This window comes from Arachis hypogaea, chromosome 18 (assembly GCF_003086295.3).
Source record: "Arachis hypogaea cultivar Tifrunner chromosome 18, arahy.Tifrunner.gnm2.J5K5, whole genome shotgun sequence".
NCBI lineage: Eukaryota > Viridiplantae > Streptophyta > Magnoliopsida > Fabales > Fabaceae > Arachis > Arachis hypogaea.
Genome location: NC_092053.1, coordinates 31,437,628 through 31,509,716, shown reverse-complemented (window position 1 = coordinate 31,509,716; position 72,089 = coordinate 31,437,628). Strand labels below are relative to the sequence as shown.

Genomic DNA, 72,089 nt, shown 5'->3' with positions numbered 1-72,089 from the left:
TTCTACTCGGTTGAAAAATAATAAGTTTCTTTTTAAGACCCTATTTTGGAAAAAAATTTCACTAATTCAAATTTAAATTTTGTGTTAAATTTATTCGAAGACTGTAAATTGGAACATGAATTATAGCAAAGAACACACAACCTGTGAGATTTTGAGTTTAATTACATGGTTACATTATTTAACCATAATATTTTTTCTTGTGTGTTTTCTTCTCTATAATTGTAATCTATTTTTTTTGTTCCATTCTATATGTCCATTGTTTAATATATTTAAATGCATATATATGATTGAGGCCATTAATTGTTATTAGCTCACTTATCCCAAATAGCCTACCCTTTTTCAATGTCCTTTGTTAGCCACCTTGAGCTTTTTAATCCCCACTTATTCTGTATTTTACCACAGCACTAGCCTTAAGCAAAAAAACAAATTAATTACCCCAATTGAATCTTTGGTTAGCTTAAGATAGAGATTGTGTATTAACTAAGTGTGGAAAAACTGTGGGAACATGGGTTGATAGGGAATATGTTATGTTTCTATTTTGATAAAATATTAGGAATTTGGGTACCTACTCATGTGAGATCAGAAAAATTAAAAATTCATGTGCATTGATATGTTATGTTTACTTTTATATTTTTAATCAAAAAAAATAAAAAAAATAAAAAATAAAAAAAAGAGAAAAGGAAAAAGAAAAAAGAGAAAAAAAATATATAATATAAATAAATAAATAAATAGGGGATAAAATTACCCCCAATGTTAAGTTTAATAAAAGATCAATGCATATGTGATAAAATTAAAGAAAATTTGGTACATGAGTATGTGAAATATACAAAAGTGGGAATTTTGGGTAGCTAGGCATAATTTTAGAGTTATATAGAGTATGTATGTGTTAGGTGAGAACTTAGACTAATCAAGGATTCAATTTATAGCTCACTTAGCCATACATATATATATCCTCACCTTTACGTTAGCCACATTACAACCTTGAAAAGACCTCATGATATTTGCATTAGTACATTAAATATTTGTTGATTGATTAGATGAAGAACAAAGTTTAGAAAGTATGATTAGAGAAGAGTAGAGTGAATTACCCTATACACTTGAGAGATTAGAGTGCACATACACTACCAGTGAGGGTTCAATGCTTGATTCTATGTTCCCTGCTTTCATGAGCTATCTTCTTACCAATTTATTTGTCTTTTATTGTGTAAATTGAATTAGTGGAATTTGATTCATATTTATCTTGAAGAAGTTGTTTACTTTTAACCAAGTAGATAGAAACATCTTAGCATATAGTTGCATTCATATACATAAGTTGCATTGCATTGCATTGCATGAGTCTTACTTCCCCCGTTCATTCTTTTTGTCTCCTTGAGCTTAGCATGAGGACATGCTACTGTTTAAGTGTGGGGAGATTTGATGCACCGCTATTCCGTGGTACATCTTGTGCTTAATTGAGAGGATTTTATCCACTATTCTCACACTTATTCATGTAAATTGCATGTTTTACATTTTCCCTCCTGATTTTGTGCTATGATTGAAAACATGTTTCTTTGGTCTTAATTTAGCTAATTTTAATCCCCTCTTATTACCATTCGATGCCGTGATATGTGTGTTAAGTGTTTTCAGAGATTACAGGGTAGGAATCACTTAGAGGATGGAAAGAAAGCATGCAAAAGTGGAAGGAATAAAAGAAATTGAAGGAACTGCAAAGTTGTCAGCCCTGACCTCTTCACACTCAAACGGTCATAACTTGAGTTATAGAGGTCCAAATGAGGCAGTTCCAGTTGCATTAGAAAGCTAACATCCGGGGCTTCGAAATGATATATAATTTGCCATAGTTTCCCTAAAGATAGGCAACACGCACACGTGCATCATGTGCACGCGTCGCATATGCGAAAATCAGCGTTTCTGAATTTGTCCCTAGCGATTTTTGGGCTGTTTTTGACCCAGTTATCGGCCCAGAAAACACAGATTAAAGGCTGCAAAGTAGAGGAATGAGGGAGAACTTTCATACACATAATTTTAGGTTTTGGATGTAGTTTCTAGAGAGAGGGGCTCTCTCCTCTCTCTTAGGTTTTAGGAATTAGGATTTCTCCTTTCAATTTCCCCTTTTTGTTCAGGTTCAATGTTCTTTTGATTTAGTTTATCTTCTACTTTTATTTATTCTAGAATTCTAGTTTGTTTATTTTCCCAATTTGGTTTATGAATTCCATGTTAGATTTGATTTCTTTATTTAATGCAAATTGAGGTATTCCATATTTATGATTTTAATTTAGCTTTTTTACATTCTTAGCATTGGTTGAGTAATTGGAGACGCTTGAGTTATCAAACTCCTTTGTTGATTGATAACTGTTATAATTGCTAGTTAATTTGAATTCCAATAATTCTAGTCTTTCCTTAGGAATTGACTAGGACCTGAGGAATCAAAGTGATTTATCCACTTAACTTACCTTCATAGTTAAAGGTTGACCTAGTGGGAGCAATAAATAATTCTCATCACAATTGATAAGGATAACTAGGATAGGACGTCCAGTTCTCATACCTTGCAAGGGTTTTCATGATTATTAGTTTACTTTCTTAACATTTACATTCCTTGTTCAAACCTTTAAAAAACCCAAAAAGATACTTTTTCTATAACCAATAATAAATCATACCTCCCTGCAATTCCTTGATAGATGACTCGAGGTTTAAATACTTCGGTTTATTTTTATTGGGTTTGCTTTAGTGACAAACAAGTTTTTGTACGAAAGGATTCTTTGTTGGTTTAGAAACTATACTTTCAACGAAAATATATTTGTGAAATTCTTTACTGGAAAAAATCCATTCGTCAATGTCCTATATTTGATGTTTTGAATTATATTTAGTATGATTGAGGCCATTCTTGATATTGAACTCACAAACCCATATGGCCAACCCTTACATCTACCATGGTAAACCACTTTTTGAGCCTTTAATTCCCTTTTGTTCTAATTTTAAGCACATCATTCATCCTTTGTGAAAAACCATTTATGACCATGAATTGTATCCTTGATTAGCTTGGGTTTGAGTGTGTCTGTGTGTGTGTTAATCAAGTATGGGGGGAATTTGTGGGAAGGCATTGGTAGTTAGTTTACTTTGAGTGTTCATTGAGAATATTTGGGAAAATGGGTAAATACTCATGCATCTATTACTTGAAACATATGCATCACTTCTTGTTGAAAAAATAATTGGTGTATATACTTTGTATAGAAAAAAAAGAGAGAAAAAGAAAAAGAAAAAGAACAAAAAAAGAAAAGAAAAGAAAAGACAATAAGTGTAAATAGGAGATGCATATGTGGTTGAATTGGAAAGAGGGTGCATGAGTGAATGTGAAAAAGAGGATAAATGGGTAGTTAGGTTGTTTTGTTATGTACATAGGTTGATATAGGATTAGGTGGGATACTTGAGCTAATCAAAGATCCAATCTATTAGCCCACTTAACCATATTAATCCTACCTTTACCTTAGCCCCATTACAACCCTCAAAAGTCCTCATGATATTTGCATTCATTCATCAAATATTAGTTGATTGTTAGACGACTTGCAAATATTTGAGAAAAATGATTAAAGGAAGATTGAGTGATTAAGCCCTAAACACTGAGCGACTAGAGTGTATACACATCCGGTGAGGGGTTCGATCACTCAGTTCTATGTTTCCCATCTCTTGTCATATATCTTCTTGCAACTTGTTGAACTTAATTTTTGAAAATTTCAAATCAAATCTTTGGATATTGATCATATTACTATATTTGCTTTATCTTAGCCCTAAGTTTTTATTTTGGATTGATTGAGATTCTTTTGTTTGTTATGTGCCAAACTCAATAGGAAACATAGTATAGATAGATAGCATTTAGTATAGTTGCATGCATGTAAGTAGTTGCATTGAATAAAATGTTTACCTTTTCATTCATCTCCTTTGGTTGTGATTAGCATGAGGACATGCTATTGTTTAAGTGTGGGGAAATTGATGAGTCCATATTTGACGATATATTTTAGTTTGATTTGAGTGGATTTCATCACATAAACCCACATTTATTCATCCGAATAGCATGCTTTTGAGATTTCTTCCTAAATTGAGCTTAGGGGTGAAAACATGCTCTTTTGTACTTAATTTTAATCAATTCTATTCACTTTAATCCCATTTGGTGCCTTGATGTATTTGTTAAGTGATTTTAGGTTTCCAAGGCAAGTATGGGTTGGATAAGTGAGGAGAAGAGCATGCAAAGAGAAGAAACCATGAAGAAATGGATTTAGGAAGCTGTCAAGCCTGACCTCTCGGTACTAATCTGATCATAACTTGAGCTACAGAGATCCAAATGAGGCGGTTCTAGTGGCATTGGAAAGCTAACGTCCGGAGCTTTAAAATGATATATAATTTGCTATAGTGGACTAAGTTGAAGTGTGCGTACGCACACAATTTGTGCGCACGCACAGGTAAGGATTCAGCAAGTGTGCGGACGCACACATCTGCGCGTCCGCACAGGTCTCTGCACGTGAGCTCATTAATTGGAAACCACTGGGGACAATTTCTGGGCCCCCAAAACCCAATCCAACTCATTTCTAAAGCTATTTAATGCCAAAGTGAAGAGGAATGAAGGGGGGCAATTAGGTTTAGTTTTTGTTATGTTTTCTCTTAGTTTCTAGTGAGAGAAGCTTCCCCCTCTCTCTAGAATTAGGGTTTTTAGCTTAGTTTCCTTTTAATTTCAGCACTTTAATTCTTGTTTTAGTGTAGTTTCATTTATGTTTCTATTCTTTCTTGTCTTTATCTTCTTCATCTCTTTTGTTATTTTCTCTTTTATGTTATTTTCATGTTATGAACACTTTTGTCATTTTAATTCTAGTTAATGAAATTTTATATTTTCATGTCAATTATTGCTTCTCTAGTTGTTATTGTTACTTTCTTGCTTTAGTAGTTTTAGAATTTATTTTATTACAATTTAATATTATTTTATTCTCATACACACCAAGTGTTTGATAAAATACTTGGCTTAGTTTTTACATAATTTTTCTCCACTCTTGGCTTGAAATTGTTGACTTTGGTGCTCCTTGAGTCTTTAATGTCCATTCTTATTTGATATATTAGAGTGAGTTAGTTGATTTGGTTTCCCTTGACTCTATGTGACCCCTTAATGTTGACATAGTACTTAGGGATTGGAATTAACTATGCTTATTTGACTTATCTTCGATGTAAGGTTGAATAAGTAGGATTAACTCTTCATAATCATCATATGTTTGTGGTCAATGACTAGGATAGGTAGCCTTAGCCTTCAATTACTTGCCAAGAAATTTCTTGCATTTTAAGTTTCCTTTACTTGCATTTAATTGCTTTGACTTTTATTTGCTTTGATGTTTAATTTCTTGCATGTTTAATTTTCACACTCTTGGTTGAGAAATTACATGGTTGGGTGGAATTGAGTTGTGGATGTCCATTCCGCATTGTGTGAGAATGGTTAATTGATTTGGTTTCTATTGACGCTAGTCTTTCACTAAGTAATTAGTGAGTTGACTAGGACTTATGGATTGAGATCAATTACACCTTTTGACTAATTCTCAAGGAGGATTGACTAGTTTGTATTGTTTCCACACAATTGCCATGTTTGTGGTCCACAACTAGGATAGGAAGCCTAGATTACCCAATTCTTGCCAAGAGTTGCCATTTACATTCCTTGCATACTCATTTACTTTCTTACTATTTACATTGCTTGCTCTCTGAAAGAACTGTAGATTGATGGTTTAGAAGTTATAGTAAACTCTTGTTGCAAGTATAGTTACTAAACTAAGCAATCAACCTTTCTTACAAACATTTTGGTTGTCACAAGTAACAAACCCCTTTAAAATTGATAACCTAGTATTTAAACCTCGGGTCGTCTTCTCAAGGAACTGCACGGAAGTATATTCTTATTACTGGTTATGAAGATTGTAAATTGGGATTTTGAAGATGGGGAACAAGTGATTTAAATGGCAATTAAAATAAGTAAAGACTATGAAATAAGTAATTAACTGTAAAACGCACTTTTGGCAAGGTATGAGAAATCGGAAGTTCTATCCTAGTTATCCTTATCAATAATGATGAAAATTGAATCGTAATTCCACTTAGTTAACCTTTACTTAAAGCAAAGGAAGGTCAAGCGACTAATTAGTTTGATCTTCAGATCCTAGTTATTTCCTAAGAAAAGATTGGGATTATTGAAGTTCAATTCAATTAGCAAAGGTAACAATTATCAATCATGTTGAGTTTGATAACTCCTGAGTTATTGATTCCTTAACCAAGACCAAAAGGGGAAAAAGTAAATCTGCTGGAATAAAAATGTCTTCAGATTGGGAATAACACTAATGTAAATAAAAGAAAGCAATCATAAACTGAAATACCTCAAATAACATTAATTCAAGCAATAATCTGTAACATAGAAGAATTCATAAACTAAATTGAGAAAATAAATAAAAAGGAATATTGAACCTAATTAAAAGAGATAATCCTGAAAGCAAAAGAAATCCTAATTCTAAATCCTAAAAGAGAGAGGAGATAACCTCTCCCTCAAAACTAAATACTAACTAATTGGAGACTTTCCTTTGTATGGATGCATTCTCCCACTTTATAGCCTCTAATCTGTGTTTTCCGGGCCAAAAACTGGGTCAAAAACAGCCCAGACATCGCCCCCAGCATATTCTGGTACGTACAGGTCGCGGGAAAGTGACGCGGAAGCGTCGTCCACACATTCGCGCGGATTGGGTTTTCGTCACTGCGATGCGTCCGCGTGAAGCACTTGTTCGTGTCGCCTAGCATCAGGGAAACTATAACATATTATATATCAAATCGAAGCCTCGGACGTTAGCTTTCCAACGCAACTGAAACCGCGTCGTTTAGACCTCTGTAGCTAAAGTTATAGCCGTTTGAGTGTGAAGAGGTCAGGCTGGACAGCTTAGCAATTTCTCCGACTTCTTGTATGCCTTCCACTTTTGCATGCTTCCTTTCCATCCTCTAAGCCATTCCTATCCTGTAATATTTGAAATCACTTAACGCACATATCAAGGCATCTAATGGTAATAAGAGAGGATTAAACATAGGGAACTTAAGGCCAAAGAAGCTTGTTTTCAATCAAAGCACATAATTAGGAAGGCAAATGTAAAACCATGCAAATAGTATGAATAAGTGGGTAAAGAGTTGATAAAAACCACTCAATTGAGCACAAGATAAATCATGAAATAGTGGTTTATCAACCTCCCCACACATAAACATTAGCATGTCCTCATGCTAAGCTCAAGAGAAGCTATAAAGGTGAAGAGGAATGGTAGAATGTATGAAATGCAACCTATGAATGCAACTACATACTAAGATGTTTCTATCTACTTGGTTAAAAGTCAATAAGCTCTTCAAGACAAACATAAATCAGATTTCACTAATTTAAATCATACAATAAAATACAAGTAAACTTGTAAGAAGATCGCTCATGAAAGCAGGGAACATAGAATCAAGCATTGAACCCTTATTGGTAGTGTATATCACTCTAACTCTCAAGTGTCTAGGGTCAATCACTCTACTCTTCCCTAATCATGCTTTCTAAACTTTGTTCTTCACCTAACCAATCAACATTATTTAATGTACCAATGCAAACATCATGAGGTCTTTTTCAAGGTTGTAATGGGGCTAAGGTAAGGGTAAAGGTATATATATGGCTAAGTGAGCTATAAATTGAATCTTTGACTAACCAAGCTCTCACCTAACATACATACACTCTATATAACTCTAGAATCATGCCTAGCTACCCAAAATTCCCACTTTTGCATCACATACTCATGTATCAATTTTTTTTTAATTTTATCACATATGCATTGATTTTTCATTAACTTAACGTTGTGGTAATTTTATCCCCTTATTTATTTACTTATTCATTGAATTTTTTTTCTTTTTTTTTCTTTTTTTTTATATATATATAGAAGAAATAAACATAACTTATCAATGCACATGGATTTTTGATTTTTCTAGTCTCACATGAGTAGGTACCCAAATTCCCAATATTTTATCAAGGTAAAAACATAACACATTCCCTTATTAACCCATGTTCCCACAGTTTCCCCACACTTAATTGTTACACAATCCCTATCTTAAGCTAACCAAAGATTCAATTGGGATATTTAATTGTTTTTCTGCTTAAGGCTAGTGATGTGGTAAAATACAGAACAAATAGGGATTAAAAGGCTCAAAGTGGTTGACAAGGGTGATTTAAAGGGTAGGCTTGTTTGGGATAAGTGAGCTAAAATCAAACAATGGCCTCAATCATATGCAACCATGTAACACATTAAACATTGGACATATAGGATGAAACAAAATAAAGATTACAATCATAGAGAAGTAAACACACAAGAATAAAATTTTTATGGTTAAATAATGTAACCATATAAATAAGCTCAAAATCTCACGGGTTGTGTGTTCTTAGCTTTTTAAACTATGTTCCAAATACAACTTCAAACAAATTTAACACAAAAATTTTGATTTAAATTAGTGAAATTTTTTCAAAAATAGGGTCTTAGAAGAAACTCATTACTTTAACCAAGCAGTGGCTAAATGCATAAAATTAAACAAACATGCAATTAAACATGCAAATGTAACAACTAATTTAACAAAACATTGGTGTTGAGATAGGAAGGTACTAACCCACGGAGATCGGTATCGACCTCCCCATACTTAAAGATTGCACTGTCCTCGGTGCATGCTAAGATGTGCAAGTGGATGGGGGTTGTTCCAACTGATGCTTTTCTTCAAGGATTGTGCAGATGGACTTGTTTGTCTCCCTTTTTAGAAGTTTCTCCCTTTTTCCGTCTTCGGTGGCCAGCCTAAAAGAAGAGAAAAAGAAGAACAGTAACCCAGAGATAAAGATAAGAAAATAAATGAAGTATGGGTGGGTTAATGCCAACTGATAAGGGTCTCATGTACATGGAAGCTTCAACATGTACGTGAGAAAACAATAGAAGTACATGGCATACCAGTGGTGCAAAATTTGCAACAAAGGGGAGGAGTGTGGGTAATGAAAATATCAATATAAGCTCATGTCAATGCAAATGAAGTGCAAGTATCATAAAAGATTGGCATTGGCAGATAATTAATATCATCCCATAGTAGAAAACAAGTCACTTAGCACCAAAATAATTCAAGATGCAACATTTGAATAAGAACATTTAACACCAATGGTAAAATAATAAATTTAGAAAAGAAAAATAAAAATTAAAATATGCACAAAATTAAAATGCAATGAATGAAATATGAAAATAAATTAAGTAAAAATAGAATGAAGATGAAAAAGGAATGAGAAGTGAAAGAAATAAAGTAAGAAAGAAAGAAGATAGAAGAAATTAGGATTAGAAAAGAAAAGATAAGATAATTAGCGCTAATCTGGATAAGTTGTGCGACGCAGGCGACGCGATCGCGTGAGTGATGCGGTCGCGTGGATAGCGCTTCTATGAAGTGACGCGAATGCGTGGATCACGCGTTTGCGTGGAGTGATTTGTGCTTTTAGCGCGAGTGCAGCCTCGTGGCCGCGCAACTCTCTGGTGAAAAGCTCATTTTGCCTAAACTTTGGGTCACGCGATCGCGTGGTGGACGCGATCGCGTGGATGGCCTTGTTTAAAGAATGACGCGAACGCGTAGGGCATGCATTCGCGTGGTAGGGCTTGTGCTGCTAGCACGAGTCTAGCCCAATTCCAGCTCAACTTTCGGCCATACACCCTTTTTACGTCGATTTACAGGGCCACGCGGTCACGTGGGGAGGCTATTTCGCTAATGACGCAAACGCGTCATCCACGCGGTCGCGTGGATCAATTTGTGCCAAAGGCACGCCTCCAGCCACGCTTTCGCGTGACTCTCTATTTACTTTTCTTTGCTTCCAAACGCACTGTGACGCGGACGTGTTAGTGACGCTGCCGCGTCGCGTGCGTTTTTTTTTTTTTTTTGCAGTATTGATGCGGGCAGAAATTGGTGAGTTAAAATTATTAGAATATATGCATTGCAAGTATAGTTCTTAACTCGCCAGAAATCCACCGCTCAATTTAGAAAGGTGTCACAGAAAATTGAAATTTTAAAATACTGGGAGTATGAATCCCAGGTCGTCTCCCAACGAGTTGCAGGAAAGAGCGCTATTTTATTAATCAGATGTTTTTGAAAAAGGTTTGAGTTGAGTAACAGGAAATTAAATTGATGAAATTGAATAATGTGAATAAAAGCCTTTGACTGGGAGTTGATTACATGGAAGCCCTATTCTTGATGAAACATTCTTAAGATTAGCTGACAATTGAGAGTTATTTTGTTTAGTTATCCTTTACTAAGTAAGGGAAGGTAAAACAAGTTGGAGTGCTGTTCCATTCACAAGTCCCAATCCACTCTGGGGAGGATTGGTGTTAGGAATTAGAGAGCAATCCAACAATAACCCAATTACAACCTTTCTCTTGAACCTTCCAACTCAAGGGTTCCTTTCAATTAACTCCCCATCAAGTTAGGGAACTACTCACTCATTGTAAAGATAAAATTCATAGCATAATAAAAGGAATTAAAGAAAGACATTGTAAATAAAAATTAAAAATAATCAATTAAAAATAAAAGTGATCCTTGTATTAAATAATCCTAAAAATATTCCAATGGTAAAATTCAACAAAGCAAGGAATATGGAAGAGTAAGCCAAGTAAAGAAAACGAACTAGAATGACGAAGTCTTTATGAGGTAATAACTCTTCTCAATATCCAAATGCAAAAGCTAGAGAAACTAAAAATCCTAAGAACTATGAATGTGTAGAGAGAAAACCTAGAGGAGGAATAAAAACTAGATCTCAAAAAAACTAAAACTGTATAGAATGAATGTTCTCTTTGGTTTCTGCATGTTCTCTGGCTCTAGTCTGCTGTTCCAGGCCGAAAACTGGGTCAAAATAGGGCCCGAAATCGCCCCCAGCGAATCTGCAAATTATGCAGATCGCGCACGTCACGCGATCGCGTCGTCCATGCGACCGCATCATTCACATTTCTGCTTTGCCACGCGGACGCGTCGTCTACGCCTCCGCGTCACTCGTGCTTTTCCATTCCGCGCGGTCGCGTTGTCCATGCGGCCGCGTCACTGCGATTTGATCTTATTCGCGCGGTCGCGTCGTCCATGCGGCCGTGTCGCTTCTCGCTGGTCATCTCCTCAATTTCTTGTGTTCCTTCCATTTTTGCTAGCTTCCTTTCTAATCTCCAACTCATTCTTGCCCTATAAAGCCTGAAACGCTTAACACACAGATGACGGCATTGAATGGAATAAGGGAGAAATAAAATACATAATTAAAAGTCTCTGGGAAGCAAGTTTTCAACCATAAAGCATCTTTAGGAAGGAAATTTAAATGCATGCTTATTTTATGAATAAGTGGGCAAAGATCATGATAAAACCACACAATTAAACACAATATAAACCATGAAATAGTGGTTTATCAACCTCCCCACACTTAAACATTAGCATGTCCTCATGCTTAATTGAAGGAGATGAAGTAAATAAGTATGAACATGCAGAAACTCATGCAGTGCAATGCAATCCTATATATATATGAATGCAACTATATGATTCTTGTCCACTTGATCAAAAGTAAATAAGTTCTTCAAAACAATTATAATTCAAATTCCACTAATTTAATTCTTTATAAAGTAAGAGCAGATAAAAATGCAAGAGGATAGCTCATGAAAGCAGGGAACATAGAAATTCTAGCATGGAACCCTTACTCATGGTGTATGTACACTCTAATCTCTCTAGTGTATAGGGTAATCACTCTATCCTTCTCTAATCATGCTCTCTAACTTTTGTTCTTCTCCTAATCAATCAAAAACAGTTAATATTCCAATGCAAACATCATGAGGTCTTTTCAAGGTTGTAATGGGACCAAGGTAAAGGTAGGGATACATATATGGTCAAGTGAGCTTATAAATTGAATCTTTAATTAACCCAGGCTTCAACCCAACCTATATATTTTACATAACTTTAGGATTCATACCTAGCTACCCAGAATTCCCCTTTTACATTCCATACTCATGTATCAACTTATTTTATTTTAATTTTTTTATCATATGTGCATTGATCTTTGAATTCTCAATTCAGCATTGGGGTAATTTCGTCCCCTTATTCATTTATTTATTAAATTTTTTTTTATATAGAAGCAAAAATAAACATAGCTTATCAATGCACATAGATTTTTTTTAATTCTTATAGTTTCACATGAGTAGGTATCCAAATTCCCATTAAATTATCATGACACATTCCCTTAATAACTTTTGTTCCCACCATTTCCCATACTTAACTGGCACACACAATTCTATCTTAAGCTAACCAAAGATTCAATTTGGGATATACAATTGTTTTTCCGCTTAAGGCTAGTAATGTGGTGAAATATAGAATAGATGGGATTTAAAGGCTCAAAGTGGTTAACAAAGGTAATTGAAAAGAGTAGGCTTAATTTGGATAAGTGAGTTTAAACAAATAATGGCCTCAATCATATGCAAGCATATAAATATAATAAATATTGGACATATAGGATGAAACAAAATACAGATTACAATCATAGAGAAGTAAACACACAGGAATAAAATAATTATGGTTAAATAATGTAACCATGCATAAAGGCTCAAATCTTCACAGGTTGTGTGTTCTTTAGCTCAAACATCATGTTCCAAATATAACTTCAAGCAAATTTATCATAAAAATTTTAAAAATTAGTGAAATTTTGTTCCAAAGATAGAGTCTTAGAAGAAACTTATTGTCTTTTCAATCAAGTAGAGCATGCATGCAACTAACCTATTACTATGCAATTTATCCTATTCTATAAAAGAATGAAAAACTAACTAGAATATCCTAATTTATTGGTGCTAGGGAAGAGAAATTACCTCCGAAAGTCAGGTACTGACCGACCTCCCCACACTTAAAGCTTTGCACCGTCCTCGGTGCCATCTGTCAGGAACAGGGGTGGGCTGGTAGCAGTATCTCCACAGTCGGGACCATCATGGCTCCCTGTGCTGGTAAAGGAAGTGGAGTCTGGGGTGTCTGAGTCCTTGAATTTCCCCTTGAGTAGCTCCTTGAGGTGTTGGAATCGGCGCTCGTTACGGCGCTCTCTTAACTTTGCTTTCTGTTCTTGCCGATCCAATCTTTTGATTATCTGCTGGAGCAGTTCATTAGTTGTAGGTGCATGTGGTGTTGAAGAAGGAATATCTTCAACTAGAGCAGTAGGAAGGCTTGTAGTGGCTACTGGAAGTTTGAGGTACTTCCCATTGGGGACATACTGATCATCCTGTGGAAGCATGGCTTTGGTGTCTCCAGCTTTGTAGGAAACTCCGGCTGCTGAGACAAGATCTGAGACCAAGGCGGGAAAAGGTAAGTTGCCCGCAATTTGTACGTGTCCCATGGCATTCTGGATATGTCTTGGTAGATTCAGAGGCTGGTCGGTAAGGATGCACCATAGTAGAACGGCCATGTCTGCAGTGAAGGAGGACTCGTGAGTGCTCGGAAAGACGTAATGGGACATGATCTGTGCCCATAAGCGAGCCTCCATGGTAAGTGCTGAAGCCAATATACCCTTAGCGCGGGGACGATGGTATCCGTAGATCCAACGGCTGCTAGGTAGTGCGATAACGCTGAGAACAGCTTCCCAGTCAAATTGGTACATCTGGCGCTTGAGTGCAGCTTCTTGAAAGGCGTCCAATCCTTCTGGAATAGGGGGAAGGCTCAAAGCTTGTTGAATAGCCTCTTCTGTAATGGGGACTTGCTTTTGACGGACAAAGACAGGCTGCAGGGTGGGCAAGTAGAAGTTAGAGTAGAACTCGACTACCCAAGAAAGATTAACCTGCTTCTGTTGTTTCTGTAGGAAACCCCATTGTCTTCATTCAATTTGCGGCGCAACAAAAGTAGCAATATTGGGCGGGAGGATAAGAAGGTGTTCGTTGTTGTAACTCCTTTCAGCGAGAATAGGGAACATCTGCTTACAGTAGCGATTGGGAAATCGCGCAGTGTCCTTTGCTGGAAAGGCTTTCTCTTTTTCATCAACCTTGATGATCCTCATAACTCTCTTTGTTGAGGGCTTGACTGTAGTTGAAGAAGGCTCTGCCACTAATGCTCTTTTTGTTCCTCTTCTCGCTGGTGGTTTGGGAGTGGCTTTCTCCTTTCCTTTCTTGGTGGCCATCCTGAAAAAGGGAAGAGAAAGTAAATTAAATTCAAAGAGATAGATAGCAATGAAGAGAACGAAAAAGGATGGTTATAAATGCACATTAAAAGGTAAATGATGTTAACACATGCTCATGAGTACATGTGAAAGATCAGTAATGGAAAATAGTTAGTGCATATGATGACAAGTGAATGCAAGGTGTTTATTGGCATGCCGGCAAAGGGCATGAGTAGCATAGACCAAGCATTACTTTGTAGCAAACCATCACGTTTGTATTGACAATTAAATTCAATTAATATAATAGTAAAGGGAAGTTGTGAAAAGCAAGCATTGAATAGTAGGATAACATAGAGAAGTGCATAATGCCATATCGGCTTTTTCACAAACACATAACATGCATGGTGAAGAAGGTATAGAAAGTATTAAGGTGAACATGCAAGCAACCCTTTAAAGAAAATAATATACAAGTACCAAACAATTTGCAACAATCCACAAGTACATAATGAAGAATAATGACTCACATAAATGATAACACCATGTAAAAAGGATAGAAGAAGAAAGAAAATATGAATAATGAAAAGAAATAGAAAAGAAAAGAAAATTACAAAAAGGAAATAAGAAGAATGGTAGAAAAGAAGAGAGTGAAGAAGAAAATAAAACCTTATTAATGGAGGTGAGAGAGAGTGAGAGTGAAAGGTGAGAGAGAAGGAAGAAGGGAGAAGGGAGAAGTAAGGAGGGAAAAGAAAAATTAGGATTAGAGAGGAAAAAGATAAGATATTTTGGCAATTCAGGTTGAGCTGTGCGGCGCAAGCGACGCGGCCGCGTGGGGCACGTGTTCGCGTGATTGCGCTACAAGTAAGGTGACGCGATCGCGTCGGTCAGGCGGTCGCGTGACCCATGTTAGGCTTCTGGCGCGAGTGCAGCCTCGCACCTGCACAACTCTCTGTTCAAATTGATGTATTTGCCAAAACTGGGGTGACGCGATCGCGTGGGGCATGCGATCGCGTGAGTGGGCAGTTTATGGGATACGACGCGGCCGCGTGGAGCACGCGGTCGCGTGAGGGAGAATGCGCGTCCAGTGCCAGTCCAGCACCACTCTAGCACAACTTTCAGCTGTGCACCCGTTTTACGTCGAAAATCAGGGCACGTGGCCGCGTGGGGCACGCGGTCGCGTGGGAGGCCATTATGCCCATACGACGCAGACGCGTCGCTGATGCGGTCGCGTCGCGTAGGTTCCTTTTTTTTTATATGTAAATGCAGATGCACAAAAATACTAATAAAGAGAAGAGTTATTGAATAAGAAAAATTAAAAATAAAGAAAAGAACGATCATACCATGGTGGGTTGTCTCCCACCTAACACTTTGCTTTAACGTCCGTAAGTTGGACGCTCCACTAGCTCAGTCTGTGGCTATGTGGGGATCTTCCAAGAGGAAGATCTCGAGTTCCTTGTCTTTCTTCCGCTTTTCGCCATGGTACAGCTTTAAACGATGTCCATTAACTTTGATAAGCTCCGAGCTCAAAGGATGGATAAGGTGATAAACTCCGTATGGTTCGGCCTTCTCTACTTTGTATGGACCTTCCCATCTTGATCTCAACTTTCCTGGCATGAGCCTCAGTCGAGATTTGTAAAGGAGGACTGAGTCCCCAGGTTGGAACTCTTTCCTCTTGATGTTATGGTCATGTACAGCCTTCATCTTCTCCTTGTGTAGTCTTGAGTTCTCATAAGCTTCTAGGCGAAGGCTCTCCAGTTCTTGCAGTTGCAACTTCCTTTCAGCTCCGGCTTTCTCAATTCCCATATTGCACTCCTTGACTACCCAAAAGGCTTTGTGCTCTATTTCTACCGGGAGATGACAAGCTTTTCTATAAACTAAGCGAAAAGGACTCATCCCAATGGGTGTTTTGTATGCTGTTCTGTATGCCCAGAGTGCATCTTGTAGCCTGGTGCTCCAGTCTCTTCTATGAGGCTTTACTATCTTCTGCAAGATGCACTTTATCTCTCTATTTGACACCTCGGCTTGCCCATTGGTCTGAGGATGGTATGCTGTTGCAACCTTATGAATTATCCCATGCTTCTTCATTAGTCCTGTTAGTCTCCTGTTACAAAAATGGGTGCCTTGATCGCTCATGATTGCTCGTAGGGATCCAAAGCGACAGATAATATGGTTTCTCACAAAGGAAACAACAGTGTTAGCATCATCAGTGCGGGTAGGAATTGCTTCCACCCATTTTGAAACGTAATCTACAGCTAACAATATGTAAAAATCTCCATTAGAATTTGGAAATGGACCCATGAAGTCAATGCCCCAAACATAAAAAATTTCACAGAAAAGCATAATTTGTTGAGGCATCTCATCCCTCCTGGATATATTTCCAAATTTTTGGCATGGGGGGCAAGATTTACAAAATTCAGCAGCATCTCTAAAAAGAGTAGGCCACCAGAATCCACAGTCCAAGATTTTTCTAGCAGTTCTTTGGGGGCCAAAATGTCCTCCACTCTCAGATGAGTGACAGGCCTCTAAGATGGACTGGAATTCTGATTGAGGCACACACCGTCTAATTACCTGATCAGCGCCACATCTCCATAAATATGGGTCATCCCATATATAATATTTAGACTCGCTTTTCAGCTTGTCTCTTTGATGCTTAGAAAAGTTAGGGGAAATGTGCGGCTAACTAGATAATTAGCTACAGGTGCGTACCAGGGAGATACCTCAGATACTGCTTGCAGGTTATCAAATGGAAAATTATCAGCTATAGAAGTGGGGTCATCCTTAATGTGCTCAAGACGACTCAAGTGGTTTGCCACTAAATTCTGGTTACCACTCCTATCCTGTATTTCTAAATCAAATTCTTGTAATAGCAGTATCCAACGTATAAGCCTTGGTTTGGACTCCTTTTTAGCTAACAGATATTTTAAAGCTGCATGGTCCGAATACACTACTACTCTAGTACCAAGTAAATAAGCTCGGAATTTATCCAGAGCAAAAACAATAGCAAGAAGCTCCTTCTCAGTAGTAGTATAATTGGACTGGGCAGCGTCCAAAGTCTTAGACGCATAAGCAATAACAAAAGGGTCCTTACCTTCGCGCTGAGCCAGCGCTGCTCCTACTGCATGGTTGGAAGCATCGCACATGATTTCAAACGACTGGTTCCAGTCCGGTCCTCTCACAATTGGAGCTTGAGTCAGGGCGGTCTTCAGCTTATCAAACGCTTGTTTGCAATCATCACTAAACTCGAACTCAATATCCTTCTGCAGTAATCTGGATAAGGGAAGTGCTACCTTACTGAAGTCCTTAATAAATCTCCTGTAAAAACCTGCATGGCCAAGGAACGAACGGACTTCCCTCACAGAAGAGGGGTAAGGTAAACTAGAAATAACATTCACCTTTGCTAGGTCTATAGAAATGCCAGTGTTAGATACCACATGTCCTAATACAATCCCTTGTTTCACCATAAAATGACATTTTTCAAAATTCAATACAAGGTTTGTATTAACACATCTATCTAATACTCTAGATAATCCATCTAAGCAAAGGCTAAAAGAATCACCATAAATGCTAAAATCATCCATAAAAACTTCCATACAGTCCTCAATAAGATCAGAGAAAAGACTCATCATACACCTTTGAAAAGTAGCTGGTGCATTGCACAAGCCAAAGGGCATTCTCTTGTAAGCATAAGTCCCAAAAGGACATGTAAAAGTGGTCTTTTCCTGATCCTCAGGAGCTATATGAATCTGGAAATAACCTGTGTAACCATCTAAAAAGCAATAATGTGATTTACCTGACAGGCAATCCAGCATTTGATCAATGAATGGAAGTGGGTAGTGATCCTTACGGGTGGCTTGGTTGAGACGCCTGTAATCAATGCAGACTCTCCAAGCATTCTGAACTCTAGTTGCTATGAGCTCGCCATGCTCATTCTTCACTGTAGTGACTCCAGACTTCTTGGGCACCACTTGTACTGGGCTAACCCATTCACTGTCTGAAATGGGATAGATGATACCTGCTTCCAGTAGTCTGGTCACTTCCTTTTTGACAACTTCCAAGATAGTGGGATTCAATCTTCTTTGGGGTTGACGGACAGGTCTTGCTCCCTCTTCTAAAAATATTCTGTGCTCACATACTTGAGGGTTGATGCCTACTATGTCTGCCAAACTCCACCCAATTGCTTTCTTGTGCCTCCTCAGTACATCAAGTAACTGCTCTTCTTAATGAGAAGTAAGTTCCCTTGCAATGATAACCGGAAACTTCTGTTCATCTTCAAGATAAGCATATTTGAGATGTGGAGGGAGGGGTTTTAATTCTAACTTCTGATCATGGGCAGGCTCTGGATTATCTGGAGTTTGTGAAAATGGCGAAATGCCCTCATTGTCAGTTAAGAGGGTCCCCACACTTGGACCTTGTCCAGTGTGCCTCTCTTCTAATTCTTCCTTGTGAACTGCAGCTACAGTTTCGTCTATGACATCACACTGGAAGATAGAATGATCTTCTGAGGGGTTGTTTATGACTCCATTCAGATTGAAGATTACTATTCGGCCATCTATTTCAAAAGAGTATGTTCCTGAAAAGGCATCCAATTTGAATTTTGATGTATTCAGGAATGGTCTTCCAATTAGGATTGATGATGGCTTATCTGAGTCATTATGGGGCATCTCCAAGATATAAAAATCAGTGGGAAATGTAAGCCCTTTAATGTTCACCAAAACATCTTCAGCAACTCCAGCCACTGTAATAATGCTTTTATCTGCTAACACAAAATGAGATGCTGACCTTTTTAAGGGAGGAAGCCTCAAAATATCATATATAGACAAAGGCATTATACTAACACAGGCTCCTAAATCACACATGCAATCATAAATTACTACTCCACCAATAGTACAACTAACTATACAAGGACCTGGGTCACTACACTTCTCAGGTAATCCTTCCATTAATGCAGATATGGAACTACCTAAAGCAATAGTTTCTAATTCATGAATTTCGTCCTTATGTATACATAAATCTTTTAGAAACTTTGCATATTTAGGTACTTGTTGAATAACATCAAAAAGAGGAACGGTTACCTCAACCTTTTTGAATATTTCTACCATTTTGGGATCGGGTTCCAGTTGCTTCCTGGGCTTCCTTGCAAGTTGTGGAAAGGGAATGGGAGTAGTGTTTTCTACAGTGTCTGCGCCTTTTGGTGCTTCCTCTTGTGGTTGCACTTCTTCTTCTTCAGCTATGTCCTGTATGTCCTCTTCTTCTTCGACATCTTCTATTTCTACTACCTCTTCAGCTGAGGCGTGTTCTGGTGAGCTTGGCTCCTCCTGATTCCTCTCCTGCAATGTAGTTCCGGACCTCAGGGTGATGGCATTAATGCCTCCCTTTGGATTGGGTAATGGTTGAGAGGGAATTCCAGTGGAACTTGAAGGTTGGTTATTGGAATTTTGCATTGATCCAATATATGAGACAAGAGCTTGCAGAGTAGCGGTCAGACCATTCAGACTGGCATTAATGTTATTTTCCATGGTCTATTGACTTCGCTCAAAAAATTTTAGTAGCTCTTCATTAGGAGATGAAGAAGAATGAGTAAATTGAGAGGTCTGCTGTTGGGTATTCTGTGGTCCTTGGGATTGCCTCAGGTGAGGTGCTCTGTAAGGTTGGTTCTGCTGCCTGTTGTTATTATTATTCCACCTCTGATTTCCCTGATTATCTCTGCCTCCTCTGTTATTGGTGTTCCTCTAATTCTGGTTAGAATTGTCCTGCCATCCATGGTTATTATTTCCATCTTAATTGTACCCTTGGTTGGGGCGGTCATAGAAGTTATGAATGGATGCCACCATGTTGTCTTCCTGTTGGAGTTGCGAGCATTCATCAGTATAATGGTTATAATCAGCACAAATTCTGTAAATTCTCTGTGGGACTAACTGTTGGCTTTGCTGTGCTGGAGAAGGTTGAGCTTGCTGAACTTGTTGTTGATTCAATTGCATTTGCTTCAGTAAGTTGGTCATTTCACAGATACTTTGAGTCAGAGCAACAGTCTCTCTGCTAGAAGATACTTCTGCAACGGCTTTTAAATGGCCTTGCTTCTATCTGTGGTTCCTAGTAGATTCAGCTAGGTCGCTGATCAATTGCCATGCCTCATCAGTGGTCTTGTACTTCTTCATAGACCCATTGCTAGCACTTTCCAATGTGGTCTTATCCTGGGGCCTCATACCCTGTGTGATATAGCTGAGTAACACTATCTTGTCAATCATGTGGTGGGGCACACTTCCAGAAGATTATTGAAGCGCTCCCAGTATTCAAGGAGAGTCTCGTTGTCATCTTGAACAATAGTGAAAATGTCTTTCCTCAGTTTATCAGTAACTTCAGATGGAAAGAATTTATCCAAAAACTCTTTTTTGAGCGTATCCCAGTTGGATACATTTGCTAGGGGTTGAGTGTAGTACCACTCTCGCTTTTCCTCAAGAGAAAACGGGAAAGCTTTCAGCAGAATTGAAGTTTCATATGTACCATCTCGCCTGACAGTAGAACAGGCTACCTGAAAATCTCTCAGGTGCTTGATAGGCTCTTGAGCAGGTAAGCCATGAAACTTGGGCATCAAATTGAGCAGTGCGGTCTTTATTTCGAAATCTGTAGCCACTGCTGGGTGATGCGCTTGAAATGGTTGCATTGTAAAATTAGGGGCTCCTTCCTCCGGGATGGTAACTCTCCTAGGTTCTGCCATGTCTTCTGCACGTGAATCAACCGAATCAGTAGAACGGAGCTGGTTTCTTCCTCAAGTTCACTTTCAGATCTGCCCTCAGAGCGGACTAACCGACGCCGAGCTCGCCTTATTCGTGAAATAGTCCTTTCAATTTCAGGATCGAATATTAGTAAGCGCGGATCAGGAAGTGAACGCGTCATTTGACGAAAGAAACAGGCAGCTCATAGTAGTAAAATAAAATAAAATGCAAATAAATAAATTCTAATTAATAACTTTAGCACTCTATTGCAACTCCCCGGCAACGGCGCAAAAAATTGATGTGGGCAGAAATTGGTGAATTAAAATTATTAGAATATATGCGTTGCAAGTATAGTTCTTAACTCGCCAGAAATCCACCGCTTAATATAGAAAGGTGTCACAGAAAATTGAAATTTTAAAATACTGAGAGTATGAATCCCAGGTCGTCTCCCAACGAGTTGCAAGAAAGAGCGCTATTTTATTAATCAGATGTTTTTGAAAAAGGTTTGAGTTGAGTAACAGGAAATTAAATTGATGAAATTGAATAATGTGAATAAAAGCCTTGACTGGGAGTTGATTACATGGAAGCCCTATTCTTGATGAAACATTCTTAAGATTAGCTGACAATTGAGAATTATTTCGTTTAGTTATCCTTTACTAAGTAAGGGAAGGTAAAACAAGTTGGAGTGCTGTTCCATTCACAAGTCCCAATCCACTCTGGGGAGGATTGGTGTTAGGAATTAGAGAGCAATCCAACAATAACCCAATTACAACCTTTTTTCTTGAACCTTCCAACTCAAGGGTTCCTTTCAATCAACTCCCCATCAAGTTAGGGAACTACTCACTCATTGTAAAGATAAAATTCATAGCATAATAAAAGGAATTAAAGAAAGACATTGTAAATAAAAATTAAAAATAATCAATTAAAAATAAAAGTGATCCTTGTATTAAATAATCCTAAAAATATTCCAATGGTAAAATTCAACAAAGCAAGGAACATGGAAGAGTAAGCTAAGTAAAGAAAACGAACTAGAATGACGAAGTCTTGATGAGGTAATAACTTTTTTCAATATCCCAATGCAAAAGCTAGAGAAACTAAAAATCCTAAGAACTATGAATGTGTAGAGAGAAAACCTAGAGGAGGAGTAAAAATAAGATCTCAAAAAAACTAAAACTGTATAGAATGAATGTTCTCTTTGGTTTCTGCATGTTCTCTGGCTCTAGTCTGCTGTTCTGGACCAAAAACTGGGTCAAAATAGGGCCCGAAATTGCCCCCAGTGAATCTACAAATTATGCAGATCGCGCACGTCACGCGATCGCGTCGTCCATGCGGCCGCGTCATTCGCGTTTCTGCTTTGCCACGCGGACGCATCGTCCACGCCTCTGCGTCGCTTGTGCTTTTCCATTCCACGCGGTCGCGTCGTCCATGCGGCCGCGTCGCTTCTCGCTGGTCATCTCCTCAATTTCTTGTGTTCCTTCCATTTTTGCTAGCTTCCTTTCCAATCTCCAACTCATTCTTGCCCTATAAAGCCTGAAACGCTTAACACACAGATGACGGCATCGAATGGAATAAGGGAGAAATAAAATACATAATTAAAAGTCTCTGGGAAGCAAGTTTTCAACCATAAAGCATCTTTAGGAAGGAAATTTAAATGCATGCTTATTTAATGAATAAGTGGGCAAAGATCATGATAAAACCACACAATTAAACACAATATAAACCATGAAATAGTGGTTTATCAAGTATGCAGTATGCAATGCTTAATGTGAATGCTATGCATGATTCCAGGTTCAATAAAATAAATCTAAAAAACAATCAAAACTAAATAAAATTAAAATTGAAAAAGGAACGATCATACCATGGTGGGTTGTCTCCCACCTAGCACTTTTATTTAAAGTCCTTAAGTTGGACATATGGTGAGCTTCCTGTTATGGTGGCTTGTGTTTAAATTCATCCAGAAATCTCCACCAATGCTTGGAATGCCAATAGCCTCTGGGGTCCCAAACTAGGCATGTAAAGCTTCTGAGCAGCTTCAAACATATTCTCAGGCTCCCGGGGTGACGAATGTCGGAATAGATTCCAAGATCCCAAAATTTACTTTTAAATCCGCTTTTGTCTTGATCTATATTTTTCCAGTCGGGCGGTTTAGAAAGTAGATTCTCACCATGGTGACCAAACATTTTTCGAGATCCGTTCGATTGAACATGATGCCAATCCATAAACTTCGAGTTGAAGCGTGGAACCTTATTGAACCTTGTGCACCAGCTCTGAGTACGAGCCATTTCCTTCTTACTCTTAAAGCCGCAGAGAGCTCTAAGCTGGCCATCTGTTTCAAGCAAACCATATTCAAGTGGAAAAGTAAAGATAAAGGTTAAGGATTGTACCCACTTGAATCTTGTATTGGGTGGTAATGGCCTTGGGATAGGTATTTCCAGTGGTTCTGTAAGTTCTACTCCCTTGTGCTCTTCTGTGAATTTCTCCACTTTCTTGCAGAATTCTTCAAATGCAACATCTTCCTGATCAAAGTCTTCTATGTCTTCCTTATCACTCAAGTCATAAGTGGGAGGTTGAGAGAAATCTACCTCCGCATCATGTTCGTATTCACTTGGGGAAGATTCTTCGATCTCAGAGAATTCACTTGCGGATGCAAGTTCATTACTAGGAGAACTTGACTTGTGACTATCATCATCAAGGAAACTTGCTTCTTGGATTATTCCGTCTAGTTCCTCATAAAAGACTTGCCTTGGGGGTTGTGCACTATCCTCCTTAGCATCAGTTGTAACGTCCTTGACAGAATTCTCCACAACTCTGGATTCCCATGGAAGCTCAGCGTCTCCTAGGTCTTCAACCAACTCTTCTTCTTGTATAATGACAGCTTCCTCTACTAGTTCCAGTACGAAGTTATGCCCTGTTCTGTCCACTGGAGTTTCTAGTATCTCCTTCATGCTACGCTCTTCATTAGATTGTCCATATGGGGCTGTGGGCGGTCCTTGAATGTTCGAACGTCTAGAAGATAATTGACTTACTGCTTGCTCCAATTGATGAAGGGTTGTTTGAAGTTGATCTACTGTTTCCTTGAGACGAACCTCTGATTCTTGGGGTGATGGATTTGGACGTGGTACATTGGGAAGTGGTGGTGTTTGGGAGTAATTGGATTGGAATCGGGGTAAATGAGGATCATATGGTGGCGAATGGTGAAAAGGAGCTTGTGAGTGTGGTGGTTCAAAGTTATGTTGAGAGGATGGTCTATAGGCATGGGGTGGGGCTTGTTGGTAGTTACAAGGTTATCCACCATATCTTTCAGCTTGGTATGCATTGTAGAATGGTCTTTGTCCATGATATCTTGGAGGACGTTGTTGCCTAAAAGGTTGATTAGATGCTCTTGGCTCCATCCATCTTTGATTGCTCTGACCTTGATGCATATTTCTGCTATAACTTTCACTCCTTTCAACAATATTAGAACCAAACTCAAAGCGAGAGGGGTGAGAATTCATAGTGGCTAATGGAAATAAAAGGAGAAAATAAAGACAAATAAACAAGTAAAAGAAAAATATTTACAATAACCAATAATAAGGCACACGATTGCAGTTCCCCGGCAATGGCGCCATTTTGAAAGAACTGTAGATTGATGGTTTAGAAGTTATAGTAAACTCTCGTTGCAAGTATAGTTACTAAACCAAGCAATCAACCTTTCTTACAAATGTTTTGGTTGTCACAAGTAACAAACCCCTTTAAAATTGATAACCGAGTATTTAAACCTCGGGTCGTCTTCTAAAGGAACTGCAGGGAAGTATGTTCTTATTACTGGTTATGAAGATTGTAAATTGGGGTTTTGAAGATGGGGAACAAATGATTTAAATGGCAATTAAAATAAGTAAAGACTGTGAAATAAGTAATTAACTGTAAAACGCACTTTTGGCAAGGTATGAGAAATTGGAAGTTCTATCCTAGTTATCCTTATCAATGATGATGAAAATTGAATCGTAATTCCACTTAGTCAACCTTTACTTAAAGCAAAGGAAGGTCAAGCGACTAATTAGTTTGATCTTCAGATCCTAGTTATTTCCTAAGAAAAGATTGGGATTATTGAAGTTCAATTCAATTAGCAAAGGTAACAATTATCAATCATGTTGAGTTTGATAACTCCTGAGTTACTGATTCCTTAATCAAGACCAAAAGGGGAAAAAGTAAATCTGCTGGAATAAAAATGTCTTCAGATTGGGAATAACACTAATGTAAATAAAAGAAAGCAATCATTAACTGAAATACCTCAAATAACATTAATTCAAAGAATAATCTGTAACATAGAAGAATTCATAAACTAAATTGAGAAAATAAATAAAAAGGAATATTGAACCTGATTAAAAGAGATAATCCTAAAAGCAAAAGAAATCCTAATTCTAAATCCTAAAAGAGAGAGGAGAGAACCTCTCCCTCAAAACTACATCTAATTCATGAATACTAACTAATTGGAGACTCTCCTTTGAATGGATGCATTCCCCCACTTTATAGCCTCTAATCTGTGTTTTCTAGGCCGAAAACTGGGTCAAAAACAGCCCAGAAATTGCCCCCAGCGTATTCTGGTACGTACAGGTCGCGGGAAGGTGACGCGGAAGTGTCGTCCACGCGTTCGCGCGGATTGGGTTTTCGTCACTGCGACGCGTCCGCGTGGACCACGCGTTCGCATTGCCTAGCGTCAGAGAAACTATGACATATTATATATCAAATCGAAGCTCCGGACGCTAGCTTTCCAAAGCAACTAGAACCACATCGTTTGGACCTCTATAGCTAAAGTTATAGCCGTTTGAGTGTGAAGAGGTCAGGCTGGACAGCTTAGCAATTTCTCCAACTTCTTGTATTCCTTCCACTTTTGCATACTTCCTTTCCATTCTCTGAGCCATTCCTGCCCTATAATCTCTGAAATCTCTTAACGCACATATCAAGGCATCTAATGGTAATAAGAGAGGATTAAACATAGGGAACTTAAGGCCAAAGAAGCATGTTTTCAATCAAAGCACATAATTAGGAAGGCAAATGTAATACCATGCAAATAGTATGAATAAGTGGGTAAAGAGTTGATAAAAACTACTCAATTAAGCACAAGATAAACCATGAAATAGTGGTTTATCACTCTCTCTTGCTATTTACATTCCCCATGTTCTCTCTCTTAGCCAATAATGTACACTTTATTGCAACTCCTAGGGAAGACGACCCGAGGTTTAATACTCTCAATTTATTATTGTGTTTTGAATTGTGACATATCATTTGGTTGATGATCAATTATTGGGTTTGGATTTTCACACTAAAAGTAGGATTGAAGTGACAATTCAAAACGCAATAATAAACCGAGAGTATTAAACCTCGGGTCGTCTTCCCTAGGAGTTGTAATAAAGTGTACATTATTGGCTAAGAGAGAGAGCATGGGGAATGTAAATAGCAAGAGAGAGCAAGCAATGTAAATAGAAAGGAAGTAAATGAGTATGCAAGGAATGTAAATGGCAACTCTTGGCAAGAATTTGGTAATCTAGGCTTCCTATCCTAGTTGTGGACCACAAACATGGCAATTGTGTGGAAGCAATACAAACTAGTCAATCCTCCTTGAGAATTAGTCAAAAGGTGTAATTGATCTCAATCCATAAGTCCTAGTCAACTCACTAATTACTTAGTGAAAGACTAGCGTCAATGGAAACCAAATCAATTAACCATTTTCACACAATGCGGAATGGACATCCACAACTCAATTCCACCCAACCATCCAATTTCTCAACCAAGAGTGTGAAAATTAAACATGCAAGAAATTAAACATCAAAGCAAATAAAAGTCAAAGCAATAAAAGTCAAAGAATTAAATGCAAGAAACCTCTTGGTAAGTAATTGAAGGCTATGGCTACATATCCTAGTCATTGACCATAAACATATGATGATTATAAAGAGTTAATCCTACTTAGTCAACCTTACATCGAAGATAAGTCGAATAGGCATAGTTAATTCCAATCCCTAAGTCCTATGTCAACACTAAGGGGTCACATAGATTCAAGGAAAACCAAATCAACTAACTCACCCTAATATATCAAACAAGAATAGATATCAAAGAGTCAAGGAGCACCAAGGTCAACAATTTCAAGCCAAGAGTGGAGAAAAACTATGTAAAAACTAAGCCAAGCATTTTATCAAACACTTGGTGTGCATGAGAATAAAATAATATTAAATTGTAATAAAATAAATTCTAAAACTACTAAAGCAAGAAAGTAACAATAACAACTAGAGAAGCAATAAATGACATGAAAACATAAAATTGCATTAATTAGAATTAAAATGAGAAAAGTGTTCATAACATGAAAATAACATAAAAGAGAAAATAACAAAAGAGATGAAGAAGATAAAGACAAGAAAGCATAGAAACATAAATGAAACTACACTAAAACAAGAATTAAAGTGCTAAAATTAAAAGAAAACTAAGCTAAAAACCCTAATTCTAGAGAGAGGGGGGAGCTTCTCTTTTTAGAAACTAAGAGAAAACATAACAAAACTAAACCTAATTGCCCCCCTTCATTCCTCTTCACTGGCATTAAATAGCTTCAGAAATGAGTTGGATTGGATTTTGGGGCCCAGAATCGCCCTCAGCAGTTTCCAATTAATGAGCTCACGTACAGGGACCTGTGCGGACGCACAGATGTGTGCGTCCGCACACTTGCTGAATCTTGACCTGTGCGTGCGCACAAATTGTGTGTGTATGTACACTTCAACTTAGTCCACTATAGAAAATTATATATCATTTCAAAGTTCCAGACGTTAGCTTTTCAATGCCACTGGAACTGCCTCATTTGAACCTCTGTAGCTCAAGTGATGATCAATTTAGTACCGAGAGGTCAGGCTTGACAGCTTCCCAAATCCATTTCTTCATGGTTTCTTCCCTTTGCATGCTTTTCTCCTCACTTATCCAACCCATACTTGCCTTGAAAACCTGAAATCACTTAACAAATACATCAAGACACCAAATGGGATTAAAGTGAATAGAATTGATTAAAATTAAGTACAAAAGAGCATGTTTTCACCACTAAGCTCAATTCAGGAAGAAATCTCAAAAGCATGCTATTCGGATGAATAAATGTGGGTTTATATGATGAAATCGACTCAAATCAAACCAAAATATATCGTTAAATATGAACTCATCAGCACGCCATTCCCATCATCCAAAGAAAAAGAAAACTGGGCGTGCCACTTGAGCTCTAGGGCGTGGCACGCCAAGACCAGAAGACAATGGGCGTGGCATGCCAGATCCAGGGCGTGGCATGCCAGTAATATTTTCCAGAGAAGGGAAATGAAGCACACACAATGGGTGTGGCACACCAGACCCTGGGCATGCCACGCCAGTTCAATTCTCCAGAGACGAAGTATTTTAAGAAAAGTCTGGGCGTGCCACTTGGGCTCAAAGGCGTGGCACGCCAGGCTAGCCAAGCTTTAAGAAAAGCCTGGGCGTGCCACATGGGCTTGAAGGTGTGGCACGCCAAGCTAGCCAAGCTTTAAAAAAAGACTGGGCATGCCACTTGGGCTTGAAGGTGTGGCACTCCAGGCTAGCCAAGTGTTGAGAAGACCCTGGGTGTGCCACTTGGGTTCGAAGGCATGGCACGCCAGGGAGATTGATGCATGGAGCGTGTCACTTGAGAAGCTGGGCGTGGCGCGCCAAGCCAATCTGAGTGGCTAGGCATGGCACGCCACCCAAACGCCAGCCACACGCCAAGCTTAAGGGATCACGTTTTATGAGTTTTTCCTTCTCTTCCAGTTGTAATTTTTTTTCTCTTTTGTATTTTCTTAATTCTAGTTATAGGAGTAGTATAAATACCCCCTGGAAGTACTGGAAAGGGGTTGGAATTGCCAAGTTTAGCTTTAGCTTTACTTCACATTCATCTCTTCCATCTCTTGTACTTTTCTCTAAGCTATGATTAGCTAAACTCCCTCTCATTGGGAGAGGGAGCTCTGTTATACTTGATGGATTAACGATAGTGAATTTTCTTCTTCTCTTCATCTTCTCTTTGATTTGCTAGAAGGAATTTTGTTCTTCATGCTAGTGTTCAATCATCTTGGGAAAGAGGTTGAATGCAAAATGGGTTTCATGGGAACCTTCGAAAAGGAAACATGAAACCATGCCTGAAATCCCTTCTCACACATGAGTAGAATCTGGGTTTTGGGATTGGATATGGTGACATATAATCCACCCACTATTTGGATCTATGATGATGTGTGGTATAATCAGGGACCAAGCATATCTCTCTTCATGAGCAATTAGACCAAGGAATTGGCTGATTATCAAGATTTGAGAGATTGAGTCACCAAAGGATTGGGACTCAATCAATCATGATTGCCAAGAGGTCAATGAGTTGCATGATTGAAGATGAGATGAGATGAATTTAATCCAAAGAGAGCAACATCTCCCAATCCCAATGAATTTCCCTTATTCTTATCTTCCACATTCTTTATAACTTTCATTTACACTCTGTTAATCCCCTATTCCCATTTACAATTCAGTCATTTATGTTTCTGTTCTTTACATTTTTGCCATTTACATTTCTGCACTTTATTGCTTTCTTTTACCTTTCAGCCATTTATAATTCAGCAATCTCATTTACAGCACTTAATACTCTTTACTTTGATTAGCTTAACTAATTAACTCATTAACTAAAACTGTTCAATCAATCAATCTCTGTGGATACGATCCCATTCCTAATGGGTTATTACTTGACGATATTTGGTACGCTTGCCAAAGAATGGATACATTACATATGTGGGTAGTAATCCAGAGTCATCAAGTTTTTTTCTTTTCTCTTTTAGTATTTTAATTTTTCATTGTCTATATACTAACACTAACAAAAGCACACTAACTGTTTGATATTCTGCATCAATTAGTTTTTGACTTACCCACCCTTCCTCCAAAGGGTGATAACCTTTTCCTTTGTGAGTTTTGTATGACAGGGAGAAGAGGAGTCAATATCTCTTACGATTCTGAACCAGAGAGAACATTCTTGAGGCTAAGAAGAGAAGCAGTGGCAAGAGGTAAAAGAGTGGTTGGTGAGAAAGAAGAAGAAGGCCCAACTCAAACCATGGAAGGAGAAGCACACAACCACCATGAAGAAGCTGTTGGCAACCATGCCCCCACAACAAGAAAGGAGGGTGCTAGGCTCTGATGAGCTATATTTTGTCGGTATAGAATTCTCCAATGGAATTATGTCATGTGTATAGTCTAGACCAACAAGGTATAACGCATCAAACAAAGAAAGTGTGTGTCCACAATTCAAATTGATAACCGAGAGTATTAGTCTCGAGTTGTTCTCCCTAGGAGTTGCCCTAAGATGCACATTATTGGCTAGGAGTCTCTTGGTGTTTGAGGTTGAATACGAAAAATGTAAACAAGCTTGCATAAAAGTAGTGAACAAATAACAATGAAACTAAGGGACACAAGAAATTGAGATCAAGCAAAAGTGAATGACAAGCAATCAATATAAAAGCCTTGGCTAGGGTTGACAATTGGAAATTCTATCATTATTATCTCCAACAATTGTGACATCAATTGGTTATTGCTCCACTTGGTTAACCTCTAACGATGAAGAAAAGTCAAGTGAAGACAATCAATGTGAGTCCACAAGTCCTAGTTTAATCCTAAAGAGAGACTAGAGTTAATGTCATTCAAATCAATTAGCAATTTCCAATTGTCAATCAACAAAAGACCTTGATAATTCAAGTGTTTCCAATTATCCAACCCCTAAGCTAAGAGTGAAGAACTACTCCATAGCTATAGTTGATATTTTATCAAACAATTGGTGAGCAATAATGGAAGACATTGATGAGTTATTTTGATGAGAAACGAATCTCTCCCAAAACACCCAAAACTAGCCGGCAAGTGTACCGGGTCGTATCAAGTAATAAAAACTCACGGGAGTGAGGTCGATCCCACAGGGATTGAAGGATTGAGCAATTTTAGCTTAGTGGTTGATTTAGTCAAGCGAATCAAGTGTTGGTTGGGTGATTTGTGATTTGCAGAATGTAAATTGCATGAAATCAAAGAGAGCGGGAAAGTAAATTGCTGAAACTTAAAGAACAAGAATTTAAATAGCAGAAACTTAAAGTGCAAGAAATGTAAATTGCGGAATCTTAAAGTGCAAGAAATGTAAATTGCTTGAAATGTAAAGGGGATTGGGATGTGGATTTGCAGAATTTAAACACAGAAAAGTTGAATTGCATTAAACAGAAGAGGAAAAGGGGATTGGGATTGAACCGGATCTTGAAGCAGTGAAGTAAATGAAGAGAAAAAGCAATAAACAGGGAATTGAAATGAGAAATTCAGATCTCAGGACCCAGAGACTAGAAAACCAAGTCTAGATCTCAATGCCTTCCTAGATCCAACAAGAACAATAGCAAGGAAATTGTAAATTGCAAAGAAAAGAGATGAAGAACAATAAACCGGAAATGAAATTCAGTAAATAAAGCAGAGAGATCCAAGATTGAGATTGAAACAGAATTTCTTCAATTCTCCAATCCAAGATCCAAGACAAAAGTAAATTGAAATTGAAAGCAATAGAAACAACGAAATTCAAGTTCAAAAGCTCTCTGAAAACTATTATGAAAATTCTAAAAGGAAAGCTCTCTTATGAAAATTCTCCAAGAAAAGCTCTCTTTAATAACTTGAATTCTATCCTATTTATACACTTTCCAAAAATGATCTTCAAGCCTTGAGTTGGGCCTTTGTTCTTGGTGGAATTGGGTTGAAAGAGGCCTTGGTTGATTGCTCTTGAAGATTGAAGAAGAACCGAAGTGAACCAATTGAACCGGTTTTTGAAGTTAGCCAAAGTTAGTCTCAACGTTAGGGTCAAAGTTAGGGGTCTAACTTTGACCCTAACTTTTCATATCAGCAAGCTAAATTCCCTGGTTTGGACGTTGGTGCCAACGTTAGGGGTCTAACTTTGACCCTAACGTTGGCAATGCTTGGTGCTAGTGGTGCCAACGTTAGCCTCCAAGTTAGGGGGCTAACGTTGGCGCAAACGTTGGCCTTCCTCCTTTGTGATTTTAAGTGCCAACGTTAGCCTCCAAGTTAGGGGGCTAACGTTGGCGCAAACGTTGGTGCCCAGGGGAGAAACTCTCAAGTTCCAACGTTAGCCTCCAAGTTAGGGGGCTAACGTTGGAGCTAACGTTGGCCACTTCCAGGGAGTGATTTACATGCCCAACGTTAGCCTCCAAGTTAGGGGGCTAACGTTGGGGCTAACTTCATGCAACCCGGTTCAATTTTCACTTATTCCATTGTCCTTTCTTCACTCCTAGCCATTCCTCTTTGCTTCAACCTTTCTCCAAGCCTTCTTCACCTATCATTGATCAACCAAACTAATCAAAGCTTTGCTCAAAATCATGAGGTATTCAATCTTCCACAATATGCAACAAATATAGCTCAAAACCTCATGAAATGGCATGAATTCACATATGGTTGGTTCAATCAAGGGAAACATGAAAATCTACTCAATTAGCTTGCTTGTAGCTCAAGAAAGTGCATAATTCTAATGAAAACTAAAGAAAAAGATTAGCTAAAATGGGCTAGGATGACTTGTCATCAGACATCATGAAATTGAGAAGAGGAATAGAATTAAAGCTACTTATTGCAAACAATTAACAACAATCAACAATTGACAACAATTAACATGAAATTCCTCAATGCATTAATAGAAATCAAAGTAACAAGTTCTAGATCCAAGATTTGCAATGCTAGATCAACAAGAACACTAAATTGAGAGTAGAAGAGAAAGATCTACAACTAGAACAATGTGAAATTGAATCAAATTCAGATCTCACCAAAGTATCCAAGTGCAATTGGAATTGAGAAAGTCAAAAACCTAGAGAGAAGTTGGAGTTTCTCTCTCTAAAAATGTAACTTCCAAAAGTAACTAACCAAAAGTGTCTAAAAGATGTTAACTCCTTCAATCCTTGGTTCTTTTAATCCTTTCCCGCCAGAATTCCACTCAGAATTGGGCCAAGAGCCTCTCTGAAATTGCCAGGCACGTTTTCATTAAAGAAGTCACGTGCGCGCGTCACGCGTACGCGTGGGTCACGCCTGCGCGTCGTTGGGTTTTTTTTTCAATCCACGCGTACGCGTCAAGCGTGCATACGCGTCGTTGAGAGTTCTGGCCATCCACGCGTGCGCGTCGGCTGCCCGTGCGCGTCGGTCCAAGATCCAGCTCCCACGCGTGTGCGTCGGCTGCGCGTGCGCGTCAGTGCTACTACTCCAAAGTTCCATTTTTATGCTCCTTCCACTTATGCATGCTTCCTTTCCATCTTCTAGACCATTCTTGCCCCTATAAGCCCTAAAATCAGTTAACAAACAGATCACGGCATCGAATGATAATAAAGGGAGATAAAAGTATAGCTTATTTAGGGCCTAAAAAGCATGTTTTCAACCATCAAGTGAGATTGGGAAGGAAACACAAAACCATGCATTTTATATGGATAAGTGTGATAGAATGCTGATAAAATCATCTTAATTATGCACAAAATGTACCACAAAATAGTGGTGCATTAAAACTCCCCACACTTAAACCAAGCATGTCCTCATGCTAAAGATTGAAAGACCAAAGAACATAAGAGAAGGAGTTTATAGATATGCAATTCACCTAAATGCATGCAACTAATGCAAATGTATCTACCTACTTGGTCAAGAATGAATCAACTTCCAATAATATATATATAAGAGCATATAGGGCTAGAATGACAAACAATTCACAATCCTACCAATTCAAGCATCAAAGTGGAGTGTATATACTTGCATGAAGAAAGCTTGTGAAAGACGGGAACAAGGAATTGAGCATTAAACCCTCACCAGAAGTGTTTGCACTCTAGTCGCTCAAGTGTTTAGAGTTGATTCACTCAATCCTCCTCTAATCATGCTTCTAAGATTTGTTTTTCATCTAACAATCAACACTTATTCAATGCATGCATACACATATCATGAGGTCTTCTCTTAGGTTGTAATGGGGCTAGGGTCAAGGTAAGGTTATATATATGGATAAATGGGCTCAAGATTTGAATCTTTGATCAACATAAGCTTCCCATCTAACCTATACAATAACCTATAACAATCTAAGACAAGCCTAACTACACTTTCTTCACTCTTTCACATACTCATGCATTCTTTCTTTTCACCACAACACATGCATTGATCATTGGACTTTACCTTGGGGCATTTTGTCTCCTTTTTATTGCTTTTCTTTTTCTTTCTTTCTTTTTTTTCTTTCTTTCTTTTTCCACATTTATATATATATATATATATATATATATATATATATATATATATATATATATATATTCTTTCTTTTTATTTCTCTCATCATTTTTTTTTGTAATATAGCATATACAAAAGCATCAATGCATATGGTTTTACATTTTTTTTAACACATGAGTATGTACCTAATTCTCAATGTTTTCAACAAAAATACAACACACACCCTTTCCCAACCAATGCCCCAAGTTTTTCCACACTTGAGTGATGCACACACTCACTATCCTAAGCCAATAAAAGATCCAAATTAAGGATATTTATTGTTTTTCGCTTTACGGCTTGTAATGTGCTAATATTGAGAACAAAGGGGGATTACAATAGCTCAAAGTTGGCTAACAATGGTTGATGAAAGGTCGACTTTTTGGGTAAGTGAGTTAAGTGAAATGATGGCCTCAATCATATATATGCATTCATACATGGAATAGTGGACATAAAGAATTAAACAAATCAAAGATCATACTCATAGAAAGAGAACAATGAACACAAGAATGGAAATAAGTGGTTATAAGATGTAACCACACAATTAGGCTCAAGACTCGTATGCTTGTGTTCTTAGCTCAAAAGCCATGTTCTAAAATACATTCTTCAAGCAAGCTTAACATCAAAAAAATTTTCAAATTGGTAGGATGCCCTAAAAACACATTTTCTTGGAAAAAGAAGTTATTATCTTAACCAAGTAGTCCTACAAGGAACAATCTATCATGCAAAAGATGCTCAAAAGCAAAAACTAACTAAACATGCAATATATCCTAACTAGCAAAAGAAAATTAAAGTCCATGGATGTTGAAAGAAAAAAGATTTTTACCTATGGAGATCGGTCGAACGACCTCCCCACACTTAAGAATTAGCACGGTCCTCCGTGCTACGAGCAAGGGACAAGGGGTGATCGGATTTGGAACTTCCACTATCCTCCTCGTGAATGCTATCTTCACTTAAGTTTGAGGTGGATGTGGAGATCTCCGGCTCCTCCATAGATGGGGTCACGAAACTCAAAAGCTTCTTCACATAAGCATATCGGCGTTAGTTTTGCCGTTCATATCAATCCATCTTCTTATGGAGGCCTACAAGCAATTGATGGGTTGACCTTGGTGGTGCGGATGAAGTGATGGGAATGGTGGAAGGAGGGGCTATGTCAAGGCTCAGGGTGTCCATGGGAGGCTGAAGATACTTCCCGCTCGGGACGATATGACCCTTTGCCGGAATTGTAGCTTTCATGTCCTTAGCCTCGTAAGGGACACCAGCCGTAGTAGCTAGATCGGAAACCAACGCAGAAAATGGTAGATTACCCTTGGCATAGACTCAACCCATCGCTTGTTGAATGAGGGGAGGGATATTGACTGGCCTCTCCATGAGTATGCACCAAACAAGGAGTGCGAGGTCCGCCGTGATGGACGACTTATGGGTGCTAGGAAGCACGTAGTGAGATAAGATCTAGGCCCATGCCCTAGCCTCTATAGTAAGGTAGCGTGCGTTAATGCACTTAGGTCGCATCCACAGTCTCCCTTGGGTCCAAAATGTCTCTGGTTCGGCGATGACGTGAAGAATCGAGTTCCAATCAAACCCAGACTCATCCCACTGCTGTAGGACCTCTTGGTAACCATCTATTTCCTCTGGTACTGGTAAAACATTAAGCACTCACTGAATAGCCTCCTTCGAAACCTGGACTTGCTTTCGGCGCACATAGACGGACTGAAGAGAGGGTGAGTGGTAATTGGTGTAAAACACTACCACCCAAGTGAGGTTGGCCTCTTGTGGTCGTCGCATGAGAAATCCCCATCCTCGCCGCTCGATGCGGGGTATCACATGAAGAGCCATGTGGTCTGGTAGGGCGAGTAGGTGCTCGGAGTGATAGTTCCTCTCAACCATGGCAGGGAATAGGAGCTCACAGAAGCGGTTAGGGAACCGTGTGGGGTTACTTGCCGGCTTGCTCCTCTCGTGTTCATCAATATGAACACTTGGCTTCGTCTTTAAGAGGGGTTTAGTGATAAACCCTATTTTTAGGGTTTATCTTGTAGTGATTTTAAGGGATTTTATCACCTTTTTCCCACATTTATCCAAGGAAATGGCATGGTTTCATGATTGTCTCCTAAATTGTGCTTAAGTGTGAAAACATGACTTTTAAGCCTTAATTAGCTATATTTAATTCACCTTTGATTTCACTAGATTCCTTGATATGTTGTTAGTGAATTCAGATTGGAAAGGCTAGGAATGGATCAAAGGGATGGAGAAGAAAAGCATGCAAGAGGAAAACTCATAAAGAAACAAGGATTTGGGACGCATTCATCGACGCGCACGCGCAGCAGACGTGCAGACGTGAATTGTGGAGTCGCATGGTGACGCGTACGCGTACATGGCGCGTACGCGTTGATGCTCGCACGTGACTCACTTAAAGGCAAAACGCTGGGGGCGAATTCTGGGCTTCCCAGGCCCAAATCCAACTCATCTCTGAAGCTATTTAAGGCAAAATTCAAGGGGGAGTCAACACATTAGAAGCTTGAATCACATTAGTTTAGTTTAGATCTAGTTTTAGTTAGAGTTAGTTTCTAGAGAGAGAAGCTCTCTCTTCTCTCTAGAATTAGGTTAGAGGTAGATTAGGAATTCTTAGATCTAAGTTAATTTCATACTTTGATTTACTTTTCCTTTATCAATTCTTGTTCTTCTACATCTTCTCTCTCTAGTTTAGCATTTAATTCTTGTCATTCTCTACTTTTATGTTGATGCACTCTTGTTTCTTCTATTTCCTTTCAATGCAATTTGAGGTAATTCATGTTAATTGTGCTTTCTTTTGTTTTCTATTGTTGATTTCTTGCTTTTGTAGTTGTAGTTCCTTTTAATTCTTGCAATTTATGTTGTTTACTTTTATTACCTTTTATGTGTTTGTTGAAATGCCTCTTTTAGCTTTGAGTTAGATTTTGTTCCTCTTGGCTTTAATTGAGTAATTAGTGACACTTGAGTTATCAAACTCTTTTGTTGATTGATAATTAGATATTGCTAATTGACTTGAATGCCACTAAAGCTAGTCTTTCCTTAGGAGTTGGCTAGGACTTGTGGACTCAAGTTGATTCATCCACTTGACTTTCCTCCATGGTTAGAGGTTAACTAAGTGGAAGCAATGAACAATTCTCATCACAATTGATAAGGATAACTAGGATGGGATTTTTAGTTCTCATACCTTGCCAAGAGTTTTCTTAGTTGTTAGTTTATTTCTTTCGCAATTTACATTCCTTGTTTCTTAAATCAAAAACCCCAAACATACTTCATAGCCAATAACAAGAACACTTTATTGTAATTCCTAGGGAGAACGACCTGAGGTTTGAATACTTCGGTTATCTTTATAGGGGTTTGTTTTAGTGACAACCAAATTTTTGTATGAAAGGATTATTGTTGGTTTAGAAACTATACTTGCAACGAGACTTCAATTGTGAAATTCTATACCATCAATTTTCCGTTCATCAAAATGGCGCCGTTGTAGTATAGTGGTAAGTATTCCCGCCTGTCACGCGGGTGACCCGGGTTCGATCCCCGGCAACGGCGCCATTTTGATGAGAGGAACATTGATGGTATAGAATTTCACAAATGAAACCTCGTTGCAAGTATAGTTTCTAAACCAACAATAATCCTTTCATACAAAAATTTGGTTGTCACAATTAACAAACCCCAAATAAAAATAATCGAAGTATTCAAACCTCGAGTTGTTCTCCCTAGGAATTACAATAAAGTGTTCTTGTTATTGGCTATGAAGTGTGTTTTGGGGTTTTTGAGATAATAGACAAGAAATGTAAATGGCAAAAGAAATAAACTAACAACTAGAAAGCTCTTGGCAAGGTATGAGAACTAGAAATCCCATCCTAGTTATCCTTATCAATTGTGATGAGAATTGTTCATTGCTCTCACTTAGTTAACCTCTAACCATAGAGGAAAGTCAAATGGATGAATTAACTTGAGTCCACAAGTCCTAGCCAACTCCTAAGGAAAGACTAGCTTTAGTGGCATTCAAGTCAATTAGCAATTTCTAATTATCAATCAACAAAAGAGTTTGATAACTAAAGTGTCACTAATTACTCAACCAAAGCCAAGAGGAACAAAATCTAACTCAAAGCTAAAAGTGGCATTTCAACAAACACATAGAAAGTAATAAAAGTAAACAACATAAATTGCAAGAATTAAAAGGAACTACAACTACAAAAGCAAGAAATCAACAATAGAAAACCAAAGAAAGCACAATTAACATGAATTAGCTCAAATTGCATTGAAAGGAAATAGAAGAAACAAGAGTGCATCAACATAAAAGTAGAGAATTACAAGAATTAAATGCTAAACTAGAGAGAGAAGATGTAGAAGAACAAGAATTGATAAAGGAAAAGTAAATCAAAGTATGAAATTAACCTAGATCTAAGAATTCCTAATCTACCTCTAACCTAATTCTAGAGAGAAGAGAGTGCTTCTCTCTCTAGAAACTAACTCTAACTAAAACTAGATCTAAACTAAACTAATGTGATTCAAGCTTCTAATGTGTTAACTCCCCCTTGAATTCTGTCTAAAATAGCTTCAGAGATGAGTTGGATTTGGGCCTGGGAAGCCCAGAATTCGCCCCCAGCATTTTGCCTTTAAGTGAGTCACGTGCGAGCATCGACGCGTACGCGCCATGTACGCGTACGCGTCGCTTGACAATTTGCTATCCACGCCTGCACGTCTGCTGTGCGTGCGCATCGATGAATGCATCCCAAATCCTTGTTTCTTTATGAGTTCTCCTCTTGCATGCTTTTCCTCTCCATCCCTTTGATCCATTCCTAGCTTTTCCAATCTGAATTTCACTAACAACATATCAAGGCATCTAGTGGAATCAAAGGTGAATTAAATATAGCTAATTAAGACTTAAAAAGCATGTTTTCACACTTAAGCACAATTTAGGAGACAATCATGAAACCATGCTATTTCCTTGGATAAATGTGGAAAAAAGGTGATAAAATCCCTTAAAATTACTACAAGATAAACCCTAAAAATGGGGTTTATCAACCTCCCCACACTTAAACCATAGCATATCCTCATGCTAAATCAAGAAGGAAACAAAGGGTATCAACATTTATTCAATGCAATAAACTACCTAAGTGCAACCTATCTATATGCGACTATCTAAATGAATACAAGTACTTGGTCAAAACAAATCAATTCCCAAGAGAACATATATAAGCATAAGGGTTCAAGCAATAGCAATCAAATCCACAATTGAATTGAGTTATTAAATATTTTTACAAACTTGCATGAAAGGTGATGGTTATAGCTGGAGACATGTAATTGAGCAATCGAACCCTCACCGGAAGTGTTTGCACTCAAGTTGCTCAGTTTTTGGGGTTAATTCACTCAATTCCCCCCTAATCATGCTTTCCAAGATTTATTTTTCATCTCACAATCAACAATTATTTCATGCATGCATACAATTATCATGAGGTCTTTCTCATAGGTTGTAATGGGGCTAGGGTCAAGGTAGGATTGTATATGGTCAAGTGGACTAGAATTTGAATATTTGATTGACTTAAGCTTCCCACCTAACCTATGACAACATATACAATTGAATACTAACCTAACTACCCATTCTTTATTTTTTCACATACTCATGCATTTTCTTTTCACTTTACAACACATATGCATTGATTCTTATTGAACTTTACTTTGGGGCATTTTGTCCCCTTTTTATTGCTTTTCTTTTTCTTTCTTTTTTCTATTTTTTTCCTTTTCCATATTTAATTCTTCTTCTTTCTTTTTTTTTTCTCTTTTTTTTCTTTTCAAACTATATACAAGGATATCAATGCATATGGTTTTACATTTAATTAATACACGAGTATGTACCCAAATTTCCAACATAGAAATACAAAACAAAAATACCCTTTTATCCCAACCAATGTCCCAAGTTTCCCCACACTTGAATGATACTCACACACACTAGCCTAAGCTAATCAAAGATCCAAATTAAGGACATTTATTGTTTTTCGCTTTAAGGCTTGTGTTGTGCTAAAATTAAGAACAAGTGGGTTAAGTGTAGGCTCAAAGTTGGCTAACAATGGAAGATAAAATGTAAGGCCATATGGGCAAGTGAGCTTATGAAACGATGATCTCAATCATATAAGTGCATGTATACACAAAATAATGGAAATAGAGAATCAAACAAATCAAAGATTATAATCATAGAAAGAGAATAATGCACACAAGAAGGAAAATAAGTGGTTATAAGATGTAACCACACAATTAGGCTCAAGTCTCACAAGGTTGTGTGTTCTTAGCTCAAAAACATGATCCACAATATATATAATTCAAGCAAGTTCTATGAAAAGTTTTCACTCAAATCAATTGGGATGTTAATGCCCTATAGAGTAACTCCTTTGGAAAATATCATTATTTTAACGAAGCTTATTACATATATACATGCAAAATAGGAAAAAATGTAACAAAGAGTCCTAAAAGGCCTAAAATGAAAATGAAATGCAAAAGTGTTGGGATTAGAAACTTGTCACCCAAGAACACCGATTGGTCGGACGACCTCCCCACACTCAAAAGTTTGCACCATCCTCGGTACATGCTAAGTTGAGCAAGGGGGTACGACGACTTTCCTAGTTGCTACCTTCAGCTGGTAGGTCAACCGGTTGCTGCGTGTTCTTTTTCCCGCTTCCCTTTTTGCTTATGGTGCATTATTCATGAAAAATATAAAATAACACTGTAAGATGAGAAGATACAAAAGCAAGGAAGCCTACATTGTTGGAATGAGGTAATAATCACTAGAATGACGTGAGTGAATCAGTTGTGACATTGAAGAAGAGTGTGTGAGTTCTAAGTTGCATGCGGTTTTAGAACACACATATTGATATTAAAAGTTATGTCACAAATATGGAAAAGAGGCACGCACTTCACTCATCCTAGTGTGCTTGAAGTACTTTAAACTTTTAGGTTAAGACAACCAAACAAGCAATAAAGAAGCATGAAAGCATTCAAGCCAAAAAAAATAACATACGGATGCATATGATCAAGAAGCACAATGCATTAAGATAAATGCACAACATCCATCAATTAATTGCCTAATCAAAGAAAAGGGTTCAAATCACATGGTGGCCAAAACATGCAATTCAAAAACATTTAGAGTGCTTGAAGGCAATATAACATGTACTTGGTATACAAACATCAAGCATTAGGATTTTAAAACCAAGTAGTAAATGGTAACCTCAACAAAGGATCCAACAAGGACTATAAACATAAATGATGTTAAGATAACATCCTCTTTAGCACTCAGCAACAATTAATGGTAAACAAGATTAACAATCTAACACTTATAATGAAAAGTAGAAAATTAAAGAAAAATTCAACTAACTAATTAACTACCTAAAAGAAATGGTTATGGATGGTATTTGGTAGTGTTGGATGATGGTTGAAGATGGGAAAGAATAGAAGAGAAGAAAGAAGAAGGAAAGAAATGGAAGGAAGAGAAGAAAAGAAGGTGGATGGTATAAGGCGATACACATGTATGCGTAGTGCACGTGTGCGCGTGGTGAGGTGCAATGGGATCGACGCGTACACGTGATGCATGCGTACGCACGGGTGGTGTCCGAGAGAGTCGACGCGTACGCACATGATGTACACGTGCGCGTGGATTGGTTTGTGCTAGAGGCATAGTGTTCGCGCGATGCAGCCACAACTCTCGGGTTTTTGGCTGGGAGGTGGAACTTCTGTATCCACACGTACGCGTCATATACACGTGCGCGTGGAATGGCCGAAAAGCTTGGGGCACGCGTATACGTGCTGTACACGGACGCGTGGGTTGGTGCTTTGTTTTTCAAAATTTTCCAAGTTCTTGCACCAAACCAAGCATTCCAAACCTCCAAATAGCTACCAAAAACACCATAAAACCTTATTCACATACTAAACTACCAACTAAACTCAACAAACCAATAAAAATATGAAATTAAACTAATTTTTACTAATATTCAAAAAAGAGAAAAATGAAAAGATTTTACCATGGTGGGGTGTCTCCCACTTAGCACTTTTGTTTATTCTCCTTAAGTTGGACTTATGGGGAGCTCCTCTCAAGGTGGCTTGTGCTTAAACTCTTCTTGGAACTCCCACCAATACTTGGTTCTCCATTGCATCCCAAGATTTTGCATTAGTTGCACCAAGTCTTGATGGAGTTCTTCACAAGGTTGGGGCTCCCAATGTCGATCCTCTTCTTGTAATCCGGGATCCCACACTTTGTTTTCACACTTGTCTTCAAGTTGATTATCATTGTTCCATCCGGGTGGCAAGCAAGAAGAATTCTCAATGTCATACCAAACTCTCCTCCTAGACCCATTCAATCTAGTTCTACAACAACCCTTGCTATTAAGCTTTGAGCATGCAACCACCATGAACCTAGATTTACAATGCCAACCACTAACCATCTCCTTTTTACTCTTAAAGCCAAAAAGATGTCTAAGTTGACCATCCGTCTCAAGCAAACCATATTCAAGGGGAATCATAAAGCTTAGAGATGAGAGATTTACCGACTTAAACGAAAGAATGGATGGTGATGGCTTAGGGAGAGGTATCTCCAATATCTTTGTAAGCTCTACTCCCTTGTTTTCTTTCTTAATTACCTCTACCTCTTCACAAACTTCTTCAATTTCAATCCTTTGTTCATCAATTTCATCCAACTCTTCTCCATCACTCAAATCATAAATGGGAGGATGAGAGAAATCTACCTCCACATTGCTTTCTACCTCATTGGGAGAAGGTTCTTCAAGTTCAAAGAATTCACCACCAAGAAGATTGGATGCATGATCTTCATCTCCAAGGGAACTCAATTCTTGCTTCATTCCTTCCAAGTCTCCATTCAAAAATTGTTTTAGAGGTTGTGCACTCTCCTCCTCAACATCTAATTCAATATTCTTGGAGGTATGTTCTATGGTTTTACCTTCCCATGGAGGTTCCGCATCTCCTAAGTCTACAACCACTTCTTCCTTTTCTTCTATAATCATAGGCTTCTCCAATTGTTCTAACACAACATAGCATTCCTCCTTTTCTATCGGAGTTTCCAATCTCTCCTTCATGCTATGTTCTTCCTTGGATTCTTCACATGTGGCCATGGGAGTGCTTTGAACATTCAAGCATTGGGAGGCTAATTGGCTCACTACTGATGAGCGGATATTTTATACGCTTTTTGGGGATAATTTCATATAGTTTTGAGTATGTTTTAGTTAGTTTTTAGTCTATTTTTATTAGTTTTTAGGAAAAATTCATATTTCTGGACTTTACTATGAGTTGTGTGTTTTTCTGTAATTTCAGGTATTTTTCTGGATTCAGGCTGAAAAAAGGACTGCTGATGCTGTTGGATTCTGACCTCCCTTCACTCAAAGTGGATTTTCTGGAGCTACAGAACTCGAAATGGCGTGCTTCTAATTGCGTTGGAAAGTAGACATCCAGGGCTTTCCAGAAATATATAATAGTCCATACTTTGCACAAGAATAGACGACGTAAACTGGCGTTCAACGCCAGTCCTCTGCCCAACTCTGGCGTCCAGCGCCAGAAAAGGATCAAAAGCTGGAGTTGAACGCCCAAACTGGCATAAAAACTGGCGTTCAACTCCACAAATGGCCTCTGCACGTAGATTACTTAATTCTCAGCCCTAGCACACACCAAGTGGGCCCTAGAAGTGGGCCTCTGCATCATCCATCATAGTTTACTCATTTATTGTAAACCTAGGCTACTAGTTTAGTATTTAAACAACTTTTAGAGACTTATTTTGTATCTCATGACATTTCAGGACTAGACTTTGTATTCTCTGACGGCATGAGTCTCTAAACCCCATTGTTGGGGGTGAGGAGCTCTGCTGTGTCTCGATGAATTAATGCAAGTATTTCTGTTTTCCATTCAAACACGCTTGTTCCTATCTAAGATGTTCATTCGCGCTTAACTGTGATGAAGGTGATGATCTGTGACATTCATCACCGTCCTCAACCCACGAACGTGTGCCTGACAACCACCTCCGTTCTATATCCGATTGAATGAGTATCTCTTAGATTCCTTAATCAGAATCTCCGTGGTATAAGCTAGAACTGATGGCGGCATTCATGAGAATCCGGAAAGTCTAAACCTTGTCTGTGGTATTCCGAGTAGGATTCAAGGATTGAATGACTGTGACGAGCTTCAAACTCCTGAAGGCTGGGCGTTAGTGACAGACGCAAAAGGATAGTAAATCCTATTCCAACCGGATCGAGAACCAACCGGTGATTAGCCGTGCTGTGACAGAGCGCGTGAGCATAGTTTTCACTGGAAGGATGGAAGGTAGCCATTGACAACGGTGATCCACCAACACACAGCTTGCCATAGGAGGACGTGCGTGCGTGAATCAGAAGACAGAGGAAAGCAGAGATTCAGAAGACAAAGCATCTCCAAAACTCCAACATATTCTCCATTACTGCACAACAAGTAACCTTTAATCCATGCTCTATTGTTTATTCACAATTCAACTGATAAACATAATTGACTTCCTGACTAAGATTTACAAGATAACCATAGATTGCTTCAAACCAACAATCTCCGTGGGATTCGACCCTTACTCACGTGAGGTATTACTTGGACGACCCAGTGCACTTGCTGGTTAGTGGTACGCGTTGTGAAAAGTGTGATTCACAATTCGTGCACCAAGCTTTTGGCGCCGTTGCCGGGGATTGTTCGTGTTTGAACAACTGACGGATTATTTTGTTGCTTAGATTAGAAAAAATCTTTCTTTTTTGTTTAGAGTCTTTCATTATTTATCCCTTGTTAAAACACTCTAAATTTATAACTCAGTTAGTTAGAACGTGGTGTTTATGTTCATGGTAACTGGCTATCATATTTTTTTAAACCTTTTTCAAAAATAATTTTTCTATTAAATCCTGTGCCAAACTTTAAGTTTGGTGTTTTCCTGTTGATTTCCTTTGATTTTCGAAAATTTTGGTTTGGTTTTCTAAAAATTTTAAGTTTGGTGTTCCTTCTTCATGTTCTTGTGTTCTTGTGAGTCTTCAAGGTGTTTTTGAGTTTTCCTTGTGTCTTGATCTTAAAATTTTTAAGTTTGGTGTTCCTTGGTGTTTTCTCTCCAAATATTTCGAAAACAAGGAGCACTAGATCTAAAAATTTTAAATCTTGTGCTATTTTATTGTTTTTCTCTCTCCTCACTAAATTAAAAAATATCTTTTCTCTCTAATTTTAAAACAAATTTTCGAAAATTATTTAAAAAAAAAATAATTTTCAGATTTTTTTTTAAATTTAAAATCTTTTCCAAATCATATCTTTTTCAAAACTTCCTAACCACTTTCTCTCTCCTCATTTTTTCGAAAATCTTCACCTATTTTTATTTATTTTATTTTAATTTATTTTATTTTCGAAAAAAAAAATTAATTTCAAAATTCAAAATCTTTTTAGTTATTTTATTTTATTTAAGTATTTACTTCTTATAAAATAAAATAAATAAAAAGGTAAATCAGTCCAAGTTATATCCATATATCCATCATGGACATAAGTGGAGATGGACAGTCCAGGAGGACTTTGGGGTCATATTCTAACCCCTCTACTACTTCATATGGGAGTAGCATCTGCATACCCTCCATTGGAGTTAGTAGCTTTGAGTTGAATCCTCAGCTCATTATCATGGTGCAGCAAAGTTGTCAGTATTCCGGTCTTCCACAGGAAGAACCTACAGAATTTCTGGCACAATTTTTACAAATTGCTGACACAGTACATGATAAGGAAATAGATCAGGATGTCTACAGACTATTATTGTTTCCATTTGCTGTAAAAGATCAAGCTAAGAGGTGGTTAAATAACCAACCTAAGGCCAGCATAAGAACATGGAAACAGCTGACAGAAAAATTCCTGAATCAGTATTTTCCCCCAAAAAGGATGACACAGCTAAGGCTGGACATCCAAACAAGGGGATAATGAATCTCTTTATGATGCCTGGGAGAGATACAGAGAGATGCTACGAAAATGCCCCTCTGAAATGTTTTCAGAGTGGGTTCAGTTAGACATCTTCTACTATGGGCTTGCAGAAGGAGCTCAGATGTCTCTAGATTACTCAGCTGGTGGATCTATCCATATGAGAAAGACAATTGAAGAGGCTCAAGAGCTCATTGATACAGTTGCCAGGAATCAGCATCTGTATCTAAGCAGCAACCCTTCCATGAATGAAGAGGTTAAAACAGTAACTGCTGAATTCAGTACTGTAAAACAAGCCGCTGAATTCAATCAGCAATTGGATTTTCTAACAAAGCAGCTAGCTGAATTCAAAGACAGGCTACAGGAGACAAGGATAGCTAATATACATATGGACGAACAGTTTAAGCAGACAAAGCAGCAGCTATCAAGGCAAATAGCAGAAGAATGCCAAGCAGTTCAATTAAGAAGTGGGAAAACATTAAATACCCCACCTCAAGGCATCAAAAATTCAAGAAATGAGCGACCCACCAAAGATTCACCTGAGGACAGTAAGAGCCCAGGGAAAAATAATTCTGGCACTAAAACGCCAGAAAATGGGTGAAAGGCTGGCGCTGAACGCCCAGACCATGCCCAAAACTGGCGTTCAGCGCCAGAAACAAGGCAGGATTGGCGTTCAATGCCAGAAATGGGCAAGAATCCAGCGTTGAACGCCCAAAATGGGCACATTTCTGGCGTTCAGGCGCCAGGAACAGACAGTGAGCTGGCGTCTAACGTCACTCCAGCTTCTGACCTTGGCACTCAATTGCCAGTGAGGGATCAGACACACACAAGTGCTGATAACAACCCCTCTAAAAAGGCTTCTTTAACCACTAAGGTTGAGGAATATAAAGCCAAGATACCTTATCCTCAAAAACTCCGGAAAGAGGAGTAGGATAAGCAATTTGCTCGCTTTACAGATTATCTAAGGACTCTTGAAATAAAGATTCCATTTGCAGAGGCACTTGAGCAAATACCTTCTTATGCCAAGTTCATGAAAGAGATCTTGAGTCATAAAAAGGAGTGGAGAGAAACAGAAAGAGTTCTCCTCACTGAAGAATGCAGTGCAGTCATTCTGAAAAGCTTTCCTGAAAAGCTTAAAGACCCTGGGAGTTTTCTGATACCATGCATATTAGAAGGTGATTGCACCAAGACAGCTTTATGCGATCTTGGGACAAGCATCAACCTGATACCTGCATCCACTATCAGGAAGCTTGGCTTAACTGAAGAAGTTAAACCAACCCGGATATGTCTCCAACTTGCTGATGGTTCCACTAAATACCCATTAGGCGTGATTGAAGACATGATTGTCAGAGTTGGGCCATTCGCCTTTCCCACTGACTTTGTTGTGATGGAAATGGAGGAGCACAAGAGTGCTACTCTCATTCTAGGAAGACCCTTCCTAGCAACTGGACGATCCCTCATTGACGTCCAACAGGGGGAAATAACCCTGAGAGTCAATGATGATGAGTTTAAGTTGAATGCTGTCAAAGCCATGCAGCATCCAGACACATCAACAGACTGCATGAAAGTTGATCTTATTGACTCTTTGGTAGAAGAGATCAACATGGCTGAGAGTCTCGAATCAGAGTTGGAAGACATCTTTAAAGATGTTCAGCCTGATTTGGAGGATTCAGAGGACATGAAAGAGCCTCTGAAATTTCTTCTGAAAGAGGAAAAACCTCCTAAACCCGAGCTCAAGCCATTACCACCATCCTTGAAATATGCATTTCTAGGAGAAGGTGATACTTTTCCAGTGATCATAAGCTCTGCTTTAAATTCACAGGAAGAGGAAGCACTTATTCAAGTGCTAAGGACACACAAGACAGCTCTTGGGTGGTCCATAGGTGACCTTAAGGGCATAAGCCCAGCTAGATGCATGCACAAAATCCTATTGGAGGATAATGCCAAACCAGTGGTTCAACCACAGAGGCGGCTAAATCCAGCCATGAAGGAAGTGGTGCAGAAAGAGGTCACCAAATTACTAGAGGCTGGGATTATTTATCCCATTTCTGATAGCCCCTGGGTGAGCCCCGTTCAAGTCGTCCCAAAAAAGGGAGGCATGACAGTGATTCATAATGAAAAAAATGAACTGGTTCCTACAAGAACAGTTACAGGGTGGCGCATGTGTATTGACTACAGAAGGCTCAATACAGCCACCAGAAAGGATCATTTTCCTTTACCATTCATAGACCAGATGCTAGAGAGACTAGCAGGTCATGATTATTACTGCTTTTTGGATGACTATTCAGGCTATAACCAGATTGCAGTGGATCCCCAGGATCAAGAGAAAACAGCATTCACATGTCCATCTGGAGTGTTTGCTTATAGAAGGATGCCCTTTGGGCTATGTAATGCGCCTGCAACCTTCCAGAGATGCATGCTCTCTATTTTCTCTGACATGGTGGAAAAATTTCTGGAAGTCTTCATGGATGACTTCTCAGTATATGGAGACTCATTCAACTCCTGTCTTGATCACTTGAAACTTGTTCTGAAAAGATGCCAAGAGACCAACCTAGTTTTGAACTGGGAAAAGTGTCACTTCATGGTGACTGAAGGAATTGTTCTTGGGCATAAAATCTCAAACAAGGGAATAGAGGTGGATCAAGCAAAAATAGAGGTAATTGAAAAATTACCACCACCTGCCAATGTTAAGGCAATCAGAAGCTTTCTAGGACATGCAGGATTCTATAGGAGGTTTATAAAGGATTTTTCAAAAATCGCAAAACCTCTAAGTAATCTGCTAGCTGCTGACACGCCATTTGTGTTTGACACAGCATGCCTGCAGGCGTTTGAAACACTGAAAGCTAAGCTGGTCACAGCACCAGTTATTTCTGCACCAGACTGGACATTACCATTCGAGCTAATGTGTGATGCCAGTGATCATGCCATTGGTGCAGTATTAGGACAGAGGCATGACAAGCTTCTGCATGTCATTTATTATGCTAGTCGCGTTTTAAATGATGCCCAGAAAAATTACACAACCACAGAAAAGGAATTACTTGCAGTGGTTTACGCCATTGACAAGTTCAGATCCTACTTAGTAGGATCAAAGGTGATTGTGTACACTGACCATGCTACTCTTAAGTATCTACTCACAAAGCAGGATTCAAAACCCAGGCTCATCAGATGGGTATTGCTTCTGCAAGAGTTTGATATAGAAATAAGAGATAGAAAAGGGACAGAGAACCAAGTGGCTGATCATCTGTCCCGGATAGAGCCAGTGGAAGGGACGTCCCTCCCTTCTCTTGAGATCTCTGAGACGTTTCCTGATGAGCATTTATTCGCCATTCAGGAAGCACCATGGTTTGCCGATATTGCAAACTATAAAGCTGCAAGGTTCATACCCAAGGAGTACAACAGGATACAAAAGAAGAAGTTAATTACTGATGCAAAGTACTACTTGTGGGATGAACCTTATCTCTTTAAGAGATGTGCAGACGGAATTATCCGTAGGTGTGTGCCTAGAGAAGAAGCACAGAGGATCCTGTGGCATTGCCACGGATCTCAATATGGAGGCCATTTCGGAGGTGAGCGAACAGCCACCAAGGTCCTCCAATGTGGCTTCTATTGGCCCACACTCTATAAAGATTCCCGAGAGTTTGTACGTAATTGTGACAGTTGCCAAAGAGATGGTAATCTGCCTCATGGTTACGCCATGCCTCAACAAGGAATCTTGGAAATTGAGTTGTTTAACGTATGGGGAATTGACTTCATGGGACCTTTTCCACCATCATATTCAAACACTTATATTCTGGTGGCAGTTGACTATGTATCAAAATGGGTTGAGGCTATTGCCACACCCACCAATGATACTAAAACAGTGCTGAAGTTCCTCCAGAAACATATCTTTAGCAGGTTTGGTGTCCCTAGAGTGTTAATCAGTGATGGGGGCACTCACTTCTGCAATAAACAGCTTTACTCTGCCATGGTTCGGTATGGAATTCGCCACAAAGTGGCCACTCCATATCATCCACAAACCAATGGGCAAGCTGAAGTCTCTAACAGAGAATTAAAGAGAATCCTGGAATGGACAGTAAATACCCGTAGAAAGGATTGGGCAAGGAGCTTGGATGATGCTCTGTGGGCTTACAGAACAGCATTCAAGACCCCTATAGGGACCTCTCCATACCAACTCGTGTATGGTAAGGCATGCCACTTGCCCGTGGAACTGGAACATAAGGCCTACTGGGCAACCAGATTCCTAAACTTTGATGCCAAATTAGCAGGAGAAAAACGATTGCTCCAGCTAAATGAGCTAGAGGAATTCAGATTCACAGCTTTCGAAAATGCCAAGCTTTATAAAAAAAATAAAAAAAATGGCATGACAGAAAGCTGTCATCTAGAATCTTTGAACCAGGACAGAAGGTTCTGTTGTTTAACTCTAGACTCAGGCTATTCCCCGGGAAACTGAAATCCCGGTGGAGGGGACCATACGTGATTACAAGTGTATCACCATATGGTTATGTGGAGCTTCAAGATATTGATTCTGATAAGAAGTTCATTGTCAATGGACAGAGAATCAAGCATTATCTAGAAGGCAACATTGAGCAAGAATGCTCAAGGCTGAAGCTAGATTAAAAGCTCAGCAAGGTCCAGCTAAGGACATTAAAGAAGCGCTTGTTGGGAGGCAACCCAATTTTTATTTACTTTCATGGTTTTTCATGTTTTATTAGGTTCATGATCATGTGGAGTCACAAAACAAATAGTAAAAATTGAAAACGGAATCAAAAACAGCAGAAGAAAAATCACACCCTGGAGGAAGCACCTGTCTGGCGTTCAACGCCAGAACAGAGCATGGTTCTGGCGCTGAACGCCCAAAATGGGCAACATCCTGGCGCTGAACGCCCAGAACAAGCATGGTTCTGGCGTTCAACGCCAGAAATGGCTAGTAAATGGGCGTTGAACGCCCAAAATGGGCACCAACCTGGCGCTGAACGCCCAGAGTTGTGTGCAAGGGCATTTTGCATGCCCAAATTGGTGCAGGGATGTAAATGCCTTGACACCTCAAGATCTGTGGACCTCACAGGATCATTTCAAGATCTGTGGACCCCACAGGATCCCCACCTTCCCTCCTCATAATCCTAGTTTTTTTCTTTCCACATCTTCTTTTTCATCTATTCCCTCTTCTTTTGCTCGAGGGCGAGCAACATTCTAAGTTTGGTGTGGTAAAACAATTATGTGAAGGATCTATAGCTCAGTGGTAGAACATGTGGCTGCAAATCAAGAGATACCTCAGGGGATGCACTTCCCTCCACATAATTATTGGAAGCAACTGAGGATAGAAATACCAAAAAAATCACTAGGAATCAAGCCACAAAGGCAAGGAAGAGACATAAAAGAGCTCAAGAACATCATCGGTGCCTCAAGAAGGAAATGCCATCATCACTAAGGTGGACTCGTTCCTTGTTCTTACTTTCTCTGTTTTTCGTTTTCTCTATGTTAAGTGCTTATCTATGTTTGTGTCTTCATTACATGATCATTAGTAGTAATTAGTGTCTAGTTTGATTTTATCCCCAATTAAGTTATAGTCTATTTTTCTCATCATCAGCAAACATGAATAAAATAGTAGATCTTTTGAATAAGAGGCAATAAAATTTCGAGTTTTTAATAAGAAAAATTCTAATTAGTAACATGTGGTGGCAACGCTTTCGGTCTTCTGAATGAATGCTTGAACAGTGCATATGTCTTTTGAATTTGTTGTTTAAGACTGTTAAATATGTTGGCTCTTGAAAGAATGATGAACATGAGACATGTTATTGATAATCTGAAAAATCATAAAAATGATTCTTGAAGCAAGAAAAAGCAGCAAAGAACAAAGCTTGCAGAAAAAAAAAAAAAGAAGCAAGCAGAAAAAGCCAAAAGCTCTTAAAACCAAAAGGCAAGGGCAAATAAAAAGGATCCCAAGGCTTTGAGCATCAGTGGATAGGAGGGCCTAAAGGACTAAAATCCTGGTCTAAGCGGCTAAACCAAGCTGTCCCTAACCATGTGCTTGTGGCGTGCAGGTGTCAAGTGAAAACTTGAGACTGAGCGGTTAAAGTCAAGGTCCAAAGCAAAAAGAAGAGTGTGCTTAAGAACTCTGGACACCTCTAATTGGGGACTTTAGCAAAGCTGAGTCACAATCTGAAAAGGTTCACCCAGTTATGTGTCTGTGGCATTTATGTATCCGGTAGTAATACTGGAAAACAAAGTGCTTAGGGCCACGGCCAAGACTCATAAAGTAGCTGTGTTCAAGAATCAACATACTGAACTAGGAGAATTAATAGCACTATCTGAATTCTGAGTTCCTATAGATGCCAATCACTCTGAGCTTCAATGGATAAAGTGAGATGCCAAAACTGTTCAGAAGCAAAAAGCTACTAGTCCCGCTCATCTAATTAGAATCTGAGCTTCATGCAAAAAAAAACTCTGAGATATTATTGCTTCTCAACCTATTAGTCTTCTATTTTATTTGTCTAGTTGCTTGAGGACAAGCAACAGTTTAAGTTTGGTGTTGTGATGAGCGGATATTTTATACGCTTTTTGGGGATAATTTCATATAGTTTTGAGTATGTTTTAGTTAGTTTTTAGTCTATTTTTATTAGTTTTTAGGAAAAATTCATATTTCTGGACTTTACTATGAGTTTTGTGTTTTTCTGTAATTTCAGGTATTTTTCTGGCTGAAATTGAAGGAGCTGAGCAAAAATCTGATTCAGGCTGAAAAAAGGACTGCTGATGCTGTTGGATTCTGACCTCCCTGCACTCAAAGTGGCTTTTCTGGAGCTACAGAACTCGAAATGGCGTGCTTTCAATTGCGTTGGAAAGTAGACATCCAGGGCTTTCCAGCAATATATAATAGTCCATACTTTGCACAAGAATAGACGACGTAAACTGGCGTTCAACGCCAGTCTTCTGCCCAACTCTGGTGTCCAGCGCCAGAAAAGGATCAAAAGCTGGAGTTGAACGCCCAAACTGGCATAAAAACTGGCGTTCAACTCCACAAACGGCCTCTTCACGTGGATTACTTAATTCTCAGCCCTAGCACACACCAAGTGGGCCCTAGAAGTGGGCCTCTGCATCATCCATCATAGTTTACTCATTTATTGTAAACCTAGGCTACTAGTTTAGTATTTAAACAACTTTTAGAGACTTATTTTGTATCTCATGACATTTCAGATCTAGACTTTGTATTCTCTGACGGCATGAGTCTCTAAACCCCATTGTTGGGGGTGAGGAGCTCTGCTGTGTCTCGATGAATTAATGCAAGTATTTCTGTTTTCCATTCAAACACGCTTGTTCCTATCTAAGATGTTCATTCGCGCTTAACTGTGATGAAGGTGATGATCTGTGACATTCATCACCGTCCTCAACCCACGAACGTGTGCCTGACAACCACCTCCGTTCTATATCCGATTGAATGAGTATCTCTTAGATTCCTTAATCAGAATCTCCGTGGTATAAGCTAGAACTGATGGCGGCATTCATGAGAATCCGGAAAGTCTAAACCTTGTCTGTGGTATTCCGAGTAGGATTCAAGGATTGAATGACTGTGACGAGCTTCAAACTCCTGAAGGCTGGGCGTTAGTGACAGACGCAAAAGGATAGTAAATCCTATTCCAACCGGATCGAGAACCAACCGGTGATTAGCCGTGCTGTGACAGAGCGCGTGAGCGTAGTTTTCACTGGAAGAATGGAAGGTAGCCATTGACAACGGTGATCCACCAACACACAGCTTGCCATAAGAAGACGTGCGTGCGTGAATCAGAAGACAGAGGAAAGCAGAGATTCAGAAGACAAAGCATCTCCAAAACTCCAACATATTCTCCATTACTGCACAACAAGTAACCTTTAATCCATGCTCTATTGTTTATTCGCAATTCAACTGATAAACATAATTGACTTCCTGACTAAGATTTACAAGATAACCATAGATTGCTTCAAACCAACAATCTCCGTGGGATTCGACCCTTACTCACGTGAGGTATTACTTGGACGACCCAGTGCACTTGCTGGTTAGTGGTACGCGTTGTGAAAAGTGTGATTCACAATTCGTGCACCAACTACCTCGGTCAAGGTGGCCACAAATTGTTGCACATCCCTCTTCATCTCATCTTGCCCTTGAAGAAGAACACCAAGGGTTTCATCCATTAGAGATTGGGGTGGATAGAAGGGTTCATTATTTTGGAGAAAGGGTTCATGATAGGAAAGTGGTTCTTGTTGGTGAGGGTGTGGATATTGTGTGTATTGAGGTGGTTCTTGGGAGTATTGATATTGTGGTGGTTCAATAGGTGGCTCATATGGCTCAAAAGGTGGTTGGTATGGTAGATATGGATTAGGGTCATATGAAGGTGGTTGGTAAAAAGGGGCTTGTGAGTATAGTTGAGGGTTATGTTGAGGATATGGCTCATGGGCATATGGTGGCGGTTCTTGATAGTCACAAGGTGGTTCACCATAGCCATTTGATTGATATGCATCATAGAGTGGCTCTTCTTCATAGTGCATTGTGATAAACCCCGATTTTGTGGTTTATCTTGTGCTTAATTTGGGGGATTTTATCACATTTTCTCACATTTATTCAATGAAATAGCATGGTTTTATGATTCTCCCTTGATTTTCGCTTAAGTGTAAAAACATGCTTTTTAGGCTCTAAATTGGTAATTTTGATTCACTTTAATTCCATTCGATGCCTTGATGTGTGTGTTTAGTAATTTCAAGTTATAAGGCAAGTATTGGATGGGAGAAGTGAGTAGAAAAGCATACAAAGGGGAGAATGCATGAAGAAACGAAGATTGGGAGTGCATCAAAGGACACGCACGTGCACAAGGCGCGCACGCGCAAAAGAAATCTCGCCCATGGACGCGCATGCGTACATGCCGCTTCCGCGCGGATGGAGAAATTGCCAATCGACGCACACGCGCACATGGTGCACGCGCGCCGATGCTGCTCGTGGCCCACTAAAGTGAAATCGCTCTCAGCAATTTTTGAAGCATTTTGGGCCCAACCCAACTCATTTCTAATGCTATTTCATGCAGAATTCAAGCTTGGGCAAAGGGGGGAGCAATTGTTTGTAACTTAGCATCATGTAGGTTAGTTTCTAGAGAGAGAAGCTCCCTCTTCTCTCTAGAATTAGGGTTCTTAGGATATTTCCATCTTAGATCTAGGATTAATTCATGCTTTGATTTACTTTTCCTTTTGCAATTCTCCTTCTTCTACTCTTCCTCTTTCTAGTTTTGCATTCAATTCATGTAATTCTCTACTTTTATGTTGATGCATTTTTGTTCTTCTATTTTCAATCAATGCCATTTATGATTCATGTTCCTTTATTGTTGATTTGATTTTGTTGTTTTTTAATTCCTTGCAATTGAGTAGTGTAGATTTACATTCCTTGCAATTTACTATGTTTTCCTTTTATGCCTTCCAAGTGTTTGATAAAATGCTTAGTTGGATTTTAGAGTAGAATTTTATGCTTTTGGCTTGGGAAGGTAACTTAGGAACTCTTGAGTTACTAATGTCCAAGTAATTGATGGTTGGGAGCCATTAACTCTAGATCTCACTAATTGATTTGGTGTAGAACTAGGACTTATGGACTTGGATTGACATAGCTCACTTGACTTTCCTTTACTATTAGTTAGGGGATGATTTAGTGGGGTTGATCCTTGCCAAGACCTTTTTAGTTGTTAGTTTATTTTTATTGCCATTTACATTTCATGTCTCTTATCCCAAAACCCCCAAAATATCTCATAACCAATAACAAGACACTTCATTGTAATTCCTAGGGAGAACGACCCGAGGTTAAATACTTCAGTTTATAAATTTAGGGGTTTGTACTAGTGACAAACAAATTTTTGTATGAAGGGACTATTGTTGGTTTAGAAACTATACTTGCAATGAGGTTTCATTTGAGAAATTCTAAACCACACAAAAGTCAACGTTCATCACATTGGTAGAGGCACGCACTTCACTCATCCTAGTGTGCTTGAAGTACTTTAAACTCGTAGGTTAAGACAACCAAACAAGCAATAAAGAAGCATGAAAGCATTCAAGCCAAAAAAAATAACATACGGATGCATATGATCAAGAAGCACAATGCATTAAGATAAATGCACAACATCCATCAATTAATTGCCTAATCAAAGAATAGGATTCAAATCACATGGTGGCTGATGCCAGGGCATCATTACCTGTTTTTCTATTCTTTTTCACTAGATTTTGGTTTAGTTTTCATACAAATTTCATTGATAAAGTAGCAAAAGCATGAATAATCTCTGCATTAAGAAAATCTCAAGCACAAATGAATTTTTGTTAAAATACAAGGTAAATATGATGAAATAGATCACACTAAGTGAAGTTATAATTTTGAGCATTATTAGCACACTTAGTAGAGTAAAGATTATCTTGTATGTTACTTTGATACACTTGTTTGTTTGATGATAGGATAAATAGAAGCAGAGAAGTAGAGAAAAGCAGAGTTGGAGAGCCAACGTTGATGATAAAGCTTGAACAAACGTTGGAAGGAACGTTGGAGATCCAACGTTAACCCCAACGTGCGCGACAAAGGAGCCTGAAAAAAATTGCAGCCACGCGTACGCATCCCTCACACGTATGCGTGCTTGATGAAGAAGTGGCAAACCACGCATATGCGTGAGTGGTGAAAAAATGACAAGCTACGCGTGTGCGTCATATACGCGCACGCGTGAAAAGGCCAACGTTGGAGGTAACGTTGGGGAGCAAACGCAGGGTCCAACGTCCACGATGTCATCCTTGGGAAAAATTGATATGACACGTACGTGTGGGTGACGTGTACACATCGATGGGCAAAATTTTGATATGACGCGTACGCGTGGGTGACGCGTACGCATCGATTGGCAAAAGTTTGATATGACGCATACGCGTGGGTGATGCGTACACGTCGATTGGCAAAATACAACATTCACGTGTACTCATGGAAAACGCGTACGCATGGATTGAAAAATGTTGGCATGGACGTTTGCATGCCAACATTGACGCAAACACTGATGATAGGGTCTGGGAGCAGAATTTTAAAGCTGAAACACCACGAAAGGCCCCAATGCACCCGTGGACCATGCAAGCAACCTGAGCCCATCAATTATCACTCATCCAAGGTGCAAGAAGGATCTAGATTAGAAATTTCAATTCAATTGTAATTTTCTCTTTAATTTTTGCAATCCTATATATAGGCAATAGCTGGATTGGAGAAAGCATTCTGGATTGGAGGGGAGTCCAGTATCATGCATTCACATCCCCTGACAAACACCTTTTATCACTCTTTTTTTTTCTTTTCCTTTCTTTCTGCTTTCTAGTAGTGTAGTTTTGTAATTTTCATTTATGAATTTTGCAATTTCAATTTCAGTTTTAAGCTTCTTCTTTATTCTTCTGCATTTTCTTTCTTTTCTGTTGAGTAGAGCAATGAACTAAATTAACTCTTTTCATTGGGTTAGAGAGCTCTGTTGTTATTTAATGGATCAATTGTAATTTTCATCATGCTTCCTCTGTCTTTTCTCTTGGTCTTACTAGAAAGCTTTCGATCTTAATTCAATTGAACAATTATCTCGACGGAGAAATTGTTCATAATTGGATTTCCTCGGAGCCTTGACAAAGGAATGAGGAAATCATGCTAGAAATGCTTTCTCACATTAGATTAGGTTGGGGGTTGGATGGATATAGTGACATGTAATCCTACCAATACTTTGATCTATGAATGTGTGTGGTATAATCAGTGACCAAGCTTCATCTCTTCCCATGAACAATTAAACCAAGACATTGGAAAATTGTTCAAGCTTAGAGAGATTGGTGAGCCAAGACATTAGGATCCAATCACTTAAGATTGCCAAGAAGATCAATGAATGCATTGATTGAGGAAGAGATGAGGATGAACTTGATTCGGAGAATTGCAATATCACTTGATCCCAATGTGCATTTTATTGTACTTCTTTTACTTTCTGTCATTTTACTTTCTGCACTTTACATTCATGTCAATTTTACTTTCCTGCACTTATTTGCTTTCCTTTATTTTCCTGCAATTTACTTTTCTGTTGCTTATCACTCCAAACTGAACCGTTTAACTAGGCTTATCAATTGACTATTGATTACTTAATCCATTAATCCCTGTGGGATTCGACCTCACTCTTGTGAGTTATTACTTGACGATGATTCGGTACACTTGCCGAAGGGGATTGTTGTAATGATACAATAATTCTTTCATCAAGTTTATGGCACCATGGCCGGGGACTAATCGTGATTAACAAACTACCGGTTGGTTGGTTACCTAGATTAGACACTTTCTTTCTGTTCATTTACTTGCTTTCGTCTTTTATTTTTTATGCTCTTTGACTGTTTGTGTTAATACCTCACCAAGAAACCCCTGTTGGTGACACTTCTAGCTCTTGGTGATTGTGTTATTAACACATAGAACAGCTTCTTTTAGCTGTCTTTCAAATAAAATTGGCATATATGGTGACATTCTATGTTTGGTGTTGCCCTGCAACAACCCGTTTTCCAATCTTTTCGGATACTTTCATCAATTCTAAGAGAAAATGTCACACTAAGTTTGGTGTGCCACTTAATTTTTTATGCAATGTATCCAGTAACACCACTTGTTTGTTTAATCATAATGCCTTTGCTTCTTAGGCCTGTAGTGTTATCTTTAATTTATGCTTGCTTAACTACATACATTACTCACATTTCAGTGTTTAAGACATTCATGACCCATCATGAACCTCATCACCACTGTTTTAATTGTTGCTGGAGGATAAGCAATCATCTTAAATTGGTGTGGGAAGGGGAAGAATAGGAGGTGAAGGACAACAACAATGAAGACGAACTACAAGGTGGTAAAGCTCTTTTTCCTCTTATTTATTTCCAGTATTTTCTATTGCATGATTGTCTTCCATTTTCTTTGTATGTATGTGTAATTGCTCCTTGTGAATAAGCATAGTTTAATGTATGAACTGTAAATTGTTGCTGTGACATTATGATTGCCATCTTGAATTTTGTGAGTCCAAAGCAATTTAGTTTCATGATCATAAACAAACAAGGGCATTAAAGAAGAAGTAGCATGAGCCTATAAGTATTGGGAAGCTAGCATGATTATTTTGTTGCTCAATTGTAGTTGAATTTATTTAACTTGAAGTTTTCATCTAGTACATTTTATGAAATTTTTGAAATCATGAAAACCTTGAACAAACAACTGCAATTAAGGCAAGAAAGAAAAAGGGAAACAATGAGAAAGCTGAAGGCTCTGAGTACCAATGACAATTCAATTGTTAAGTACTTGTGGTGTTTATGTATCAAGCAAAAAGCTTGAAAACAAAACACTTAGAGTCAATGTTAGGCTCAAGTGTAAAGACACTACCTCAAAGCTCAAGGCTCTGAGCATCAATGATTCAAGAAGATAAGAAACAAAATAAGCTAAAAGAGTCCTCTAATTAAATGCTTGTGGTGCTTATGTATCAAGTGGTAATACTTGAAAACAAAGCATTTAGAGTCATAGCTTTGCTTGTAACTCATGGTGCAAAGCACCCGAAAGAAATAAGCCATAAACAGAATGAAAAGCTTGTTCAAAGAAGAAACTTAAAAGAAAGGATTTCATAAAATGAGCTAGATAGAATCATCCATCATTTAAATTTCTTCTGTAATTGTTGCATGCACGTAAAGCTAGCCAACCATGAACATTACACTGCTACTCTCTCACCTTGGTTTGTCAAACCTTATCGCATGATTCTCTCCTTGCTTGGGACAAGCAAGATTTAAGTTTGGTGTTTTGATGCCAGGGCATCATTACCTGTTTTTCTATGCTTTTTCACTAGATTTTGGTTTAGTTTTCATACAAATTTCATTGATAAAGGAGCAAAAGCATGAATAATATCTGCATTAAGAAAATCTCAAGCACAAATGAATTTTTGTTAAAATACAGGGTAAATATGATGAAATAGATCATACTAGAGTAAAGATTATCCAGTATGTTACTTTGATACACTTGTTTGTTTGATGATAGGCTAAATAGAAGCAGAGAAGTAGAGAAAAGTAGAGTTGGAGAGCCAACGTTGATGACAAAGCTTGAACAAACGTTGGCAATGAACCATTACTGTAAGGAAAAATTGAAGAAGCAACGTTGGAAAGAACGTTGGAGATCCAACGTTAACCCCAATGTGCGCGACAAAGGAGCCTGAAAAAAATTGCAGCCACGCGTATGCGTCCCTCACGCGTACGCGTGCTTGATGAAGAAGTGGCAAACCACGCGTACGCGAAACCCACGCGTACGCGTGAGTGGTGAAAAAATTTGATATGACGCGTATGCATGGGTGACGCGTACTGGTGCACGAATTTGTATATGTCAATGTCAATATTACTATTTCTTACAAATTCGCACAACTGACCAGCAAGTGCACTGGGTCGTCCAAGTAATACCTTACGTGAGTAAGGGTCGAATCCCACGGAGATTGTTGGCTTGAAGCAATCTATGGTTATCTTGTAACTCTTAGTTAGGATATCAATTATAATTATCAATTTGAATTGCGAATGATAAAAGAGCATGAAATCAATACTTGTTATGCAGTAATGGAGAATATGTTGGAGTTTTGGAGGTGCTTTATCCTCTGAATCTCTGCGTTCTCCCTGTCTTCTTCTTCACGCACGCAAGGTTTCTCCCATGGCAAGCTGTGTATTGGTGGATCACCGTTGTCAATGGCTACCATCCGTCCTCTCAGTGAAAAGGGTCCACGTGCGCTGTCACTACACGGTTAATCATCTATCGGTTCCCACTCATGCTGGAATAGGATCCATTGATCCTTTTGCGTCTGTCACTACGCCCAACACTCGCGAGTTTGAAGCTCGTCATAGTCATTCAATCCCTGAATCCTACTCGGAATACCACATACAAGGTTTAGACTTTCTGGATTCTCAAGAATGCTGCCAATGGATTCTAGCTTATACCACGAAGACTCTGATTAAGGAATCTAAGAGATACTCATTCAATCGAAGGTAGAATGGAGGTGGTTGTCAGGCACGCGTTCATAGGGTGAGAATGGTGATGAGTGTCACAGATCATCACATCCATCATATTAAAGTGTGAATGAACATCTTAGATAGAAACAAGCGTGTTTGAATAGAAAACAGAAATAATTGCATTAATTCATCGAGACACAGCAGAGCTCCTCACCCCCAACAACGAAGTTCAGAGACTCATGCCGTCAAAGAGTACAAAGTTCAGATCTAAAATGTCATGCGATACAAAATAAGTCTCTAAAAGTTGTTTAAATACTAAACTAGTAACCTAGGTTTACAGAAAATGAGTAAACTAAGATGGATAGTGCAAAAATCCACTTCTGGGGCCCACTTGGTGTGTGCTGGGGCTGAGACTTAAGCTTCTCACGTGCCTGGGCTGTTTCTGGAGTTGAACGCCAGGTTGTAACCTGTTTCTGGCGTTGAACTCTAACTTGTAACCTGTTTCTGGCGCTGAATGCCAGACTGCAACATGGAAATGGCGTTGAACGCCAGTTTACGTCGTCTATCTTCCCGCAAAGTATGGACTCTTATATATTGCTCGAAATCCCTGGATGTCTACTTTCCAACGCAAGTGAGAGCGCGCCATTTGGAGTTCTGTAGCTCCAGAAAATCCACTTTGAGTGCATGGAGGTCAGAATCCAACAGCATCTGCAGTCCTTTGTCAGCCTCTGAATCTGATTTTTGCTCAGGTCCCTCAATTTCAGCTAGAAAATACCTGAAATCATAGAAAAACACACAAACTCATAGTAAAGTCTAGAAATGTGATTTTTAATTAAAAACTAATAAAATTATAATAAAAACTAACTAAAACATACTGAAAACATACTAAAAACAATGCCAAAAAGCGTATAAATTATTCGCTCATCACAACACCAAACTTAAATTGTTGCTTGTCCCCAAGCAACTGAAAATCAAATAGAATAAAAAGAAGAGAATATACTATAAATTCCAAACTATCAATGAAACTTAGCTCCAATCAGATGAGCGGGACTAGTAGCTTTTTGCCTCTTGAATAGTTTTGGCATCTCACTTTATCTATTGAAGTTCAGAATGATTGGCATCTATAGGAATTCAGAGTTCAGATAGTGTTATTGATTTTCCTAGTTCAGTATGTTGATTCTTGAACACAGCTACTTTATGAGTCTTGGCCGTGGCCCTAAGCACTTTGTTTTCCAGTATTAGCACCGGATACATAAATGCCACAGACACATAACTGGGTGAACCTTTTCAGATTGTGACTCAGCTTTGCTAGAGTCCCCAATTAGAGGTGTCCAGGGTTCTTAAGCACACTCTTCTTTTTGCTTTGGACCTCGAATTTAACCACTCAGTCTCAAGTTTTCACTTGACACCTTCACGTCATAAGCACATGGTTAGGGACAGCTTGGTTTAGCCGCTTAGGCCAGGATTTTATTCCTGTAGGCCCTCCTATCCACTGATGCTCAAAGCCTTGGATCCTTTTTATTACCCTTTCCTTTTTGTTTTAAGGGCTATTGGCTTTTTCTGCTTGCTTTTTCTTTTTCTTTCTCTCTTTTTTTTGCCATTTTTCTCTTTTTTTTCGCATTTTTTTTCTGCAAGATTTTGTATTCACTGCTTTTTCTTGCTTCAAGAATCATTTTTATGATTTTTCAGATCATCAAATAACATGTCTCCTTTTCATCATTCTTTCAAGAGCCAACATATTTAACATTCATAAACAACAAATTCAAAAGACGTATGCACTGTTCAAGCATTCATTCAGAAAACAAAAAGTATTGTCACCACATCAAAATAATTAAACTAGTTTCAAGGATGAATTCGAAACCATGTACTTCTTGTTCTTTTGTATTTAAAACATTTTTCCTTTAAGAGAGGTGATGGATTCATAGGACATTCATAACTTTAAGGCATAGACACTTAAATACTAATGATCATGTAGTAAAGACACAAACATAAATAAAACATAAATTATAGTAAACGAAAAATAGGAAAATAAGAACAAGGAGATTAAGGAACGGGTCCACCTTAGTGAGGGTGGCGTCTTCCTTTTCTTGAAGAACCAATGGTGCTCTTGAGCTCCTCTATGTCTCTTCCTTGCCTTTGTTGCTCTTTCCTCATAGCTCTTTGATCTGCAGTCAATTGCTCTACCACTGAATTATGGAAAAATAAAAGCAATGTTTTTACCACACCAAACTTAAAAGGTTTGCTCGTCCTCGAGCAAAAGAAGAAAGAAGTGGAGAAGATGGAGGAGATGGAGGTGTGTGAATGGGTGGGTTTGGGAGGGAAATGGTTTGAATTTGAATGGTGAGGTAAGTGGGGATCCTGTGGGGTCCACAGATCCAGTGGGGTCAAGGATTTAGCATCCCTGCTCCAATTAGGCGTACAAAACACCCTCTGTATGCAATACTGGCGTTTAACGCCAAACTGCTGCCTGTTTTTGGCGTTAAACACCCAAATGTAGCCTGTTTCTGGCATTTAATGCCAGATTGATGCTGGCGTTAAACGCCAGCTTGGTGCTTGTTTCTGGCATTAAACGCCAGACAGATGCTTGTTTCTGGCATTTAAACGCCAGAATGCTCTTCCTCCAGGGTGTGCTATTTTTAATGCTATTTTTCATTCTGTTTTTGATTTTTCAGTTGTTTTTGTGACTTCACATGATCATCAACCTAAGGAAAACATAAAATAGCAATAGAAAATAAAGAGATATAGTTAAATAACATTGGGTTGCCTCCCAATAAGCGTTTCTTTATTGTCTTTAGCTGGACCTTGCTGAGCTTTTAATCTAGCCTCAGCCTTGAGCACTCTTGCTCAACATTGCCTTCAAGATAATGCTTGATTCTCTGTCCATTAACAATGAACTTCTTATTAGAATCAATGTCTTGAATCTCCACATAGCCATATGGTGACACGCTTGTAATCACATATAGTCCCCTCTACCGGGATTTCAGTTTTCCGGGGAATAATCTGAGCCTAGAGTTAAATAGCAGAACCTTCTGTCCTGGCTCAAAGACTCTAGGTGACAACTTTCTGTCATGCCACCTTTTTGCTTTCTCCTTGTAAAGCTTAGCATTTTCGAAAGCAGTGAGTCTGAATTCCTCTAGCTCATTCAGCTGGAGCAATCTTTTTTCTCCAGCTAATTTGGCATCAAAGTTTAGGAATTTGGTTGCCCAGTAGGCCTTATGCTCCAGTTCCACGGGCAGATGATAGGTCTTACCATACACAAGCTGGTATGGAGAGGTCCCTATAGGAGTCTTGAATGCTGTTTTGTAAGCCCACAGAGCATTATCCAAGCTTCTTGCCCAATCCTTTCTACGGGTACTTGCAGTCCGTTCCAGGATTCTTTTTATTTCTCTATTAGAGACTTCAGCTTGCCCATTTGTCTGTGAATGATACGGAGTTACCACCTTGTGACTAATCCCATCTCGGACCATAGCAGAGTAAAGCTATTTGTTGCAGAAGTGGGTGCTCCCATCACTAATTAGTGCTCTAGGGACACCAAACCTGCTGAAGATATGTTTCTGGAGGAACTTCAGCACTGTCTTAGTATCATTAGTGGGTGTGGCAATGGCCTCTACCCATTTGGATACATAGTCAACTGCCACCAGAATATAAGTGTTTGAGTATGATGGTGGGAAAGGCCCCATGAAGTCAATACCCCATACGTCAAACAACTCAATCTCTAAGATTCCTTGCTGAGGCATGGCGTAACTGTGAGGCAGATTACCAGCTCTCTGGCAACTGTCACAGTTACGTACAAACTCTTGGGAATCTCTATAGAGTGTAGGCCAGTAGAAGCCACATTGGAGGACCTTGGTGGCTGTTCGCTCACCTCCGAAATGGCCTCCATATTGTGACCCATGGCAATGCCATAAGATCTTCTGTGCTTCATCTCTAGGCACACACCTACGGATTATTCCGTCTGCACATATCTTAAAGAGATATGGTTCATCCCACAGGTAGTACTTTGCATCAGTAATTAATTTTTTCTTTTGTTGCTTGCTGTACTCCTTAGGTATGAATCTTGCAGCTTTATAGTTTGCAATGTCTGCAAACCATGGTGTTTCCTGGATGGCAAATAGTTGCTTATCTGGAAAGGTTTCAGAGATCTCAATAGAGGGGAAGGACGTCCCTTCTACTAGCTCTATCCGGGACAGATGATCAGCCACTTGGTTCTTTGTCCCTTTTCTGTCTCTTATTTCTATATCAAACTCTTGCAGAAGCAACACCCATCTTATGAGCCTGGGTTTTGAATCCTGCTTTGTGAGTAGATATTTAAGAGCAGCTTGGTCGGTATACACAATCACTTTTGATCCTACTAAGTATGATCTAAACTTGTCAATGGCATAAACCACTGCAAGCAAATCTTTTTCTGTGGTTGTGTAATTTTTCTGGGCATCATTTAAAACGTGGCTAGCATAATAAATGACGTGCAGAAGCTTGTTATGCCACTGTCCTAGTACTGCACCAATGGCATGGTCACTGGCATCACACATTAGCTCAAATGGTAATGTCTAGTCTGGTGTAGAAATAACTGGTGCTGTGACCAGCTTAGCTTTCAGAGTTTCAAACGCATGCAGACACTCTGTGTCAAACACAAATGGCATGTCAGAAGCTAGCAGATTGCTCAGAGGTTTTGCGATTTTTGAAAAATCCTTTATAAACCTCCTATAGAATCCTGCATGTCCCAGAAAGCTTCTAATTGCCTTAACATTGGCAGGTGGTGGTAATTTTTCAATCACCTCTACCTTAGCTTGATCCACCTCTATTCCCTTGTTCGAAATTTTATGCCCAAGGACAATTCCTTCAGTCACCATAAAGTGACATTTTTCCCAGTTTAAAACCAGGTTGGTCTCTTGGCATCTTTTCAGAACCAGTGTCAGGTGATCAAGACAGGAGCTGAATGAGTCTCCATATACTGAGAAGTCATCCATGAAGACTTCCAGAAATTTTTCTACCATATCAGAGAAAATAGAGAGCATGCATCTCTGAAAGGTTGCAGGCGCATTACACAGCACAAATGGCATCCTTCTGTAAGCAAACACTCTAGATGGACATGTGAATGCTATTTTCTCTTGATCCTGGGGATCTACTGCAATTTGGTTGTAGCCTGAATAGCCATCCAAAAAGCAGTAATAATCATGACCTGCTAGTCTTTCTAGCATCTGGTCTATGAATGGTAAAGGAAAATGATCCTTTCTGGTGGCTGTATTGAGCCTTCTGTAGTCAATACACATGCGCCACCCTGTAACTATTCTTGTAGGAACCAGTTCATTTTTTTCATTATGAACCACTGTCATGCCTCCCTTTTTGGGGACAACTTGGACAGGGCTCACCCAGGGGCTATCAGAAATAGGATAAATAATCCCAGCCTCCAATAATTTGGTGACCTCTTTCTGCACCACTTCCTTTATGGCTGGATTTAGCCACCTCTGTGGTTGAACCACTGGCTTAGCATCATCCTCCAATAGGATCTTGTGCATGCATCTAGCTGGGCTTATGCCCTTAAGGTCACCTATGGACCATCCAAGAGCTGTCTTGTGTGTCCTTAGCACCTGAATTAGTGCTTCCTCTTCCTGTGGATTTAAATCAGAGCTTATGATCACTGGAAAAGTGTCACCTTCTCCCAGAAATGCATATTTCAGGGATGGTGGTAATGGTTTGAGCTCGGGTTTAGGAGGTTTTTCCTCTTCCTGAGGAAGTTTCAGAGGCTCTTTCAATTCCTCTGAATCCTCCAGATCAGGCTGAACATCTTTAAAGAGGTCTTCCAGCTCTGATTCGAGACTCTCAGCCATGTTGATCTCCTCCACCAGAGAGTCAATAAGATCAACTTTCATGCAGTCTTTTGGTGTGTCTGGATGCTGCATAGCCTTGACAGCATTCAACTTAAACTCATCCTCATTGACTCTCAGGGTTACTTCCCCCTTTTGGACATCAATGAGAGTTCGTCCAGTTGCTAGGAAAGGTCTTCCTAAAATGAGAATAGCACTCTTGTGCTCCTCCATTTTCAGCACTACAAAGTTAGTGGGGAAGGCGAATGGCCTAACCCTGACAATCATGTCTTCAATCACGCCTGATGGGTATTTAATGGAGCCATCAGCAAGTTGGAGACATATCCGGCTTGGTTTAACTTCTTCAGTTAAACCAAGCTTTCTGATAGTGGATGCAGTTATTAGGTTGATGCTTGCCCCAAGATCACATAAAGCTGTCTTGGTGTAATTACCCTCTAATATACATGGTATCAGAAAGCTCCTGGGATCCTTAAGCTTTTCTGGGAAGCTTTTCAGAATGACTGCACTACATTCTTCAGTGAGGAGAACTTTTTCAGTTTCTCTCCAATCCTTCTTATGACTCAAGATCTCTTTCATGAACTTGGCATAAGAGGGTGTTTGCTCAAGTGCCTCTGCAAACGGAATCTTTATTTCAAGAGTCCTGAGATAGTCTGCAAAGCGAGCAAATTGCTTATCCTGCTCCTCTTGGCGGAGTTTTTGAGGATAAGGTATTTTGGCTTTGTATTCTTCAACCTTAGTTCCTGCAGGTTTATTTCCTACATAAGTGGTTGGAGAAGCCTTTTTAGAGGGGTTGTTATCAGCACTTGTGTGTGTCTGATCCCTCACTGGCAATTGAATGCCAGAGTTGGAAGCTAGATTGGCGTTGGACGCCAGTTCCTTGCTTGTTCCTGGCGTTTGGATGCCAGAACTGAGCTTCTATTGGGCGTTTGATGCCAACACCTTGCCTGTTTTTGGCGTTTGAACGCCAGAGCTGTGCATGGGTTGGGCGTTTAACGCCAACTGTGCATCCTTTTCTGGCGTTTGAACGCCAGAATTATTCCTCTCTGGGCTCTTACTGTCCTCAGAAAAATTTTGGATGGTATTTTTCTCATCCTCTGTTAGTTATTCTTTTCTTGACTTTCTGCTACTCTGAAGTGAGGTATTTAATGTCTTCCCACTTCTTAATTGAACTGCCTGGCACTCGTCTGTTATCTGCTTTGATAACTACTGTTTTGTCTGATTCAACTGTGCTTCCATATTTTTATTAGCATTTTTAGTGTCCTGTAGCATCTCCTTGAATTCTGCTAGCTGTTTTGTTAGAAAACACAATTGTTGACTGAGTTCAGCAACCTGTTCTGGAGGACCAAGCTCAGTAGATACTGCTTTGGCTTCTTCTTTTCTGGAGGACCCACTACTTATGTACAGATGCTGATTTCTAGCAACTATATCAATAAGCTCTTGAGCCTCTTCAATAGTTTTCCTCATGTGTATAGATCCACCAGCTGAGTGGTCTAGAGATACCTGAGCTCTCTCTGTAAGCCCATAGTAGAAGATGTCTAATTGCACCCACTCTGAAAACATTTCAGAGGGGCATTTCCTTAGCATCCTTTTGTATCTCTCCCAGGCATTATAAAGGGATTCATCATCCTCTTGTTTAAAGCCTTGGATGTCCAGCCTTAGCTGTGTCATCCTTTTTGGAAGGAAATATTGATTCAGGAATTTATCTGCTAACTGTTTCCATGTTCTTATGCTTGCTGTGGGTTGGTTATTTAACCACCTTTTAGCTTGAACTTTTACAGCAAACGGAAACAGTAACAGCCTGTATACATCCTGATCTACCTCTTTGTCACGTACTGTGTCAGCAATTTGCAAGAATTGTGCCAGAAACTCAGTAGGTTCTTCCTGTGGAAGACCGGAATACTGGCAGTTTTGCTGCACTATGACAATGAGTTGAGGATTTAGCTCAAAACTGCCTGCCTTGATAGAGGGTATACAGATACTACTCCCATATGCAGCAGTAGTGGGGTTAGCATATGACCCCAGAGTCCTTCTGGACTGTTCATTTCCACTTAGATCCATGATGGAGAAAGGGAGATGATGCGGATTGCAATTAAAATATATATTTTTTTTGAAAACCGAAATTAAAACGAAATAAAATAAAATAAATGAAAAATTGACTAAAATTTCAAAAATTAGAAGAAAAAGAAATAAAAGAAAATTGAAAACTAAATTAATTAATTAAAAAGATTTGAAAAAGATGTGGGTGAGGATTTGCGAAAAAAAAATAAAGAGAGAGAAATTGGTTAGGAATTTTTTTGAAAAAGATATGTCTTAAAATTAAAGATATTTGTAAGAAAATAAAATAAAATAAAAAAAAGAAGAAAAGATATGAAAAAGATTTGATTTTAAGATTTGAGATTAGAAAAGATAAGATAAGCTAGGTAAGAGAAGATAAGGAATTTAAATTAAAAAGTTTTGAAATTTAAATTTTAAATTTGAAAATTAAATTTTGAAATTTGAAAATTGAATTTTTGAATTTTCGAAAAAGTCAACAATATAAGATAAGGATTTGAAAAAGATTTAAATTTTGAAAAGATTTGATTTTTAAATTTGAAAATTAGATTTTGAATCTTAAATTTTGAGATTTGAATTTTAAAATTTTGGAAGTTGAAATTTGAAATTTGAAATAAGATAAGATAAAATTTTGAAAAAGGTATGATTTTTTTTGAAAAAATTTGAATTTTGAAATTTTTAAAACTAAGATAAGATAAAATAGAAATTTTAAAATAAAAATCTGAATTTTTTTTTTTTGAAAAATTTCGAAATATTTTCTCAAAAATAGTTAGAGAAGATATATTTTTTTTATTTTTGAATTTTATGATGAAAAAGAAAAACACACAAAAGACACACAACTTAAAATTTTTAGATCTAATGCTCCTTGTTTTCGAAAATTTTGAAGGGAAAACACCAAGGAACACCAAACTAAAAAATTTTAAGATCAAAACACAAGGAAGACTCAAGAACACTTTGAAGACTCAAAAGAACACAAGAACATGAAGAAAGAACACCAAACTTAAAATTTTTAAAAAATCACAATGAAATTTTTGAAAACTAAAGGGAAAATTAACAAGAGAACACCAAACTTAAAAATTGACACAAGATTAAATCAAAGAAAGATTATTTTTGAAAAGATTTTAGAAAGAGATAGCCAATTACCATGAACATAAACACAACGCTCTAGCCAATTGAGTTATAAATTTAAAGTGTTTTTATTTTTTTTAAAAAGTATTTGATGTATAAAAATTTTTATATTTTGGATACTAATAATTTGAAAATGCACAAGAAAAACAAGAAAAATCACAAAACAAGAAAAACTAAAGATCAAACAAGGAAAATAAACAAGAACAACTTGAAGATTAAGAAAGAACAATGAACACCAATTCGAAAATTTAAAAGACAAAGAAAAGCATGCAATTGACACCAAACTTAAAACATGACACTAAACTCACAGAAAAACTAAAAATTAATAAAGAAAAATAATATTTTTGAAAATAATATAAAAGACTCTGACCCAAAAGACAATTTTCCTAATCTAAGCAACAAGATTCACCGTCAGTTGTTCAAACTCGAACAATCCCCGGCAACAGCGCCAAAAACTTGGTGCACGAATTTGCATATGTCAATGTCAATATTACTATTTCTTACAAATTCGCACAACTGACCAGCAAGTGCACTGGGTCGTCCAAGTAATACCTTACGTGAGTAAGGGTCGAATCCCACGGAAATTGTTGGCTTGAAGCAATCTATGATTATCTTGTAACTCTTAGTCAAGATATCAATTATAATTATCAATTTGAATTGCGAATGATAAAAGAGCATGAAATCAATACTTGTTATGCAGTAATGGAGAATATATTGGAGTTTTGGAGGTGCTTTATCCTCTGAATTTCTGCGTTCTCCCTGTCTTCTTCTTAACGCACGCAAGGTTTCTCCCATGGCAAGCTGTGTGTTGGTAGATCACCGTTGTCAATGGCTACCATCCATCCTCTCAGTGAAAAGGGTCCACGTCCGCTGTCACTGCACGACTAATCATCTGTCGGTTCCCACTCATGCTGGAATAGGATCCATTGATTCTTTTGCGTCTGTCACTATGCCCAACACTCGCGAGTTTGAAGCTCGTCACAGTCATTCAATCTCTGAATCCTACTCGGAATACCACAGACAAGGTATAAACTTTCCGGATTCTCAAGAATGCTGCCAATGGATTCTAGCTTATACCACGAAGACTCTGATTAAGGAATCCAAGAGATACTCATTCAATCGAAGGTAGAATGGAGGTGGTTGTCAGGCACGCGTTCATAGGGTGAGAATGGTGATGAGTGTCACGGATCATCACATCCATCATATTAAAGTGCAAATGAACATCTTAGATAGAAACAAGCGTGTTTGAATAGAAAATAGAAATAATTGCATTAATTCATCGAGACACAGCAGAGCTCCTCACCCCCAACAATGGAGTTCAGAGACTCATGCTGTCAAAGAGTACAAAGTTCAGATCTAAAATGTCATGCGATACAAAATAAGTCTCTAAAAGTTGTTTAAATACTAAACTAGTAACCTAGGTTTACAGAAAATGAGTAAACTAAGATGGATAGTGCAAAAATCCACTTCTGGGGCCCACTTGGTGTGTGCTGGGGCTGAGACTTAAGCTTCTCACGTGCCTGGGCTGTTTCTGGAGTTGAACGCCAGGTTGTAACCTGTTTCTGGCGTTGAACTCCAACTTGTAACCTGTTTCTGGCGCTGAACGCCAGACTGCAACATGGAACTGGCGTTGAACGCCAGTTTACGTCGTCTATCTTCGTGCAAAGTATGGACTATTATATTTTGCGGAAAAGCCCTGGATGTCTACTTTCTAACGCGATTGAGAGCGCGCCATTGGGAGTTCTGTAGCTCCAGAAAATCCACTTTGAGTGCAGGGAGGTCAAAATCCAACAGCATCTACAGTCCTTTGTCAGCCTCTGAATCTGATTTTTGCTCAGGTCCCTCAATTTCAGCCAGAAAATACCTGAAATCACAGAAAAATACACAAACTCATAGTAAAGTCTAGAAATGTGATTTTTAATTAAAAACTAATAAAATTATAATAAAAACTAACTAAAACATACTGAAAACTTACTAAAA

The 72,089-nt window shown here is 38.6% G+C and overlaps 1 non-coding gene across 1 annotated transcript; it reads left to right on the top strand.

Annotated features, from left to right (window-relative positions):
• Window positions 1-37,653: 37,653 nt before the first annotated feature.
• TRNAD-GUC (transfer RNA aspartic acid (anticodon GUC)) lies at window positions 37,654-37,725 on the top strand. Its single transcript has one exon. It is a non-coding gene; the product is annotated as a tRNA-Asp (tRNA).
• Window positions 37,726-72,089: the final 34,364 nt, after the last annotated feature.